This window comes from Aphis gossypii, chromosome 1 (genome assembly GCF_020184175.1).
Source record: "Aphis gossypii isolate Hap1 chromosome 1, ASM2018417v2, whole genome shotgun sequence".
NCBI lineage: Eukaryota > Metazoa > Arthropoda > Insecta > Hemiptera > Aphididae > Aphis > Aphis gossypii.
This window is the reverse complement of record NC_065530.1, coordinates 37,821,192-37,893,280: the sequence shown is the minus strand read 5'-3', so window position 1 is coordinate 37,893,280 and position 72,089 is coordinate 37,821,192. Positions and strand designations below refer to the sequence as shown.

At 30.4% G+C, this 72,089-nt stretch overlaps 2 protein-coding genes across 6 annotated transcripts; one reads left to right on the top strand and one right to left on the bottom strand.

The window, feature by feature from the left end:
• Positions 1-15,122: 15,122 nt before the first annotated feature.
• On the bottom strand, positions 15,123-54,254 carry LOC114120224 (fibrillin-1-like). 4 transcript variants are annotated; one of them, XM_050206095.1, is made up of 53 exons: positions 53,404-54,252; positions 42,350-42,432; positions 40,691-41,230; positions 40,374-40,469; positions 38,467-38,661; positions 37,527-37,781; positions 37,227-37,382; positions 35,800-35,988; positions 35,560-35,682; positions 35,364-35,486; positions 34,827-35,078; positions 34,552-34,677; positions 34,242-34,457; positions 33,973-34,172; positions 33,723-33,903; positions 33,425-33,597; positions 33,226-33,361; positions 32,948-33,159; positions 32,733-32,883; positions 32,531-32,656; positions 32,326-32,451; positions 32,126-32,251; positions 31,826-31,907; positions 31,604-31,770; positions 31,319-31,509; positions 31,058-31,192; positions 30,700-30,877; positions 29,858-29,971; positions 29,649-29,783; positions 29,200-29,414; positions 28,933-29,071; positions 28,737-28,850; positions 28,359-28,517; positions 27,177-27,371; positions 26,980-27,108; positions 26,672-26,920; positions 26,031-26,176; positions 25,224-25,332; positions 24,957-25,121; positions 24,600-24,707; positions 24,222-24,514; positions 24,009-24,141; positions 23,562-23,807; positions 22,480-22,713; positions 21,913-22,038; positions 21,510-21,749; positions 19,926-20,191; positions 18,858-19,103; positions 18,066-18,206; positions 17,502-17,657; positions 16,884-16,973; positions 16,643-16,756; positions 15,123-16,049 (listed from the first exon to the last, which is right to left on the bottom strand). In XM_050206095.1, exons 1-53 carry the CDS (start codon positions 53,538-53,540, stop codon positions 15,828-15,830), a joined length of 9,159 nt encoding a protein of 3,052 aa, XP_050062052.1. In that variant the 5' UTR covers positions 53,541-54,252; the 3' UTR covers positions 15,123-15,827. The 4 variants fall into 4 exon arrangements, with proteins under 4 accessions (XP_050062052.1, XP_050062056.1, XP_050062067.1 ...); XM_050206099.1 differs by lacking the exon at positions 32,326-32,451; XM_050206110.1 differs by lacking the exons at positions 37,227-37,382; positions 37,527-37,781; positions 38,467-38,661; ... (2 more) ...; positions 42,350-42,432; positions 53,404-54,252 and having other exon boundaries at positions 15,126-16,049; positions 35,784-35,911.
• A 2,060-nt stretch (positions 54,255-56,314) lies between these two features.
• Positions 56,315-64,456, top strand: LOC114120247 (uncharacterized). 2 transcript variants are annotated; one of them, XM_027982104.2, is made up of 3 exons: positions 56,315-56,476; positions 62,345-62,451; positions 63,783-64,456. In XM_027982104.2, the coding sequence occupies exons 2-3, from the start codon at positions 62,416-62,418 to the stop codon at positions 64,113-64,115; spliced, it is 369 nt and encodes a 122-aa protein (XP_027837905.1). In that variant the 5' UTR covers positions 56,315-56,476; positions 62,345-62,415; the 3' UTR covers positions 64,116-64,456. The 2 variants fall into 2 exon arrangements, with proteins under 2 accessions (XP_027837905.1, XP_027837904.1); XM_027982103.2 differs by having other exon boundaries at positions 56,316-56,468.
• Positions 64,457-72,089: the final 7,633 nt, after the last annotated feature.

Here is a 72,089-nt window from a genome sequence, read left to right as displayed (position 1 = left end):
CGACTTGTATACATATTATAATGATAAAAGAATGACGAGCGTTTAGCGGCTCATGGACTCGATAAACAACGACTCACGCCGTTTAAAATAATAAACCAAATTGTATTCAAAAATAAAAGTCGTATTGATCTTGCATTAAAATAAAAAAAAAATTAGTTAATTTGGATCAATCAAATCTCCGGAATGGCGATGACCAAAAATTTGAAGCTCTATTGTATAGAACAAAATAATTATTAACATCGTTTAAATATATAATTTAATTTTTAAATCATAGATAAAAGAAAAACATTTTTTTTTGAATTTCTAATAAGAAAATATTTTGAAAATTTTGGTATTTTGACGAATTTCGTAAAAATTCTTAATTTTAAATGCTTATAAAAAACAAACTGCACCTAAGCAGTCTTAATATATTTTTATAAATTAAGAAAAATGTATGTGGAACCTTGTATTAAATGTTTAAATTTTATAGGAGAGAATATTGGAAATGTTATGAGCTACATATTAATTTTTGAATTTCGATGATTTTGAAAGCATTAATTTTCTAGCTTTAAAAGATTATAAAAAAATGTGCGAAACTACGCTAAATGACTCACTCGTGATAAAGCTCACCGGTACAGTCAAATTATATGATTTACATCAAATGGTACTAAATTATGTTTTGATATTACTAACCGAAAAAAATATATACTGTAAAGTAAATTTCGAGTTAAATATTGTCAATCTCCTCCTATAGATATATCTACCGCAGACTACATTATATTATCACAAGGGGTAAGTTTGCTTATTGCCAATGTAATATTTAAAATCGTTCTCATCGATAACAATAATAAATAACACAAGAGCGGGGCGGTGGCAGTAGCCGACCTGTATTGTGGGCGGCGGCTTTTACGGCGCACGGTACGCCGGCGTTCCGGGCGTTTCGGGCGTGACCTTTGGCGTGACCCGCCACTAACGCACCACTCCTCTATCGCGACCTTTTGCCCGTCTCTAGCGCAATTGCTTCACGTCATTGGCTTTTCGCTCCGGTGTTTTTTCCTTCGATTTTTTCCACTTTCCCCACATCCGCTGGCGCTATGGCCTCGCCGAAGTCCACCTGAATAACACCTAACCTGTAAACTACATAATATGTACGTTGTATTAGCTGTGTTGTCCAATTGCAGTTATTAATATTTTATTATAAGTATGAAATATCGTCAAGTAGTATGTCGTGAACAATTAGTAAATAAGTACAGGCAGCATCGTTTGGACTGTGCGGTTATTATAGGTGGCTTTGACACGAAGAGAGAGAGAGAGAGAGAGAGAATAAAGAGAAACTTACGTGTTCGGAGGGAGCGTGGCGTTGAGTCGTCTGAAGCTCTACTAATATTCTACAGTTTATACAGACATACAGTTGACACGTGCAATAGTAGTATGAAAAATAAACAAATTATTTTTGTTAGCATATATGTGTGATAAACATGTATTTCGTCTTAACGATTAGAATTCTGCTCGTCAGAACTTGAGCTTGATAATTTATATCATCAGAACACCGTAATAATATAGAATTTTTCTCGTATAACTTCAGATTCAGAATAATATGCGTAGTGAGGTGACCTCTGTCAAACAATTATGTGGTTATCTGTTAACGAAAAATACTAAATTGTTTGAATGTGCATGCATATGCCAATCACAAAAACGATTTTTGAAATCAGCCGCTTTAGAGGTTTGTACAAAGGATAAAGAGGAAACAAAAATAGTTTTTAGTAAATGTATGCGTAATTTTCTAATTTAAATACCTTTGGAAGGAACAATGTAGGTTTGACTATTTCAGTAGTTCCTTTTTATAACATAATAGATATATACATATATATCTATTCCAATTGTATATTTAGTCACAACTTCAACCATATAATGCTTTATTGTAGTAATATTATTATTTGTTTAGAGTCTAAACTTTAGACTATACTTATAGTAATTTTTAAATAGTTAATCGTGTGCCCAATAATAGAGAGCCCAATAAATGTATATAATTCCTAAAAGTGGGTTTTAGAGTAATAATAGAATATACTAAAGCCACGAAAGACTATGTCGTATAATATTCCCTATATTTTATCTGTATAGGTGAGACAAGTTAAAAAATATCAGAAAAAGTTATAATAAAATTCAAGATGAATATATTAAATTCTATGCTTATCGTAGGAAATCGGTTCAATATGTTATGTAAATAAACATATATTTAAATAATATTTTTAGTCGCGTTGTTGTACAAATAATCTTTAAGAATATAGATGTCCATGACATATACCTGGTATTCTTTTTCAAACTATAAACCGTCACTTTAAAGCTCCGACCTCAGGAGCGATTTCAGTACTACAAGAATATTCATCTTGAACGCTTGCGTGCATCTTAAATAACATCACGTTCATATTATAATGATAAATATAAAATAACACAATGAAATAATATATTTATAAACATAGATATATAATATTATACTTGACGATACTATTATAATATATTTTACGTGTTTTTGTACGACGAAAGGGTACTTGATTTTTTCTTTTTTTTGATTTTTATCATTATTATGTTTTACCTTTCATACACAATACAATATAATAGTTATATATAATATGTATATAACATCGACACATCGTATATATACTTATAAAGACATTTCTACGGTCAGATTTTACATTTCGGATGCATTTACACCACGATAATTATTATTATTGTTGCGACGAATCGACTTCATACGACGTTATATTATACCATTATAACCACCTGACGAACAATGAAAACGCCGCGTACCTACACGAATGCCTGTGATAATGGAGTAATAATATCATATAATAAATAATATTATTATCGACTATATACATAATGTTAAAGTTGTAAAAAAAGATATATTTATGGCACCTACACCGTACATATAATAGAGTCGTACACGAAATTGATTTTTCAATACGAAGATTTTTACAATAATATTATTACTATCGTTTGTCCCTACAATATAATACGATGTGATGACGTGCATTATAATATTAAAAAACCGAACACACACGTCGTATTTTATACATACAAATGGTATATAAATACGCGTGCACAACTGTTATTAACAAGCGATCAAAGCCGAGTTATAAAATACGGATAGATGAGTTGTTGAAAACGAACAGATTTCACGCTCGTCCTAAGAAGTAATAATTTTGATAACGTTAGGGTTAATATTAAACAACGCAGTCATCTAGTCAAGTGGGAGCAATATATTAATTAATTACACTGTACGTGGGTTTGATGGACCACGAAGTATATCATACCACAACAATCATTGTGAATTATAACGGAAGTTTATTTATTCGGGTTCATTGTTTTGCGCTTATTTTATAGGTTAACAATTTAATCTTTTTAATATAAAGCACATTCTCAGTAAAAAAAAAAAAAAAATGATGACGAAATAGTGTCCATCAGATAAATTGAATTCACAGGTCAAAAGTACCTATCTTGTATCAACTGTTATTTTATAATATAATGCTCAGACAAGAGATGTTTTACATACACATTTGAGATCAAAAGAAATGGCAATCTAGCAACAGAAATACTAACGGAATATTATCAATTGGACAGTTCAGATAATGACGCATAAAAATCAAAATCTATCAGAAAAATAGTGGTTATTATATATGTATATAGCTAATGGTCATACTAAACCATTAAGAATTTCAGTAGTCAAATCCAAAACGAAATAAAATGCTTAGATACGGTCATATGGATAGTATTATCATATATAGCTCGCCGAGGATAAAAAGGAACAATCATGCGAGTTCGTAGCATAAAAAACACTATCCAAAGAGTTTCGTAAAGTCACCGCAAATACGAGGGATCAATAGAAGCAGTCCTATTTCCCTATATTCCATTATTACCATTATAATATAGCTTTATTAAAAATGCACAGAATACATAACTTATAACTAAGTCAAAAAAATTGTAGTCATCAATTATTTTTTATATATAGATATACCAAATTCAAATTTGTACGAAATTACAAATTTATGATAATCACAAATAATGATATTTATTTGTTATTGTTCAAAAACATTACTCATGGGGACATAACAATTTTATGTATATTATTATATTTTATATATTATGATATTTTCAAATACAATATTTTGGGCAACAATTATTTCAACCAGTTATATATTATTAATAATAAAATAAATAACTTTATCTAATGGTGATGTTTAAAAAAAGAAAACACAACACGATGACATCATTGTACGCTTAGTGATATTTTACAAGCTGATAGACCGTTCTCATCTGGAATCGTTTTTTGTATTTAATGATTTATACCATACGTCCCATTTTATTTTTTTTGATTAAACAATTAATTTCAAATAAAAAAAAAAGACTGAATATTTATTTTAGGTAAAACACATTAATACGCTATGGATTATTGACGTCATCAGGTATATAGTTTTTTATTTGAATATTTCGACTTGATTTTTCAATCAGAATATACCAAGACGGACGAATTGCAGCGACGGTGCGAGACGTATAATAATTCTATGCTATCATGATTTGATATTCATATTGTACACAATATGTATTAGGTACACTATTATATAATATAATATAATGAGCTGTAGTGAGTTACGTTCGTGATACAATAAAATATAATAATATTATATCGGTCACTGTGATTGTGTCCTCGAATCGTCCGTAAACATTTTTTCGGAGATGTATGATATTAATACATTACTGCATCACTTCGTAGATGTAGGATTTAAAAAAAGAAAAATAGAAATAAATTATTATGTCTGTGCCGTAATGTATCACATTACTTATATATAGCGGTACTCGTTCCGTACTATATTATACATTACGATTATCTATAGCTGCTGCCATTATTATTATATTCAACAGTCCGGCTCGATTGACGATCGTCGTCGACGGGGAAAAATAAAAAATAATCGAACCTAAAGACGACGGAGGGCGATTTGTGGAGGTGATGGGGAGGGAGGGGGCAGAGGCACTTATACACGTACTTATATACGAAGCACGTCATATATATATATCGGAAAATAAACGGACCGACTTTTGCTGCGACCGCAGCACTCTCGGGGGACCGATAACGGGCGTAAAAAATAAAACACCGTCGAAAAAAAAATACCAAAACCAAAAAAAAAAACCACCACCGCAGCGAGTACCAGTCTATATATATATTACAGAAGCCAAGACGGAGTAAAAAAAAAAAAAAACGGTAAACCTCAGAGGAGCCTATAAACTCTGGTGTGTGTGTGTGTGTGGGATGTTATGACAGTTGACGAATGTTCGCTTCATCAGCGGTAATCGTTAATGCGGATCTGCGCTGTCCCGGCGACGAGTCGCGACCGCGTACCCCTCGACCGGCGTGATGTATTGGCGGCGGCAGGACGAAAATATCGTTTTATTATACCCGCGCCATCCTCGTCTCGCGATCCTTCCGCCGTTATCATCTGCAGAGCGCGCCGCGATTCACTTCGCGACGCTGACGGGCCAAGGTCGATTTTTCGCAGTAACCATATATCGTGTACTTGTATATATTCTTTCATCCGGTGTCCGAGTTTTTTTTTTCGCCTGTTTTTCCGGCTAGAAAATCTTCTGACGGCTATCGATTCACAGTTTATCCCGCAACAATGGATGCCGGTCAACTCTATATCCGCAAGTGTTCGTTTCCGGCTATGCGTCGAAAGTGTATAGCATGCAATAAAACCAAATAATAATAATATCATAATCGTACCTATGTATAATACTAGTAACTGTATAACAATTTCAATCAGGAAAAAATTACGAAGCTATACGTATTGCGAAGATGTATCTCGCGGTTTCAGTGTACCTCCACGTTTACGGGAAAATCAACATCGCCGAATTTTGCTTTATGAATTTATTTGTTCAAGATGGGACTGTGGCAGATTGCAGGATAATAAAAACTTTATATTTTTAAAAAGGGTTCAAAACTACTGTTTGAACTTTCTCAATGGCTCTAAAAAACAGTCTTTGAAGTTTTCGTTAAAATTAACGAAACATAAAATTTGTACTCCCTTACTCGGGTTAAAAATAAAAAAGGCTGCTTCGTTTTTTTTCTATTTTACGAAAATCAAATTAATATAAAATCGTTAAAAAATCCCCAGTATCTACGCTCAAAAGAATTTGTTTGAACGTCAGTAGATATCAGTATTATAGATCGAAGTTGATGTATTCACTTATTAAACGCTGGAAGAGTGCACCATAAAACATCGTATCCTTTGAGTTTCTATTGGGTGAAAATTAATTGCGGCGTCCATGAAATCGTCACCGCTTTGGTTTTTGATCGTGTTCCAAAAATCAATTATTTCATTATTATCATTTATTATTACATTAAAATACCTACATGTCATGTTGCGTACGTATATTTACGCAATAATAATGTCAAAATTACACATATTATTATGTAAGTATATGCGTATGCACGCCACATTGGATCGACACGATAAAATTATTAAATATAATATAATATTTATAGTGATATTGCCATGGGATTTACCTATACGGCGAAACTACCACGAATATTACGATGAAGATAGTTGAACCATATAATAATTATGACGGGTATGAATTAATTAATTAAAAACCTTTACCGAAAATAATAATACTCTACACGAATATACATAGCGTGATTAAAAACAAACAAGTATCATGCGTAATAAATAGGTATACCGTATAATAATATGTGATATTTTATTATTGTGGTGATGAATAATACCGGTAAATGTCCCTCGTCTCTACGCTCGAATCGTTTTTACCATCGATAAAACTATATACCGTTTTAGTGATGAAATGATTTGCACACCGAATAAGCGTAGTATATTATGAACGTATAGAATAAACACGAATAATAAAATAGAATATAGACGTATATGTAGGTACGTGGCGGCCGGGTAGTCCCTCGTCGTCGTGACAGCTCTTTTTCCTCGGAGACCGCGAGCGAGACCTCCCTCTGGGCTTTAAAACTAATTAATTTAACATTATTGTTTGTATATATCTATGTGCGGGAGGCTCTTACGCGCATTATTATGAGAGTGTAGTTTTTCCGAACGAATTAAAATCAGTATTAAAACACCTATTATACGACTATACACATAATTAATATTGCAGTATTGTATCGGTGTATGTGCACCAGAGTCTAAGATACGACGTAAGCACATCCGGTATCTGTCGACTAGAAAATAACGAATGATATGTAAATAGTTAGTTCGTATATTGACGTAATCGATGAAAAAATGTATTCGGATACGTGGAATACAGTCATAGTGAATACGCGTTCATGAGCTACTCACTGAGAGAATACTGCGTATATAGAGGGTAAAACGCTTAAGAAAAGATATATAATTTATGTTTTACAGAGCGAAACATAGCAACAATCGGGTATTTGAATTTCATTAAGTTTATGTCATACTAGTGTTTGTACTGATTTTTCATTTTCATATAAATGAACAGACCAACCTTATAGATGACCGGCACATATTTTTCACCTAGATTTTCTTCGCCTAGACGATTCGGTCGGACAGTCTTGTATTCGACCGACTTGATTTGTAACATACAGACGTGTCAGTCCGGCTTTTAAATATTCAGGTCCAGCTTTTCAGATTGATTAATCGCTGAGACGTATTCTGTAGGATTTGCCTCGGTGCTCTTTTTTTACACGCCACCGCTCCACACGTTTTAAAACTTTTTTGACAGAAAATAATTGTTTCCTCATTTTACACGTGTTATATAATTAAATAAGTAAGGCAGAAACTAAGCACGTGTTACATTTTTGTATTTTTATACTTACTATTTTTAAAATTTGAAGGTATACTCATCAAAATTAATATTAAAAAAAAAAAATCGTTTTTAAATTTACACCACGGAGTTCATCATTTTTGGTAATGTAAAATATTAAGGACAAACGTACAATAATTATAGGACTTGGCCATCGAATCGATGTTACAATACTATATTATTCAAGTTTTGAAAAATAATTAATGTTTTAACTATTTATGAATACCTTTTTGTTTGTAGGGTACAATAATATTCTCTGTCGTGTATAGTTAATATATATGTTTATTTTTTTGTATGTATATATGTATAGTTTAATTTTAACCCAGAACCCACACAATCGAAAGTACGGAAATTAATTTTGCTTTGTTACGCGTGAAATAGATTCTAATTAAAATGACGTCAAATCACGAATTTACGATCATAACTGTCACCTCTCTATAGATTGGTCTTCGGACCAAAATGGCAGTATTATGTTATAGCGTCTATAAAAGCGCAATCGTCTGAAATCCCGGTGACGCGTCCAAACACATTTCGGAAGCGCTCGCGCGCACATAATACCACAAATCGGATTGCGTCCGGCTCGCGCCCACTAAGTTGTTATATTAATCACACGAATATATTATATGTCTACCTATATTATAATAAGTAATAGTATAATGTTATTTACTATATGTGCGCGCACCGGAAGTCCCGATAAAAGACTATTCGTTCCTCCCGGCCTGTCGATGGGATGTAGGTGGGCGGGGGTAGCCTAGAGGGCGGTTGTCGTGCGACGGACGTTCCGGAATTAATTCCGTCTGTAGGTGGCGTTTGTTACGGCGACGGTGGTGCAGGCATTGTGGTCCGCTTTGTCAACCCCGAGCCGAGATTCTGCGACACGGTTTCTCGCCTTTACCGCGCCGCAATACAATAACCCTTCCCCTGTCACTTCCGGTCTGCGAGGCGACGAATCCGGCATCCGACCGGAACAAACCCGCGCGGTCTCGCGTACGTACAACAATAATACACTATAATCGTGTGTTACTTGTACTTCAACTCCTCCGCGCCACGGCGTTATTCGTGTCCTTTTTTTTTTTTATCCGCTTTCCAACTTTATAAAGCGTCATCATTTTCATAACACACACACATACGCATATTAATATTGTATACATAATATTATGTATAATTCTCGTTCGGCCGGTCGCGTCATAGAGCTTATATTATACGTACGATGTAATATTGTTTTGTATGCCCAACAACAATATCAATATGTTTTTATTGTTGTATTCTTCTCGATTGATTTCATCCGATTATATTGTACAGTAATACCACGAGGCGTGCTAAGCGCGCGGTAGCGACCGTTTAATATACGATCGACTCGTTTTCAATTCAATACATCGTGTAATATTATAATTCACGAGGTGTTAAAGCGAGCGAACACGCGCGTTTAAGCCGCATACGCACTCGCCGTATATATTATAATATATGTATATATATGTTATATATTGTTGTGGCGTGATGAGGGGTTTTCACGCGCCGAAGGGTTTATCCGGTCCGCAACAGCAGCTTCGCATCGTATAATATTGTGTACAAAAATGTATATACATTTAAACTTCATCACGACAGACGGTCTTTTTCGGCCTCCTCTCGCCCACGTCAACGCCGCGGGATTACGACCGCGGCGAGCACCTTTTCTCACTCCTCCGTCACACAGTAATGTTATATATTACATAAATATTATAATATTTTATCTCATATTATTGCACGGTGATAGTTTTATGCAAAAACTTATTTACAAGGACTTACGGATATGTTTCTATGCACATATTTTTGGTAACCACGATCGTCGTCGTATACAAAAGAGAGAAAAAATAGGACAATTTATTTGAAAGCTAGGTGCCAATAACCATATTATTATAAATAATTTACACATATTTTATTATTGGCACCCCATGCCAATAACCAACTTAACAAAAATAATATACTATATTATAGTTATTGTCATTTGTTATATTATTGAAATGAAAAATATGAAAACATTTAAGTACTTGTCACGATCTTAAGAAATGTTTTGCCGTTTTTGACGTCTTTTTCACCCATCAATTTTTGAATAAAATGTTATATCTTAACAGTCTCAGAACAATAATAACATTTGGCGCAAAATATAAATAGGACAGCGTGACCAATTGTTTAAAAATAATAAATATATAAGCTTAACGTGTTCGTGTTAAACATATTAGACTTATACTATGTTTAGTATAAAACCTAACGGATTTTCGTTCATTGGGCTCATGTGTCGCGATTTCGGAGGATTACTCCCTGCGCGTAAAGAAGTTTCACTTCAATAAAATGTAATGTATTATAATTTATACACACGCCGGACGTTTGTTTTAAATTGACGCGGTATAATGAAGATTTACGGATGAAACGTCAAAATCAAATGATTTTCTTTTTCGGACATAAATATGTTCAGCTATCCCATACCATTAAACGAGTAACGACGTGTTGAATATAAAATGTCGTGTTTTTTATCCTTTTCCGCTCGGTCGGATCGAACGGTTCGAGGAAAATCGATACCGATACATATACACGCACAACCGATTCTCGCGACAGCTTCCCGCCGCAGCCGCTTTTATATTGTCCGCGTAGTCGACCGCGAGGTCAATCATTAATCTCAGTCCGAAATCCCTATTATTTTGGTTCTTCTTTGCGCCCCATCCGCTCCTCCACCGACCCTTCCGCACGACCGCATCACTGGCCGCCGTACTCCGCCACCTCGTCCCACACAACTATACGAGGCCTCGAGCGATTCGGGCTGGACCATTTATCAATCTCACGAAAGAAGTATCATCGGCGGCGAGGAGGCCGGTGGTAGCAGAGTCAACATCAATTTGTCTCCTTTTAAACCTATACGTATACATATATCAGGCCAAACGTTCCTGTTTATACGATATATGTTATACCTAATGTGTGCGTACGTTTTTTTCCTGTCGTACAATGCAGGGGTGGTTTTTGCATTTGTGCCGGACCATAAATTCGAAGAAATCGACGGAAATATACGTGTAATACCCTTATCATTCGGTGGTTTTCTCGAAACACGTGAAATAAATTTCAATTCAAGACTTTTTAATTAGACGAGGGCACACGGAGTCACGGACCTAGCTTAAAGTTACCTACTATACAATACAATATATACGTATAGGGTGCATAAAGCGTGCTTACTGCGGTGTGGTTTTATCGATAAATCTTACGGAGCAAATAATAATAAGCGTAAATCGTTATTATCCGTCTGACCGTTAAATTATTAGATCTCGAAGTGAACCCGTAACTCGGAAGAATAGAGAGCATATTATTATACATAATAAATATTATATCATTATTATATAAGTATTAGTATAGGTACATAATAATATATAGGCGTCTAAACTATACAAGACTGCACAGAATTACAATAATACAATAATATAATAATATGTGAAGACATTTAAAACGCCTATCGCCTATGTATTAATAACATTACATTTAGAACGATTCTCATATCGGCGTGAGCAAGCCTAATATATATTTATTATGCACGTTTAACTTTTTTGCATGTACATTGTAGGTACATGTATTTTTTCTGGAGATTAACTTATATTATTCTCAGATCATCATTGCAGTAGAAATGACAGTTTGGGTTACTAAACAATTAATGGCAACAATTAATCAATTAGAAACTTTGTGATGGTCTATTATAAGTATTTTACGTTATAATACTCGCACTATGAAACTATTTAAATTATACTAAGCTATAACCGTCTAATCATTGAACATTGTATCCAACAAAGTAACACTGTATTAATGTGGCACGGCACTAGTTGCCTGATGACGTTATGGTATTAAGCTAGCGGCTAGCTGCTATAGTTTCCGGATGGTTGACCACCGGGAAATGTTAGCAATACACGTGCCATCATGTCCTTCCTACCTAATCATAATCTAGTTAAAAATAGTATTTAGCTAAAATCTCTTACATAAAATAATACCCACAAACTATATTGAGTTTCAAAAACAGCATCTTGATTTTTCTATTAACGAATCCTTGCTTCTTCGTAACTGCGATGGACACCTTGTCTAATGGAGAGCATCTGAAATTTTAAGACAAAAGTACCATCAATCCAATTCATTGTATTCTCTACTTCCTGAAAACTTCAGTCTGAATCCCTTTCCACATCGTTTTCATTAAACTTGACTTCCCTTCATTATTTCCCAGTGGTATATTTTTTTGACATACTAGCATAGTATAAAATATTGTATACTGTCATAGATACGCACGACGTGTATGCATTTTGTGTGCATTTTTTTAGTTTCAACTTATACAATTGTCTTCTGCTCAGATGATTATAATAATATTATATAATATGATGTATGATGTATATGTCAATTTAAATTCATGATCAGATATGAAACAAAATAATGGTACAAAAAACGTGTAGATTTATGTACTATTCTATTATAATACGCGTCTATTTAGCCATAAAGTAGACACCGTGTGAAAATTATTATTATTATTATTATCATCATCATATTGTAAATATACGACGCATTATATTATAGATACGTTGATGGAGATCGGGGGTATTGTATAGTAATATAATATACGACAAATCGTAGCAGCTAAATATATATACATGGGTGTATAGTATACACATTGTGTCTTACGTGTATCACATATAATACTCGTCGTGTTTTACGATAAAAATATTACCTACATAACATTATACCTACCTACACACACACACACACACAAACGCACACGCACGGACGCACATGACTTATACGGAAATAACAGTAATATTATAATATAATACGATATAATGTTATTCGTCCGGCGGCGGCTTCGGCTTTTCGTCATCATTAATCTTACCGTTGTCAATGGACCGTTTTATAATATATTATTTCCACTGTGCCGGGCGACGGCTATTTGTCACCCGGACGTACACACACACACACCGATGGTCGGTCTATCGATCGATACCTATATATATATATTATTATGTACGCGCGTCGTTAATCACGGCCAACACAAAGTCACGGACGACGGTGACAATAATAATAATACGTAATACGTAATATGGTTAGAACGATTTACAAGCGCATTCATCGTAAGGTAATATTATTTGATCGTACGACGTTCGGGCGAGCCGCTGCTGTGAGGACAGAGGTTTAAAAATCGTCGTTGTGTTAAAATATTATATCATTATACTTTCAAACGAGAAATCTCCCCTCTCCCGACTACCCCCGATCGTTATTAATTATCATTTAATAACGGCCGTGTGATCGTATTGAACGATGCGTGTAACCGACGACGACGACGACGACGCCGTCTTAGGATCCGAAAAATCGCAGCCGTCAATGTGTCCTCCGAGAAGGGTGTGGACGAAGGTGTGTGTGTGCCTTATATGCGAAGAGACTCCATCACAACACGTGATAATATTACCGTTGATCGTGTCACAGTAATACTTTTTTACACGCAAGCAGAACATTATTTTCTACCGCGTAATTTCACTGAACAATATTCTTCGCTGGTATTTACACCTATATATCTGCGTGATAGCCGCCCACTTGCAGGCGCTGGTGTTGTAACATTTTTTGACGAGTAAAGTTTTAAAATTACTTTTTTATGAGTTTTAGACTTTTGAAGAAAATCGTTTTCGAATAAACCCGATGTTATCTTAATTAAAATGAACAGAGGGACTTGAGTGGAGAAGCCGCCCACTGACGACACTCCGGCAAAATGAATAAATTTATAAAAACGTAATTCGTCCTTTATCCGTTTTGTACAATATTTGATTTAAGTTTTATGGCCATATTATTATTATTATTAAATATTTTACAGTTTGTAATAATTTTTATTATTTACTGGCATTAAAAAATGTAATAGTTATGGTTTTGATTTCTAATGGAAATTAGGTTGCCTTTGCTACTCCTTCCGAATTTTTACGTGTAGACATAAGTGACCTATTCGACGAGGAAAAAAGTACACTCGAAACCTAATACAGTTATACAGACATACAACAGTACAGCGACTTTACCCGTTGTTATCCAAAATTTTATATCTATGAATTTCTATCTTGATCTCCTAAGTACCGTATAAATTAATTTTAGTATTAGAAACTATTCTCAATGTTCAACATTTGTAATGCTCCAAAAGTAGTGCAAATAAACATAAAAGCACACATCACTGTGAAACCAATTCGTGCGTCTCCCATCTCAGAATCTAAAATGATCAAGTCTTTTTATGATTTTTGTTATATATTTCACATTTTTTATTCATAGTGTCACAACGATATTATAACGATATAACATAAGTCATAAATATCGGTAGTTGCACAAAGTTATAACCCATAATATATTTCATCACTGCCCCTTCTGAGTATACATATAATATAGTATATCAAACATAATAATACTGTCAATACCGTCAACTAAACTTTTTTGCCGAAAATGTCCATACTCATTAATAATCCCATATTTTTAAGTGGATTCGAAATTTTCCCTGTATTTAGCAAATTGTTTCGGTGTTTATATATACTGTATAAATACATACACAGAGCTATATTTGTTTATTAAGTATTATAATATTGTTTCGCGAAAGTGATAATTTATCATTTTTAAATTGAATACCGCCGTTTGGTGTCAACCTTTTTTTCATGATTTATGGTCAAAAGCTTTTAAACAAATATTGTAGTGCAGTATTAAAAACCTGGTAAATCATCGTTAATTTTTTACGATTAAAGTTTAGAGTTAAGTGCTGCGCACTCGGGAATGCTATATGTATAGTAGAATTATTCCGATGGTGGGGTTAGTTGGCGACGGGTAAGTTCACGTTAACAACTATGTAATTATTATTAAAATACAGTTATACATAATCAGCAGTAACGTGAATATTATATACTATTTAAGACTGTATAGGAACTGTATAATCCGATTAGTAATATATTACTGGAAAAAAAATGTTTTTAAAATGTAAAAGCAAGTTACGACAATAATCAGCTGAGTGCTAGTTATAATAATAAAATATGATTCGTCTCGATATAATATTTGACCGAAGCAAAAATAAAAACCTTAACCAAAGTAAAGGTACAATCTAGACTAACTAAGGTCAGTTTAAATTTAACTAAAAGTTGATTTTAATATTTTTTAATTTATTATTACACATAAATAATATACTTAAATATTTTTATTTCGCTACAATTATTGTACATTTATATTATAATTACGAATATTTTACATAATATATAAAACTTTTTATATAATAAAATTTCCTAATACAATATTATGCACTGTTATTTGTATACGATAAAATGTATATGGGTAAACGAATATGACTTAAAAACTACAATTATTTTTATGTTTATGGAAATACTTATGTATAGGTAAATTTGTAATATTATAATAGAATTTAATAATAAATTAAAATAACATAAAATAAAATAATACAGCGATTAATCACGAAAACAAACACAATTTTGTTTATTATTGCTACGACCATATTCAAATTTAATACATCACGTATACATTACTAAATAACTAGTAGTTATTAACTATGGTGTATAATTACATATTTTAAATAAATTCAAAATTTTGAAATTATTATTGAAGTTATTGAATTTTAGTTTCTTTAAGTGTCTAATCAAGAGAAAAGTCAAGTTAAAATTGGTATGAAAATTGTATTATTATAATATTATATAAATGATAATTTAATAACACATTATATAGTGATTACGTTCAGTTTTAAAAAAAAATATTCATACTGATATCGTCTTTGACTTAAGTATCTGTCGATCAGGATATATTATATTAATAATATGCATGTCTGGTAAATATACTAAGTATCTACCTTAAATGTTACTTAATATTATTTAATAATATTATGCATCAATTACGAGATGTTCTATGACTTATGCATTTTATTTATTTTTTACTTGTTTAATTCGGTCGGTTCGTATACATTTTTCGGTTTAAAATAATATAATGAAAACAATTCACGGGTTTCAATTTCCAGACACGATCAATTTGACGTGCAAAATCGGAAGCTTCTGGCGTTCGATTTGACCATCAGCCGCGGTCCGTTGACCGTCTATTGCCAAGTGATATTTGCCAGGTTTCCTGGGATTACGCCGGAAGTGCAATCCCCAAATGCCTTTAGAGTTTCGTTTTATTCGGAACTTGTTGGTCGAGTCACCGGTCGGTACTACAAAGTAAGTGTAATTTTCCTGCAAATAAAAACGTTTGGGGTAAACATTTTAAGAAAATAACTGAAACAGATTTTTCCAAAGAGCTTAAATACTCGCATGGGATCTAGTAATGGACTACCTATGTTGCGGCGTTGTCAGAAGTATTTTTCCGATACCGAATATAAAATCTTTTTTTTCACTCACACGGTGCATTCATCAGTATATCTGCAATTACCTCAATCTCTGACATATAATAATGACACAAACAGTGTTTCTATTATACAAACGACGTCTTCCGACTTGGAGAACTTTGCAGACTACGTTCGTTATTTTTAGAATCTATTGCTTGAAATTATTATAACAGCCGTCATTCGTGCTGATAGAGTCAGGTCAAGTTTAAGCGGCAGAGATGTAAGCAATTTTTATTTACGTTGCGCAATCATGATTTAGAATATAAGTACAATTAATATACAATAAATCACATAGAAAATCAAATCAAACATTTTCAAAAAAAAAAAATTTAATTTCTTAAAAAAATATTTTTAGATCTTATATCTATAATAATTATTACGACTAGCCGTATGATAAAATAATTTAATTATGTTAAGAAAATTAAATCTGTTGACACTCACTTTAACAGCTGGAAGCAGTTTCAAAATCCTCGTGTTCCGTTTAGCGTCAGACATTCTCATTCTGATGGTCTTATGAGCTCCGTCGTCTCGATGATGCCTATGCTTATGTATCTTCTGTAAAACACCCAACAAATCTCTGTTATTAGTAATTAAGAACCAATCAAAGATTACTATAATTATTATGATTAAGTAGTGAAAATTGTTTTACAATTTTAACGAAAATAATTTAGTGAAAATTTACCATTGAGCGATCATCATTTTGGTCCGACGTCATGATTTCTGACGATACATTTGTCGTCCTCCTATGTCGAAGTCTACCATCCCCATTTATCTGTGTATAATAAAAAATATACATATAAGATACATACATAGGTACAAAGTAATTATTAATAATTATAACTAGTTGTACTAATTTCAACCACCAAGTGCAATAATTATGAAAAAATAATCCAATTAATTCTTAATTAATCTTAATTATTTTTTTTTACAAGATAAATCATAATATTTTAGTAAACTCAAATCTTGAAACCAAATATCTCTCTAAAAATTATTATTAACAAAATTATATTCAACGAATAAAGAATATTCGATGTATATTAAATAATACACTAAATAAACAACCTGTAATAGATATTTTTGAAAAATATAAGTCCATAGAAAAACTACTAACTTACTAAAAATATAAAAAATATAACAATATAAAAACATATTATGCTGTATCATAAAGATCGGCTAAGATATTTAGTTGTTTAGAATTGTATTAAATGATATTTTTATACTTTATAGTTTGTATATAATATACCTACCATGTTCAATCGAAATGTTTAATATAGTAAGTAGTTGTTAATTATTTGCTCACCTTGCACGAGAAACAGCCTTCGGTCGATATTATTTTTCCACCAGAACTCTTGGGATACAACTCTGGTTCAATTGGAAACGTTGGGATGTCGCCCAGATCTGGAGGTCCATTATTTGAGCCAATGGTTAGAGGACTTATGGTCGACAGACAATGACCCTGCAGTGACAAGCGACGGGGTAAATAATATTGCAAACAAATATCAATATAGTTTAAAATGACTATCCAAAACTGACATTTCTAATTGGCGTAACTCATACTTTATAGCACGGTTCACATAAATATCGCCTCCCAAACCTAAGTTGGATTGATGACATTTTTTTTTTACTCAAATCACCAATAATTTAGGTAGTAATAAGAGTGTTTCCAATTATTATCATTTTCGGGTTACGGACAATTTTATATGTAAAAAACTGGCCATGGTACCAATCATACATTTCTTTTTTTTTTTTTTAATAATAAAGGTTGATCATTTTATTTTATTCATATCTTACACACAACGCATCGAAAAACCATAAAAACGCCAGGAGTTAAGTATACTATTGAGTATACGTGATGCACACATACCTGGCCAATCCTCTGGTAGCCCGCGGGACATCCACACGAGAAACCACCTTGTCCGTATGGAGTGCAACCGAACGCGCAAGGACTACCATAGCACCCTACGCCACTGCCGCCACTGCCGCCACTAATACCAATACCGCCATGCTGTGGAAAAAATATATTGGTATATTAATCGATAATCATATTGTACTTGTGCTACATGAAATTATGTACGATTAAAATTATAAATATTGACTTGTTGTCGGCAGGTATTTAATCGTGTATAAAAACAAATAAATACTACTATTGTAGCATTCTATGTAGGTACATAAATATGAATTTATTATTGGACAATACGTGTAAGAGTTGATTTATAGTCATAAAAATTAGAAAATTGTCTAAAAAATCTATATTATTCGGGTGTTATCGTTACAATTTACAGTGGACTAGATTAAAAATTTGAATTACCAATAAAGGGGAATAGCACACTTTTTTTAAACACCTGTAAAAATGTATTAAAATTGGGTTCAAAAAATAAAATAGATAGTTATGAATAACTTATGAATGCCAGGACAGGATAATTAACCTAAGAAATTCACGTTATGATAATATTATACAAGTTACTTATAATAATGTCGTTAAAAACGGAAAAAAAATGTGAGGCACGATAATATTTACATGAGATTTTGATTAAAAAACAGTGATGTAGGTAATCATTTATCATTATATCGTATAATCTAACTTATAAATCGTGCAATCGTTTATACTTTATAGTTTATACTGACGTGAAATATGTAATACAAACATATTTTATACCTGAGACAACGACGGTCGACCGTTACATCCTTGTAATGCACCGTGCTGAGGGTCGTAAATCTGTCCGTTGGCGCATACACATTGGTAGCCTCCGGGCGTGTTGATGCAGTTAAGATTAGCGTCACAAGGCGAGTCAAGACACTCGTTGATGTCCACGCATTCTCCGCGGTAGCCCGACTTCCGGAAACCCTTTGGACATCCACAATGACTGTTACCGTTCGCGCCCGAAGTACCGTTTTGAGAACTCTAAATTCGAACAAAAATGCGATGGTATCATATAAAATATTACGATCGAAAAATCCAATAGACACGTTATCAAAAATTCAACGTGAACTTCACGAATTTCATATTCATAGCTGAAGTCTTGCAATCCGTTAAAAATCTACCATATTATGTCCATATCTATACCGACGGCGGCTGACAATTATTTTAAGAATATTATTAATAAAAACACACTTTAGCGGTCGTTCATCCTATTTCGACGTATTATTGGCGGCTAATGGTAGTAACACTACTGGTCACTTGAAGAAATTAAGGATGTTGATTATTATGCGTACTAAGTGTTGGTGTAGCGCAGCCGAATATTTGCATTTAAAAAATGTATTTTTTTTTGCACGTATAACTCGAAAAATTTACGAATAGTTTTATAGATTATTACAAAGACTGTGACTCGAAATAATCTTTAAAGCAATAATATGCTTAAACCGTTATTTACAACAGGTGCCCATATAAATAATTGAAACACTTAAGATAATTGTTTATATTGTATACTCTCTGTACTATTGGGCCCTGCAATGGAATGTTATCCAATATCGATTCAGAAATTCGTTTCGTTTACATATTTTATAGTGGTATGCCCTATTAATCGAATTAAATACAATAACCGATGGATATTATATACCTATTACGGTATAGATGATATTTCAGATTATAAATTATAGTGATATACGAATGTACACGAATTGTGGTTAATGCTGTTGTGGAAGAATATTGATGAATTACCTACTTAGGTAGGATTGTTATGTGCATCATAATTTTATAAAATAAAACAAAATAAGTTGATGGTACCTGTTGATCGTGACATCCGTTGTTATTGTTGTTGTAGTTGTTGTTATTATTGTTATTGTTGTTACCGGGACCGTTCTGGTTGCAGTCGAGTCCAAAGCACTCATTCTGTTGATTTTTGGATTGTAATTGTTTTGGATCCACACAACGAGTACCGGTGCTGTCGAGTTTGTATTGCTTCGGACACATACACCTGTAACTTCCTAACGTGTTTACGCAATTTCCCGGAGATGGACATAGGTTTGGTTCTTGTCGGCATTCGTCGATGTCTACATGCGAACGAAATATAGTTGTATTAAATTAATCGTGAGATGATAATATAGTACTTGGATATAAATATTATAATGTAGGTAGTTATATAAGTAGGTACAGACATTGATTAAATATTTAATATATTAAATATTAAGTATATTTAATCAATGGTTAAGATCAGAACAATAGTGTCGTCGTAGACATTTAACACAACATTAAAATATCGAACAATGTAATTCAGCACAACTGTCGGTCTATTACTGACTGTCTAGTTCCTGCAGACTTACACGGTCTGGCTAAAATATTAGCAAGCTAAAAACAAACATGATTGTCGTGGCCTATCATAACACGTATGTACTTGTGTACAGTGAAATAATATTTTGACATCTTATTTTAATGCTCGATGAGTATTATATTTATATTATAGTTAATTTTTTACTTTGGGAATAATCGTACACCGAATTAAACGTAATTTCATATTATGGTGATATAATAATATATTAATATTATAGTCTTCGACTATTTATTATTATTAGGTACATAAAATGTGTAGTAAAACAAATTATGGCATCTCACGACTGACACATGCTAATATTACTATTCCAACGATATGTTTCAACTTAAAACAAATGAACATTTCACGTTTTAAATTAAAAACTATAATTTTATTATTACAAAAACGCGATGAAATAATAAAAGTCCAAATTATACTCGAAGAAATCTAGAGCTCTATCTAGCGGACTATAATAATTTACAAACAATTATCAGATATTCAGTAAAAACTTTTTGCTAGATAGCAGCACATAATACTTTATTTAACAATACAATATTTTGTAAAATTATTTATTGTTATTCTAAAATATTATACCTACCTACTTATATTTTATTTTATTTTATATTACATCAATTCATGTTTAGATAAAGTATTATAATTTATGTTTTAAATATGTTTATAAGAAATATCGTTTCTCCACAGATTTTTTACGAATTTAATAGAGTAGGTACTTATTGTAGTAATGTTGTGGTTGTTCGATAAAGTCTAACAAGAAAATCGTTTAACAAGCAGGTTTCAGATTATAAAATTATAAAACAATTATAAATAGTCGAATAAATATAGGAACTAGTAATTTATTGTTGTCCATTTTTAACTGTAAGTATATTATGTGTATTGGTATTAAAAGCATATTGTTACCTATATACTTCTTTGTACTTCATAGTATTATACTTTCGAAATCTCACTTGCCTATGGATTATAGTTTTCAAAACCATTTTTAACGAAAATAAAACTCCTAAAAGTGGGTAAGTAAGACATAATATTGTATGTGGCACGAGTACCTGTACAGTGATCTCCAATCTGCCGGTAGCCCGGTTGGCAACCGCACTTGTACGACCCGTGGGTGTTGATACACAACTGTTGGCAAATGTGTTGGCCCGTAGTGCACTCGTCCAAGTCCCGACAAGTGGTGTTGTCGGGATTCAACACGAATCCGGCGGGACAGCCGCACGCGTAGCCGCCTTCCAGATTCTGACACGACATTTCGCACGGAGACGGATTGAACAGACATTCGTTTACGTCTGCGACACATTAACACGCGTAACGCATACAATATGGGAGATTAAAAACGAGTTACGATTTAAACATATTTTGTCAAAACTTAAGTCCAAACAAGACTTGATCAAAATACACAACGGTAACGACCGTTACAATATTATGAGACAACACGGCAGATATGCTTACCGTTACAATGCGTTCCGGTGTGGTCGACTTTGAACGCCTTGTTGCAACTACACCTGTACGATCCCAGCGTGTTTATACACCTACCGTTGGCGCACAAGTCTGGTAAAGTCTCACATTCGTTTATGTCTGTAACAAATAAATTGGATTTATAAAGTCAATTATTATAATATAGTAAGTACAGCGACGGCTCCTGAGAGTGAATACAATATATTTACTGTATTGTCATGCTCGACCGACCAAGCTTGGTCGAGTCCGTTAATTTTGTTAACTTGTTAAATCAACGCAATTAAAATAAAAGACATGATTTAATTAGAATACTATATTGCCTTATACTTTTGTTTTTTTCGCTGACCCAAGTTCGCGTTTTATAATCAGAAATAAAAAATATTTTAATAGTGGAATTTATATAATGTTTTAAGTGAAAATGTATACGAGAAACATAATTTTAGAGTGTTCATTTTTCTTAATTTTTTAGGAGAAAATAAATGTATACAATCAAAAAAAGATAATCGGCAATAATAATAATACACTTATATTATACACCATAACCATCGTATAACCACTCACCTTGACCATCGATCGTGTAACCAGATTCCAAGCACAGTTGTCTGAACGAATCTGAAGACGGAGTCGGACATGGTTGACACTGAGGTCCCCAGGCGGCGGCCATCGAACAACAACAGTCAGCTTTTGTCACGGATCTGTAGGCCACAGAGCCCGTGACATTTCCGCCTCCACCGCCACCGTGATTGATACACCTGCCGTTCAGCAAATGTCTGTAGCAAAATCCGACTCTAGAATCTTATACACGGAATCGAAATGTTATTAATCGGTTCAACATATTGTAACCGTGTCACGGGTAAAGGACAATGTTATTATTATTATTACGCAGGTTGATTCACCAATAAACTATCGTCTTATACCCTGATTTCGTTCTTTATTTCAATTTTTGAATCATTATAAATTACATCTTAAATAATAATATATTATATTTATAAAAATATAAAATATAAAGTATAATCATACTATAATAATATGGTCAATCATATTTAGTCAATTACTAAACTATTAGGACTTTTACTTTGTAGTACCTATTTAAATATTATACTCAATAAAGTCTAAAAATAATAAGTATATTATTAATAAAAATCTTTTGAAAGTCGCAGAAAAAATAAATTTTAAAATAAAAATAAATTTGTAAAATTTTGGATTGGCGTGGCGCGGTGCCTGTGATTAATCACATATTAATGTGATTGAGAGCGAGTATCGGCCGCTGCCACTAGTTCTCGGATAGGTGTCCACTCGGGAATTGTAGTGGTAAAAACCTTGCCATGCATACACGTGTCTAACCTACCGTACCGTCCCCCATAGTAAAACCTACAAACATTTAATAGTAAAATAATATTATAGTATACAATTGTAAACAGTTTTTAAATGGAATTAAAAATAAAATATTTAAAGCGTTTAAAATAGCACACTAATGAATTCGAAAATTTAGAATTTTAATAAAAATATAAATGTAAAATTATGGCAAACATGATGCTATTTAAGTCACAGGTGAATCATCCTGTATAATATACTGTAGGCAAGTACACTATAAATGCCAAATCGTAGCATGTATAATTGTTGTTACTGTGTTAAGTACTTACCTATGCACTGCTTTCCGTCATAACTGGTCTTAAACCCATCGTAGCAATCGCATTTGTACGTGCCAGGCAAGTTGACGCAATATCCGTTTTGACAGGCGTTCGGGTTTTCGGCACACTCGTTGATGTCTCTACATTCGTCCGAACCGACTTGAGCGTAACCCTCGGGACAGATACAAGCAAAAGATCCGATCAGGTTCTTACATGCAAATTTACAATTATTTGCCGGTGTCAAGCACTCGTCGACATCTAAAACAATATTGTGAAGTATTTTTAAATTCACTGTTACAATATTATTTTTGATAATGCATGATCTGTTAAATATTGTGATTTGCAAACCGTTGGATAATATACCAAAAAAAAAAAAAAAAAACAAATAACGGCATACATACTATTAGATTTAACACTTAAAACAAAGTATATATTGTATAAATTATGTAAATAATATACCTTGGCAGTGTCTACCGTCTGGTGCCAGTGCGTATCCGTACGGGCATATGCACCTAAACGATCCGGGAACGTTGTGACAACGGAAGGCGCACTGATTGGACATTTCCAGACACTCGTTGACGTCTTCGCAGACCTTTTTGGAAAAAAATTAAAAATAGATATCTTTGTATGCGAATTTGAGCGCAAAAGGTTGTAGAAAACCGTTTTGTTTACCTGCGTCGGTCCTGGAGCAAATCCGTCGGCGCAGATGCATTCAAAGCCGCCCTGCAAGTTCGTACACGTCCCATTTCCACAAATGTTTACGTTGATCTTGCACTCGTTTTCGTCGACGCATTTTTTACCAGTTGAATCCAAAACGTAGCCGGCCGGGCACTCGCAACGGTAAGATCCGTCCGTATTTATGCATTCACCGCCGTCACACGGGTTCGTCATGAAATCGCATTCGTTCAGGTCTTCGCCCTTGTCTCCGCGACCGACACCCTCCGGGCACAGTTTTGCAAATGCATCTGTGCAGCAGATGTTAAATTTTAACACGAACACGAATAATAATGATAATAATATATGTGTTAAAATAAGATAATTTGTCCTTACCACTTCCAGGTTTCGGGCAAGCCGTACAGAGCTTACCCCAACCACCTCCCATCGAACAACAGCACTCCTTCTCCGTGATCCTTTGTTTTCTGGGAGCCAAACAGTTACCTGTGGGATGCAATACAGTGTATTATACAATTGTCTACCTATTAAATGATTGATACAATCGGACTGAAAACTATTAGGACATTGTAAAAGTTTTCGAAAAAACGCGTTAACAATATTATTAGAGTTATTACTCGTATTTCAAAATTGATAACTATTTTCCAAAGCAAACAATTAAAATGTAGTTTGGACGACCCCCTGATGATTTAAATCGCCTACTTATAAACCATTGTACCAATATATTATACTGACCGGACAAAAATTTATCATAACAGTGGTCTTGTCTGGTGTCTATACATTTCATGCCATTGGAGCTAAGCACGAAACCCTCAGGACAGTCACATATAACGCCGCCGTCAGTGTTCATACAAGTACCTCCATCGCAAATACCTGGCATTTCTTGACATTCATTAATATCTTGAATAAAAAACAAAATTTCGCATTAAATATAGTATACCTAAGTATAATAATCTAACTCATTGGAATACGATAAGATATACTATAGTACTAAGTACTAACCGAGACACGAATTTTTGGCAGCCGATAATCGGTATCCGGGTGGACAGGTGCATAAAAACGATCCCATCAGATTTTGACATCTTCCGGGCTGTGGACAAGTATCCGGTATCTGAAATAATTTCAAATTCATTATTGATCGAATATCTGCACATGTATTTGAGCTCGCTAAGGAATAGATTTCTTACAAATAATATGTATGTATTATACATCATAAATTATAATTAATAGTGGTTAAAATCCATCTTCATTAACAGCTACAATCAATTTCATAAAATAATCAGAACTATAAAATATATTATAACACTATGTTATATTATAGACTATCACTTCTTTATATTATTTTTGTTCAACTTTTGTAGATAACTTTTATACAACCATATATAGGTTAAGTAAGTATACCAGCACACTGCTGTGAAAATTAAATATACAATTTAAAGTAGATATGTACATATTATACAGTATATATTATCTTCTAGTATACTACTACTGTAGTATAAATATTAAATATACTATACCAACATACTACATGAAAAATTCATACATGTGGGAAATCTCGATTTCGACACGAAATTTTACGATCGACTTAATAGTATCAGTTTTATACTAAAACATCGAATAAAATAGTATCACCATTTCTACTCATTATATAATGCAGTTAATTCACTATTGATGGAAATTTTGTCACATTAGGTACACTAATTCAAGGATCAGTATGTCACTATAATAACACACATTATACGTATACATGTAAACATATTAATGACTTGGAACACTTAAGTAGACTTATAATTTGTGTGAAATAGTTACCTCAGTACATTCATCAATATCCCTGCAATGTTGACCATCGGTTGAAAGTACATACCCGGAAGTGCATTCGCAGCTGAAACCGCCTATAGTATTTCTACAACGACCGTTTCTACATAGGAACGGCATCATTCTACACTCGTCCACGTCTGAATGAAAATTAAAAATATTTAGATAGTGAAAACAAAATAATATATTTATATATGTATATAAATTATTTATTTATATTTATTATTATAATCATTATTATTTTTTTGTACAAATAGTTTACATTTTTTATATTTGCTATCGATATATTGTGATGATCGACTTTCATTGTATATAATACTATTATAATAATGTGGAATATTGTCATATATCAGGTTAAAATAATATTTTTATGTTCTGGTTTTCACGTCAAAACGTCTGGATCTTTATAGTGAAATATTAAAAACGTAAAAATATAATTTATGAAATTTCCATCGCGATCGATTGACAGCAATTACATTAGTCCCAATCGCGGGCTAAGATATCTCAGTTCATGGTCCCAGTAAATAAACTTTATTCCATGTTGTTGAATGTTAGATGTATTTATAATTATATTTAACTATTTTTTTAAGATTAATATACTATTATAGTATATTATAATCACGTTTAGACGTTACCTATGCAATCGTTATTGTGGCTGAGTTTGAACCCATCGAAGCAGCTGCACTTGAACGATCCCACGGTATTGAGACAAGTGCCGTTGTTGCAGACGTTCTGATGACGACTACACTCGTCTACGTCTACGCACGTGTCGCGAGCTGCCGTGAGCGCATATCCGTTGTGACAAATACACTGAAAACTACCGTCCAAGTTCGTGCATTCGCCATCTCGACATATTCCATCTCGCTCGTAGCACTCGTCCACGTCTGTGTAAGCATACGATTTTCATTATATTGTTTTGAGCTATTTGGACACAACGACTTACCCACACACTCTCTAGCGGTAGACCCGAGCTTATACCCTTCGGGACACTGACATTCAAATGAGCCGGGCGTGTTGACGCACTGAGCGATTCCCCGGCACGGAGTTGGTATTCGCAGACATTCATTGTCGTCTAAAAAAAAAAAAAAATTCAAAGTCAGTGATACAGACAATCAAAGTTAGCTCATAATGCGATCGCACCGATGCATTGATGGGAGTTGGCGTCGTAAACGTATCCACTGTCGCACGAACAATGGAAGCTTCCAGGCGTGTTGACACATGTTCCGTGGTTGCACATGTTCGGCATCAGTGTACACTCGTCGATTTCTTCGGTTCGATTGGTCATCGGGTTCATGATTAAGCCAGGTCTCGATCCACATAGAAGTAAGTATTCCTCTTGAAAAATCAGAAAAAAACAAACTATGTTACAAAATACAAAACGCGATCGTCAACTGGGTTAATCGTATAAATAAATTAAATAAGTGTTTAGCTTGACGACTAATTGGTATAATATAATATTGTATTATATGATGACATAGCAAATTTTCTACTTAATTATATTTAATATTATTTTTATTTTTTACATACAGATTTAATTTAAAACGTGTTTCATACTTAGATGTAGGTTTAACACATGCGTCTTATTTATACAGGGTGATTTTTTTATCTTCGCGTACTCATTATTTCAAAAAGTATAAATAATTTTTTTTCTTCAAAAGTTTTAGATACATGTTTTTCTACAACTGTATACAATTTTTATTATTTTTCTCTCTTATATTTAATAATACAAAAAACTATCAACTTTCGATTTTCAAATAGGTAGCAACTTATATTAATAATTGCATAAATCAATAAAACTATTTTTACATGAATTTTCAGGTATACATTTTTAACAGTTGTTTATCCGAGGTTTTTAGGTGTTATACGTACATACTAATTAGCACCGTTGAAATTAAGATTTTTAATTGTAAATATCAGTTTCTGTAATGATAATAAATTTGATATCGTCGACCCTGGTGTAGCGAAGAGTGGTGATAATATTTGTACCAGTTACTACCTGCGCCATAGCTTATTATCATATTTTAATTAATTGGACTAATATAATATTATTACTATAAACACTATACTATTATTCGCTTATTAGTGCTGATTAGGTTAGGTATTGATTAGTATGTGTAACACTAACACCTAAAAACGATCTAAAACCATCCAACTTAGAGCAGCTATAATTTGTCGACGGATAAACAAAAATTAAAAATTTTAACGTGAAAATTCATGATAAAATAGCTTTATTAATATAGATTGTAATTTGAAAATCAAAAGTTAATAGTTTGTTTACTATTAAATATAATAACGGATTTTAGAAATTCGTATAAAACTTACTGGTACTGGACGCTGGACAAGGTTGACATGGCAATCCCCAGGCTTGGCCCATCGAACAACAGCAGATCATTCGAGTCTGACTATTGGACATTGGCACTGAACACTGACCGTTCGTGTAGTTCAAAAAACAGTTGTCTTTTCGCATGTCTACACATTCCTCTGTAAAAACAATAATAATTAATTAATAATTACTGTTGATCGAAATAAATCAAAAAACCGTGCTTTTATTGCTGTTACAGTACAGATGGTATCTAAAAGATACTCGTATGTTATACACTCGTCAAAAGTCACAAAACACAGCTAAACACGTACAATATTACATCTTTAAAATCATAAAATCGGATGATATTATAATTGCGACGGTTGCGCGTTACTTACTTCCGTTGGGCAGCAGCATGTAACCGTCCGGGCAATCGCAACGATATGTGCCGACTTCGTTCGAGCAAAATCCTACGCCGCAAACGTCCGGATTCTCGTCACACTCGTTCACGTCTAAAAGGCACGGACAAAGGCAAAAACGGTATAACTATACGAGTGCACACGGTGTACGATCAGCGTGTGCTTCTTACGTTACCATAACAGAATGTACTGGTGTTGTCGAGACGGTAACCTTCATTGCACGAACACATGTAACTCCCGAACGTGTTGGTACAGTGGCCGTTTGTGCACAGGTTGTCGTGTTCCTCGCATTCGTTGACGTCTTCGAGTATCACCTTTACCATTGGTAAACAATTGGTACACAAAAATGCGTTTCAATATACCCGAAATATAGTCTTATATAATACAGCTAACCATAATAGTTCTAAATTAAATATAATAGGTATTAAATATTATCATTTACCGTGGTCGGGTTTGGCCTGTATCCCGTTCCTCCTGGACAGAGAGTCTTATATTCTTCTGTTTCGACTTCTGGACAAGATTCGCACCTGGAGCCCCAGGCCTTACCTACGGAACAGCAGCACGTGGCTTTCGACACGGCTGATCCCATCTCGTGATGGCAAATTCTCTGGCCATCTCGGTTTTCCACTTCCATGTAACAACGTCCTTCTCTCTTATCTACGATTTTTGCAAAAAAAAACATACATTTTTATTAGGGCACCTAGTATGTATTTTAATAATTCAACATTTATTCTAAACTATCGACCTTACAACGACATCAAAATAGTCTCTATTATAGTATTTACATGATATTTGAATACTATAGGTAAGTACTTAATATGTCTTATAATAATACAATTTTCAGTAAAGACGTTTTTATGTCACGATATTAAAGACGAATCAATTACAAACCGACACACGCGTTTCCGGCTGGAACCAGTTGATAATTTGGCGGGCATTTACATGTGTAATTTCCTTCGTTATTGATACATTCACCGTATAGACATGCCTGTGGACTTTCACACTCGTTTACGTCGGTGCAATTTCCTATACATCATGTTTATAAAATATTTAATGTGTCCATATAATTTTAACTGTAATCAATTGAAATTAAACGTTACCTCCCGTGTTATCCAATTGATATCCTCCACTGCACTCACATCTAAACGTCCCAAATATGTTTTCACAAGTACCGTATACACACAGGTTATTGAACATGTTGCATTCATTTATGTCTATTAAAAAAAAAAAGGTTTATCATATTTTTTTTTATAATAATTAGGAAATGATGCAATTTATGTAAGAATCTAGGACATATCAGCACACATTTTTTTTTTTGTTATTGATTACTGTAATATTGAAAAATGAATTAATCATTATTATTAGGTATGATAAATGTTTTTGTACACATTTTAAATATCAAAACTATTAAATTTCAGTCTGATTTAAATAGATTTATATTTTCAAACTAAGATAAATTTTAAATAAACATTTTTACGTCCAAATTTTATTACTCGTAATATTAAAGTATTTAACGTATTTGATGAAAAAAAATATTTTACTTTTAATATTTTAATAATTTCTTAAACCAATAAACTAACATAAATATTTATATCTTTATGGTTATTTTTAAAATAATAATAATACATAGAAGTTTAGAATTTCTAAGGATCGTATGATTTTAATATAACAAACATAATTATTAGCTAACAATAATAGAAAAAAATAAGACAACTGTCAATCATAGAAAATATAAGGGTCTATTTTCCGAAATTAGATACTGTTAATATTTAATATATTTGATAAAATTTAGTAATTTTAAATGTTTTAACAAAAATACCTATATCTGCTGTTTTAAAAATAATGTTATGCTCAAGCCTTCGAATAAAATAAATTCGAACTACTAGATTTTAGTAAGCAAACATTTTTTTAAAAATATTTACTACATATTATTTATTCTTACCATTACAAGATCTTTCATTTTTGTCATCTGGATTAATAAATCCCATTTCACATTCGCATCTGAATGATCCTGGATAATTTAAACAGTGACCGTTTTCACATAGAGTCGAATCCTCAGTACATTCATCAATGTCTATACACGAGTAACCATCCCCACGGAATCCATCATCACACACACACTATAATTGTCAATTAATTGTTAATAATTATTAAATTTATTTTTGAGCATCAAATTTGAAATTTCTAATATTTTGTTAACCTCTATTTCCATAAATTCATATTTTAGATTTCAATAGATTCTATGTAACTATACTGTGCATTTTTTATTTGAAGTTATGATTAAAAATTAGATATTTTACCTTAAACGAGCCTTCTTCGTTTATGCATTGCGCATTTTGGTCACAACCTCCGTTGTTAGTTAAACACTCGTTGATATCCATACAATTGTATCCATTGCCGGTAAAACCATCTTGACATCGGCAGCTGTAGGAACCCTATAAGATGATAAATAGCGTATAAGGATTATATTAATTACTATTTTTAATAAAAATAATTATATTTAATTATTTAATAAGCCCAATACCACAATAAAATATTGTACTTATTATTATTATTATTACCGGGTTGTTAATACATGCTGCATTTAAATCACATCTGTGGGTACCCATCTCGCATTCGTCTTCATCAGTACAAGTAGGTCCAGAATCCAATTTAGCTGAATATCCTTCTTCGCAACGACAAGAAAATGACCCAATAGTATTACTACATACCCCGTTTCCACATACGTCCTTATCGTTGCATTCATTAATATCTATTCAAATACAATATTACACATTTTTACTGTTTATAATAAATTCAATTATTTTTCCTTTGTGAAAATTACGTCAAACAGATTAAGTGTTTACCTATACACGATGAACCATCAGCTCCTTTGAGTAAACCATCTGAACAAGAGCACAGAAAACTGCCTATCGTGTTGTTGCATTGGCCACCGTTACAAATTCTAGGATTTTCTTCGCATTCATTTATATCTGCACATGTTCGTTTGTCAGCTAACAAATTAAACCCGATCCTATGCAATAAACAAGTTGTATCAAAAAAATAAACATGGTTTTTATAATACATACTTGCACGTGCACATGTAACTGCCTGGGACATTGATACATATAGATGAACATCCGCCATTATTTATCTCACACTCATCAATATCTATTGAAAAAAAATCGCATAAATACTTATAAAATTGTGCGAAGTAGAAAAAATGAAAGGTAATCAAAACATATAGTTACCAATATTTTTAATAATATTATATTTAATTTAAGTAATTAATTAATCATCAATTATTATAACATATTATTTGTATAACATAATTTTGTAGAGATTTAAAAAATAATCTTAATGAGTTTAAAACTCATAATTTTAATTACCTTCACAATAAAACTTCTGATCTGTTTGCCTGTAGCCATCGTCACATACACATTGGTACGTTCCCATCATGTTCTCACAAACGCCATTAGAACAGATTCCACTAGTTCTTGAGCATTCGTCGATATCTGTATTAATATACAATCCAAAATTAATAGTATCTTCGATATCTATTTAATTAACGTGTACACTTCAAACGCACCTTTACAACTCTGTTTGTCGGCTGATAATTCATGACCAGGAGGGCATTCACATTTATAACTGCCTGGCGTGTTTCTGCACGTACCTCCACGACATAATCCGGGCGTTCTTTCACATTCGTCGATATCTAAAATTTTAATAATTACAAACATTTTATTTTAATAAGAGTCCAGTACTATTAATAGGCACCAATATTAAACAATTACCCATGCAAACTTGCATCAATTGAGATGTTTCATAACCATCTTTACACTTGCACACAAAACTTCCCGGTATGTTTTGACATTCTCCATCGCCACAAACACCGTGCATAATATTACATTCATCAATATCTAAACAATCACAATTTTTATGATGTTAAATTTGAACTGGCATATTATGTTTAAAAGTCAAAATCAAATTTCGTACCAACACATCGAATTCCAGATTCGTCCAAAGTGTATCCTTGACTACATTTACACGTAAAACCTCCCATAGTGTTCTTACATCTTCCGTTACTGCATATACCAGGAAACTCAATACATTCATTAATATCTTTTCGATCAATAAAACCTGGTCCCTGTAAAGGTTAAAATGCGTTATGTAATTGAACAAAATATAGGTTAATTTTAATGTTCACTTACTTTCGGACATAATTCGGTAAAAGCAGGAGTGCCACGTCGAGGACAAGTTTCACTCCTGCCAAGAGATCCTTCTATCCCTCCGCCCCAAGCTTTTCCTATAGTAGAACAACAGCAAATACATTTTGGATAAATTCCGTCTAACGGATTAACACCAGAACCGTGCTTAAAATCTGTGTAGCACTTTTCTTCTCGTACGTCCAAACAGACAGTGCCTGTATAAAAATAAAAAGATATTTTTCTAGAATTATTTAATAATTTGTTTATTTGAGTTCCCTTACCAGTAGTATCTAATGTTAAACCGGGGGGACATACGCAAGTAAATGATCCTTCTGTGTTGACGCAGGTACCTCCACCTCTGCAAATTCCTGGGCTCAGCTCACATTCATTTATATCACGACATATTTTACCTACAGACTAAATAACGATACTATATAAAATATGTCAATAATAAAAAAAAATATGATTAAAATACATTACCACGTATCCTTTATTGCATTCACCACCACAGTCTTCTGGCTTACAAGGTTCGCACGGACTACCCCAAGCCAGCCCAATCGAACAACAACAATCAGATTTCAAAGTGAGTTGCATGAGGTTGTTCTCGCATCTACCGCCAGTTAAACGGGTCCAACACGAACCACGACGATTGTCTATATAGTGTGAAAGATAATAATTAGGTATACAATTATAATAAAATACTGTTTCAGTGGTATCTATAGGTATGATATAAATTATAATCGTAATAATATTATTCCATTGTTTTTTTTTATATTACCTAAACAAACTCGTCCGGTACTATCTAAAATGGTACCAGGTGGACATTCGCACTCAAAAGAACCAACTGTGTTAATACATTGACCTGCTACGCAAGCATTAAGACCAAGTTCGTCGCATTCGTCTACATCCTGACATGCTTGACTTTCAGAATTTAATACGGTGCCCACAGGACATGTACACTGAAATAAAACATTATACATGTTATGAAAGAGGTTATGTCAGGTTAATTAAAATATTTATATGTTTACCTGAAAACTTCCTGGTGTGTTACGGCACTGTCCTCCATTGCATATCGTGTCGTCCATGTCGCATTCATTTATATCTTTACAAATCTTACCCGTGTCGTCCACCTCGTAACCGGAATTGCATATACACCGATAGTTTCCTATTGTGTTTTCACAGGCACCGTTAGAACACACCGCTGGGTTTTGAGCGCACTCGTTTATGTCTGAATTAAAATGGTTATATCTATAGTAATTTAAATTTCATTACATGGATAAATATGAAAAATACAAACCATCTCCGTTGTACGTCATCCCTGAACCTTGAGGACAGAGCACTTTAAACTCTACGCTATCGGGTGAAGGGCATTTCGAACACGATGAACCCCATCCGGGCGTCTGACCAAGCACGCCGTAAGAGCAGCAACAGCTGGATTTTGACATGGGTGCGTTTAAAGGTTGCAGACATGAGCCCTGTTGATAGTTGGCATAACAGAGGTCGCGGAGTGTGTCTAAACAAAAAAATATAATTATAAGTTATGAACTGTAATGGTGCTTAAACTTTTAGAGTATATAGATGACTGGTTGTCGTCGACAATCACATACCCAGACATGTACGCCCATCGAGTCCCAGGTTAAACCCGTCTTGACATTCGCAACGGTAACTCCCTGCCATATTTATACACTTGCCGTTTTGACAAGGACCGCCGTTATTTGAACACTCATCGATATCTAAAAATAATAAAAACAAATAAATTGATCCGACCGTGATACCTTTTGCATTGAGTACACAGGATGGTGTATTTATTAGGTATATGTTACATCTTTCAGAAAATATACACAATAGCTTTCGAATGTTCATATATAGGTAATTGAAATACCTATGCAATTTTGTCGGTCGGGTGTCAATCTATAGCCAGAGTCACAAACGCATTTGTACGATCCTTCGGTATTCACGCATTTTCCATTGCTACAAAGACCTGGTCTTATTTCACATTCATTTATGTCTGTGCAAAACGTTCCGTCTGGCGAAACAGTGTATCCTGGTTGGCACTCGCATATGTATGAACCAGGGGTGTTTCGACACTTACCGTTAAGGCATATTTTTGGGTTTTCGTAACACTCGTCAACGTCTGGAAATGAAACGAAACGATATTTTAGTGATACCATTATTTTATTAGAAGCTAATTGCGGTTTATAATTAAATAAATACATAAATAGGATCAAAAATAATATAATGATTTTTAAACCTAACAAGGGAAAGTGGTGAATAATTATTAAATTTAAACAACTGCAATAGGTATGTTATCATATATTATAGGTATGTATTAAAAAGTATCCTGGTCCTCGAAATCAATATTAAAATAAAAAAATTTAAAAATACGTTTTTTATAAAATATACTATTACGATACATTACCTATGCACGAATGGCCAGTTTGTGACATGATGAATCCTGACTTGCAGCGGCATTGGAAAGACCCTTGAACGTTCAAACACTTTCCATTCGCGCACATGCCATTCTTTTCGCATTCGTTGTGATCTAAAAACAGGTTAAAAAAACCAACAATCAAATATATATAAGATTTCGTAGATATACTACGCTGGTACGATACCTATGCAATGTTTTCCGTCTGAAGCTAAATCGTAGCCCGGTGGACAAGAGCATATAAAACTTCCCGGTGTATTTATACACTGTCCGTTATTGCAAATCCCCTGTTGCGCGCATTCGTTGATGTCTGCGTAAAAATGAAACAGAAAACAAACGAAAAGTCTGTTGAAAATTTAACACGATCTCTAACAATATGCGTGTCCGTGCAGGCACAAGCGTATTATTTACACATAAGATGACTAGCCTTCACACACTTGTGACTCCTCGTGTCTGCTTTTCGTGAAACCGGTAAAACATTCGCAAGCGTACCCGTCGACCGTATCGATGCATTTTCCGCCGGATCCGCAAATCTCTGGTCTCAATCCGCACTCGTCCACCAAGTTCAGCACCGTTTGATTGGCTTTGCCGCCGAGACAGAGTTTTACGTACTCGGCTAAAAGTCATTAGTTTTTAACGTTAACAATATATACATTAAACAATAAATAATGTTTAGATAGTATAACACAATGTTATATGCGTGTATAGGCTATAATAGCTGTCGTTGAATCTTATTGATATACAAGTTAGGCACATACAAATCAATGTCACACCGCTAAAAAGCTACCTATTTATACAGTGAGTTAACATTACAATGGCTAATAGTGTCGACATAATATTGTATAACTGAATAAAGAATTACACCGACCAACGAGTTATATCCAAAAAAAAAAAAAATGTACGTGTGCCAATGTAAATATAAGCTAAGTATTAATATTGCTTACTAAAATCATTCTATACGTCATGATTTAATAATCATCCTATAATTTTTTAGGATTCCATATTATGCTCGTGTAACAGCATACAATATTTATCTGGTTCTGATCAGTGACCCAACAAAATTGTTAAATGACGCTATGGGAAACGTGGTAAAGTACTGCACGATAACAACATACAGTCAATTTAGTACATTTTTTCGATTTTTGAAAAAAAAAAATATTATTTATAAAACACTTCAAACACATTTTTTTTCTACTAAAACTTATTTTAAAATGTAGTGTAACCAGTTAATCTATGCATATAATATATAGATGAGTGTGTATAGCTATTTAGTTATAAAACGTTTTACAATCTTACATAGGTAAACAGCCATTATTATTTTATTAGCCATAATATCTATACCTATTACTGAGTATGACCTATATGTTTAAACTATACAAATCAATTTTTAATCACAAAACGACATATTCTAACGTGTGAATAATGTAGTGCTTATGATTGAAACTTTATTTACTACAATAAGGTTTAGAATTCATAATTAAATAATAAAAATAATATCTTTTAAAGTTTAACCTCGTATTAATAATTCTTTTTGAAACATTTTATTCGTAATAGTTATGAACACGAAACCTACTATATTAATATATATACATATAATATGTATATTAGTAATCGATAACAAAATACTATAATAGAAAAATAATTTTAAAAATTCAAAATATAATTAGGAACCTATGAAAAAGACTGTAAATTTAACTTATTCAAATGTTACCGTTATACACGGTAAACCGTCAAACTTTATAAGTATATCTAAAGTTAATTGGGTATTAGTATTAAGTTGTAACAATAAATTATGTAGGTATTATTTTGACATAAACGTCACGTTAACCGACGTAAACATATTTTATAACTTACCCATTCCTTGGAGCGGACACTGTTCACAAGTACTTCCCCAGCCCTTTCCCATGTCTTTACCACAACAACAGTCTTTCTTAGAGAGTTTCATCGGCAACGGATCAGAACAGTCTTGACTCGATGCAATTCTCGTATAACACTGGCCCTGTTGAGTGTCTGTAAAGAAATAAAAAAATAAAACAAAAAAGTAAAAACAACTCTATATTAAACTTGTCGATTTGTTTACCGCCGTTCGTTCTTTTACAATGGAAATTTTATTAAACCATAAATATAACCAGTAGGAAAAAAACATAAGCTTACTTATACATCCTTTTCGATCAGTGGTGGGTACGAATCCTTGTTTACAGATACAATAATAAGAGCTGTCAGTATTTACACAATAACCGTCTTGACAAATATTCGGATCGCCTCTTTTGCATTCGTTTTCATCGTCGCAAACATTCGTTACTTGGTTATGTACTCGACCCTCCGGACAGACGCACTTGAAAGACCCCACGCTATTTACACAAGCTCCACCTTTACAAATTCCCGGAATCGCCTCACACTCGTCAATGTCTGAAAGTTAATCAAAAATAGAAATCTTTCTATGACGTGTATTATGAAAAATATATTTCGTGTTAAATAATTAAATTTCAACCAAAAAATCGTATATTATATTATCGTAAAATAATATATTATGTATATGTATTGTATATATATATAATATATATATATAGCAAAATAATAATAATAAGCAAAGTATAATATAATAAATTCAATAAATAAATCTTACGTATAGAGTGTACTGTGTACCCTTTAAGTTTGGACTTATAACTCTCTCGATTTGACAATTTTTAATCTACTAAAATATTAATTGATTTTATAGTAAATAATTATATTAAACATTTGATTTAATTGGTTGTAATCATTTTTAATGAGTATCGCAAAAAAGAAATTGAATTTAAAAATTGAGCACCGCTGATTTATAATTTTATATGAAAATGTCTCAAGTAGCTCTACTGTCATACTATATAAAAGTGTCATTTGAATAATCTGAAATTGCGTTTTATTATTTACTTACATGGAAATATTTTTACCTGTGGTGAACATCAATCAAATTTCTATACTACAGTTTTGTCGCTCGTCCAAAGAAATTACGTATATTTGATTATCATCCAAATAATAATATTTATGGAGAGCTTATTATAGTTATAACCCATCATCGTAACGAGTACCAAATCGTTTTTCATAAATCACTCACCTATGCATTGATTGGAGTGCAAGTTCTTGAGAAAACCTATATCGCAATCGTAACTCAGCGAACACTGTTCACACGGGTGTCCCCAAGCTAGGCCTATAGTTGCGCAACATAACTGTTTGGTGCAAACAACACCCTCGAGTTGTCCTTGGCACATATCGTTGATCACCCTGGTGTAACATGGACCAATTCGGTAATCTAAAAGCATTAACGACAATAAAATAAATATCGATTTTGTACAACACATTTACACGTTTTATATAAATCCAATATGTACGAATTACGTAGTACAGAATATACAGGTAGGTACATCATTAATATTATGTACTATCCGAATTTATTATCATAATTTCTGGAGTAACTTTTTTGTAATAAATAGAAATTAGTTTACTTTTAAATTTTAATCAGAGTATTTATTTATAAATTATTATAATGTCTACAAATTATAAATAGGTATATTATTATACCTATTGACATAACGTATAAGAAAATATTTCTACCAGATCACAAAACACTGTCTTATCGGTGGGGGTTATTATTTTTATTCTTTACATATCATTGGGCGGCAGAACTCGTTTGCGCTCATCATTCATTTTCGACCTAATAAATGACGGCTCGTTTGCGCCCAAGAAAAATATTATCTATATTTAACAGTTTTTCCAAATTATAGAACTCGTTAGAGGGCTTTTTTTATTTTATTTTATTAATTCTTTTAACATCGCACTATAATGCGTACAGTTGTTCATCATATATCTAGGACACATAGGTATATATTATAATAACATAATGTTGGTTACAAAATCGTCCGATATTATTCAGAATATTAATATTATATTTTCAATTTTATTTTTATTTTTAATTAAATCTTTCAGGAAATTTGCTTTCCTGAATAATATAAAATGATGGATAGAATAAAATCTTCCATTATTGTAAAAAAAAAAAATTAAATGTACTAAGTATTATTTGTCAAATTATTGCAATGCATTACACTCATAGAATGTAAGAGTGTGACTGCATTATTATACAAATAGATATTATTATGATTAATAATTTATAATGCACAATTATATTGCTATTATCCTACACGGGCTACACGTTATTGTTTTATCTAACAACTGATAAATTTAAACTAATATGTATTGAGATTATAATATACATGTTATATAAATAAAAGAATATATAAGTAAGATTAAAAGAGTATCAGTGCACTATGATTATTTTATTTTCTCTCATATTTGTCCTATGTGCAAAATAACAGATTTTTATTCAGCAGAACCAATTTTGTATTTTTAATTTTAGTATTAGAGTAAATCGATCTATTATGAAAGTTAAGGTTATGAATATTATTATTTTTATGATTACGACAAATTAGCCGTGTTTAACGTGGATGAGACAAAGAATAAATAAAAAAATGTGCTGAAAATGTACTATATCCTCGATTTGTAATTTATCTTTGTTTTTGACTTTATAACATTATTCTCTTAATCATAATAGTTTTGCATATAATAATTGATGTCGGTACTTATTATAATAATTTATTTTATATTACATTATCACAGGTAGTTTTTGTCTTTTATGACGTATAGGTTTACGATCTGTCTCTTTTAAAACGTCGCTTCCGTTAAAACGGTTTCACGTTTAATTTGTTCAATTCATTATACACGCGCACCCATATAAGATAGATTTACATTAATATACTATTCACATACGTAAAACGCTAATTTGGAAAAAGTCCAGGGAGACGTGTACATAAAAGTGTCATAAAAGTAAGCTACAAGTTAAAATAGTCACACATATGTGTGACACGGTATATCGTGTCGCAAGTCGTGGTTATTATCCAGAGGCCATTAGGCAGGCAGGCACGTGCGCGTATATTTCCTCATAAATTTTATGAACAAATATTTACCTACCGGCTTCGCATTTGCGTCCGGCGTATCCGTACACGCACGCACATCGGTCGGGCCCGATACATCGGCCGCCATTTAAGCATCCGTCTCGGCAGATGGCTGAAAACAGAAAAAACAAAGCTAGTGAAACAATTAGATACGACTATAAACATATATATTTTACAAAACATTATGTTTAGTCGTTCGAAAAACGGACTCGTTTGGCAGAGTAAATTCCGCAATACTCTATACCTACTCTAATAATTATTCCTTGCAGAGCATGTGGTATTATAATAATTATGTATAATAGGTATATTATAATATAAGATCGGTGCACTTACGATCACCGCAGTTTTCGCCGGCGTAACCCTGTCGGCAAGAGCAAACCGATCCCTGACAAGTTCCGCCGTTCAAACACGGATACTTGCAAGCGTTCCGCGACGCCACTGCATTAGAATTGGCAGTCGTGGTAGCGACTCTGGTGCTTAAGACACTGCTGATATTCCCGCCGCCAACGTCTCTACTAGCACTATCGCCGTTGTTACTTGTGACTCCATTGCCGTAATTCCTTCCGTTATTTCCACCGCCACTGCCGTTTATTCCATTATTATTTCCTCCGTTGCCGTTACTTCCACCACTTCCGCTGGAACTACCACCGCCATTATTACCACTGCCAGTGATCCCGTTGTTCCCTACGACGGATGGCGGTTTTCCGTATCGGTCTGGCGCAGAAGTCTGGGGCGATCGTAATTGCTCATCGTCTTTGTTGTAAGAATCTCTGAGGTCGTCAGGCAGACACGCCGACCTCACGGAGCCCTCGTCACAGAGACACATATTGGGTTTGATACACCGACCACCATTGCAGGGCCTATTGCACACAGCTGAAAACGAAACGCGAAATGAGCAAAATCGAACCAGTGATATTATATATTTGTATCTTATATTATAGCCTATATACTGATTCACCAAGAATGTTCTCTTCTATATTTTGCCTTTATTGTATTGTTCATATATCATAAAAGTTTAACTTTAAAATTGTCCAGTCAGCAGTTAGATTTCTAACTATAATTTCATACATTTAGTTTTATTTTACCATAACTCATAAATAATGTTCTGTGGGATAAAAGTTTCTTGTTTTTCTAATGAGTTAATTATTTTTCTGTAAATTGTCTAGCCAATATTTTCTTTTTAAATATTGATGTACCTATATACATAATGAAATTAAATTCAAATAATTGGCTATTCTGAATTACACTTTGAGTATTGAATATAATAACCTATAATAATAGCTACAAAAATTTGTAAATATAGTCATTGTTATTATAAATATAATATACTGAACATTAACATTTTTCAATTTGCAATCTAAGTACAATTTAAACCAGATGACTATCATTCATTTAATACTTCGTGTCAAGCCATTATTAAGAAATATTATCCTTAGTAGGCACATATAGCGTTAAAAAATAGCTATTATTGATTTATTTTTCTATAAGTAATATGGTAGTTGAACTACTCGTATAAAAATAAAAAAACAACAATCTCATGTATTAGAATATTGTTTTTGTTATGTTATGTTGTTTTTGTCATCTCAAGTGTTTGAGCCGTGATCTGACCTTTACACACATAGGGTTCAACGCCATTGTGATATAATACAGAAGATTACATTAGCATTTAGCAATATTTGAGATAAAACACAGCAAAAATTTGGTTTTATACGTCTTAACGTTCGTCAAAAAATACGACACGCGTGTGTAAATGATCTGTAAAAATAAAATAGTATATACATATTTACTATGCATAATATACTATTTTATTATTATAGATGTAGGTATGAACATGATGACAATATGAATGGTCAGTTATTATTATTCTTCTGTTAACGAAGCATAATATTATAAAATATGACCTCAGTCGTTTCATGTTTATTAAAAAAGCACTTAAAAGTAATTAATAAAACAGTATACACATATTAACACATAATAAACTGTAATACTCACGGACAATACAAAGTCCAGTCGCGTGTTTTAATGACCAGCCAGGACAACAGTAATTTCTAAACCGCGACCGACACACATTTGGCCTAGAAAAAAAAATGTTAAATTCATTACCAACAGATCTGTAGGGTATACACTATACACATTGTGCACTGATCATTGTAGGCATGTTTTTATTTAAGACGATACCTATAAATATTAAATAGTTAGATAAGTATAGTTATTATTGGCAGTCATATAGGTATGCTTATGTAATAGGTATATAATTATATTATACTTATCAAATTTTATTATTTTTAACAATATTTGGACTGAAATTTTATTTATTCTAAGATTACACATTCTGCAGTCTAATATTTTAACATAAATTATAAATAATAACTTCTATGTAGGTGTTCAAATTTAATAATCATTCTAATGTTAAGTATGCTACTTATACTAATATTATTAGAACAATTATTAATAAGTAATAACTAAATCCGTGAAGTTCGCGGGACATGAAAAGCTCTAATTCTCGATAAACAATAGGGTCTATAGTACTCAATTAGTACTTTGCCTAAAACAATGATTTATGCACCCTTAGAGTTATCGCTATCGCTGTCCTTCAACTCAGCGACTATAATAGGATATGAAAAGCAATAATAATTCATTTATACCTAATACTACTAATAATAGTAAATTAGTAATACAATATAGGAAAAATCGAATTATAATATTATAGTTATTGAAGCATAGGCGTATAGGACTAATTCACTAATGACTGTATAATGAGTAGATTAATAAATTAATGCAAATGTTTTGCTGGCGATCTCATTCAAGTTAACAATGTTGGGGAGGTTTAAATAAATTACATTGTTATTAAGTGAAATTTGCTCGATAATATTTCAATACTGTATCTATAATGGAAATTATAAAGCATTTAAATTTTCGTGTTTCTAATAAACCATAAACTGAGAATATTTAATATTATTTTAAGGGGAGTGATAAATTTATTAATTTTACAACAATTAAACGTGTGAATTTAAAATGTGTTGTGATTATAAACAGATGAAGACAACATTTTTAGAGAAATAAAAATGTTTCAAAATATTTAAATTTAAAGGTAGCAAATTTAAATTTATATCTAATTGTATAAAAGTACCTTTGGGGTCAAATGTAAAATATTGTTCGTATTTTACTTAATAATTTGGAAAAACTAAAATGTAAATTACAGAAAAAAGAAAAATACTAATTTAAAAAAAAAAATCCTTATTATTTAACTTACCTAAATGTAAAAATTAAATTACTTAATTTACCTTTGTTAGGTTATCTTATAATATTGGTCCTTGACCGATGTTTCGTGGACTTAGAATAACTGTTCCAACAAAATTTAAAAATGTTTAATTATCTAAAAAATTTTAAAATTGTATTTATCAACTTTATTATTTTTAACTAATTAGTAATTACTATGTAAACTGTTTTGTGCTATATATGCATTATTTGATATATTATGGCATTATTACCTATAGAATATATTGTTTTATTTTACGGATTTTCATACAATGCATAATAACGACTTAATTATCATTTTATATGTATACAGTCGATACACGATTGAAATTTTAAAAATAGTTCGACTAGTTTAAACCACTTCTAATTTTTTTTAATTATTATTTTCTGTTTAAAAGTTTGAATACAAAAAAAACATCTTCATAAGCTGAACTTATGGAAATTTAAAATATTAGACATTTTTTGTATGAATTTTAACTTAAAAATGTTAATTTTGAAAACAAAAAATAAATTAGAAAAATAGTTACTTGGTTGTAGTTAAAAAAAAAATATTATTTATAGTGTTTTGAAACCTGATGCAGATACTTTATTACGCATTATAATAGTAATATTACTGTATATAATACACAGAATGTGAATCTTTATTTCATACATTTATTTATTTTTTTTATTTTTAATCTAAAACTTGTACAATCTGTATTTAAAAAAATTAAAATAAGCATAATGTGTGTTTTTATTAAATTAAGTGCAATGGCTTGAGTGTCTTGAGGGAATTTTATTTCATTTATTTTGAAAAGGGCACATAATAAAAATCAATTTTGTGTTTATTCTGTAAAATTTTAATCTTGACCTACTCGTATAATATGTATTATATATGATAATATATTAAAATAATTGTTTAAAATAATCACCCACGACCCACCTCAGAATGCTTATATAGAATCGACGATGAATCAATTATTATTGTCTACAAATATGAAATGGGACAAGGGCTCGGTGCTTTGAACAGTCCTGCGGGTCTTGAATTGGAGTATAGATCACTGCGTTTTAACTACGACCGAAGTACTTAATCTCGGGACTCGAATAGCTAATATAAATTAAAACGCATCCAATAATAATAACCAATAGAAAAGTAGTATAGTAAGTCAGTAGTGCGGTGATTGGCTGTTTAATGTGAAACCCCACAGGATGCCCAATGTTGTTGTTTAATAATCATTATTGTTGTTATTCAAGACGTTTAATATTATTATATAATGTATTTCTCGGGTGTAAGAATAATGGTATTAACGTGAGAAAAAAACTGTTTTTATTATCTATAAGTATATTTATGAGAATTTATAAACATTTTAAACTATTATTATTTTGCGTAGGTATAAGGTACGTCCATTTTATAGCAATGTATGATCGAAATAACAATAAAACAAAAAACAGCCCTATAATTTATTTGCAAACAACTATTCACAGGACAGAACATGCGGGTGATAGCTAGTTTAATCATACATTTTTGTAACTCCCTACCTTTTAAAGCTTTAAGGGGTAGATAACTTTGTCAAATATTAATACAATGTATATTATTTTGTTTTAATTTGATAAAAAAAATTTTAATTTTTCATATTATTAAATTCATTTAAATGTTGTTTTAAAAAAAGAAATGTTTTCTTTTAAAAATTGACATTTTTTTAAACACTATTTTGACATTAGTCTATTGTTAAAACCTATTATTTTTATAAATACTTAAGTATATGATTTTACATTCGAATATTCCAGTACGAGTAAATATATTTGTATTATATTTAAAAACACATCATTTCAACAATATACAAAGGATGATTGCATTTATTTGATAATTACTATATTAAGATTTAAGATATTCTATTATGTTGGGTAAGTTTCCAGTTACTGTTATAACCATTAAGCACAAAATAAATTTTCTATCAATTTAGAATATGGATCACTAATATAAAGTACAGATGAATATCACCTTAAAATAAAATTGAAACTGCATGAAATCCAATTTTTAGGTATGTTAGCGTAAAAATAACCCAAAGATTAATTAACATCAGAATTATTAAATTTAAATATGAAGGAAAACTTTATATAATTTAGAAGGTGTTGAATTATTTGAATATTATTTTTAATTACTACCAACTTAATGTCTAATTTACTTATAAATTATAATACGAGTAATAAAATTAGATAATATAATATAACAATGATGATTAAAATAATAATGATACTCAAATCCATTATTATTATTAAAAATAATTTTTTATTACCATAGTTACCAAAATGTATAAAAGTTTCAAGTACTTATAGATAAGGAGGTACATAATTTAATTTTGTTGAATTATACTGATATTTATTTTATGCCTTTTATATTTAGTGGTTTTTAAATGATATGAATTATTGCATACTAATTATATTTTAATTGGAGTGTAAGCCCATTTATGAATTCCATAAACATAGATATATAACGATAATAACGTGATACATACGACAGGTCTATCGATAGTGAATTGCGTGGGACGTAAGTACATCGCGACGAATTATATAAACATTATATACTGCATATTATTATATTGCATTGTATCATACTAAAAAACGTTAAAATATACATCGACACATCGTACGACTCACGAACGTGTAGGTAGAGGGTAGGTATACATCACACGCTGGCGGGACAGACGAACGTGTGTTTTTGTATTATATTTTTTAAGAGGACTGAATAAATACTTAACCAATATACTATATAGTAATAATAATATTATAAAAGACCATCATTATAATATTCTATAAGTCTATATATCGTTGGATGAAACCCAAACCTAATTGGACGGACTCACATAGGTGAAATGAAAATATGGTTCTGCACTGTGATATATAAGTGGAATACAGATAATTTATTACGTGTATGATATTCATTATAGTGGTCATATTAAGGGTGATTTGATATGATTATAAAAATAATACTAAATTAAAACACCAATATATTTTTGGGTTCACTTTTATATTATATTTATTACTTATTGCCTTATCATACACTCAAAAAATATAATTATTATAGCAAAGGCGACCTATAAAAAATATAATTTATGTTACCTACTTTAAATAAATAGTTTATAAAATCGATTTAGTTCTGGTATTAGATATTATTTGCAAATAATAAATTTAAATTGATTTTAAAAATTGTGGCAAAATAGACAACAAACTTGGATTTGTAGTATCACATTAACAGTAACTAATAATCAATGCATAGCGAACAAAATGATTTCAGATAATGACTCTGTTGATTTAGCATTAACGTATTCATTCTGACTCTATTGAATCTAAAATGCATTAGATTGAATATTATAACTATCATAAAATTCAATTGAAAAATAAAAATAGTATAGTACTATAATATAGGTGGGTAATCAGTTCTTTAATTCTGAAGATAACGAGTCTGATCGAGAAGATATTATGATTTATGTCCGCTCACATAGATGAAAGTATAATAACATATCACATCCGGAATAAAATAAAGTTGCTATTTTGTTTTTATAAAAATATTATTATATTTGTATGCATTACGACCCATTCGATTGTCCACCAAAAGTGCGATAGTTGTGACCGTAGGTCATATTTTCGCTTGTCGTTTGACGTCTTGGGGTTATATAGTAACATAATTCATTTTTAAAATGTTATCCATTCTGATCTCTAATTGAATTGAAACTTAAAAAAAACTTCTTTAAAAGACTTTTAATAAATCACAAATTAAACAATGATTTTTTTTTGTTTTGAAATTTGTTTTTGTATACTTATGAAAAATCTCTTCGAGATCAGTATTAAGTATATCAAATATAGTAAAATTTTATAATAAAGTGCTTATTCCAATAGAGTTTTTAACGTGTTAAATAGAAATTTAAATACCTATTAAATATTTGTTTTTTTAGAAGATATTAGATTATATTAATAAGAACATTGTAAATTTATTAATTTATTTTAGCTTATAGTAAAAATTAATTTTAGATAAATAAAATAATATAATATAATAAACTAAATAATTAGTAAATTTAAGAGAAAAATTGTTAAAATAGGTCGTACTAAAATTTAAAATTTATAAACTTTTGTAATTTATCACCAATTAATAATAATATCCACTAATCAATTTAAATCGTGTCCGAGAATTTATGGGAATCAGTGAACTTTGTATTTTGCTTAATTTATTTTTAAACTTACTGACACTTAAGAGTTAAACATTTTCCAACAAAATTCAAATTTCATAGGAACAAATAAATATATAGTATAACTTCAATATTAACATTTCATCTGTAGAGGAAAAAATTTGTAAAATAGATAATTTTATATTTTTATCAGAAATTTAGTGAACAAATTGTGCAGTGGCGTATCTTTCGTCCGCATACCGAACTTATTTTTATATGTATATAATCTTTTACAAAACTTGTATTTGACTGTTTGGATAGTTATATGATAATTGCATAGACCTATTAAGTTAATAGGTCTATGGATAATTGATAAGTGATGATAACAAAAGCGGATACAATATAACAAATCAATGCGAATCAAAAACTTCTTACAACGAGAATCGCGAAAATAAACTTTTAAAACTATTTCGTTTCGAGTTTATATCGATAGGTATTAACCACGGAGATGTGTTTAAAAACGCCGTGTAATAACGGTGTAATAAATAGCAGCGTAAATAGCCTTTTTGAAACCGTGTTCGAAAAAATTATATCAACGATACCAAACGTCGTTATATTTGTCGTGCATTATGTGGAGACTGGAGAGGCATGCCGTATAATATACGCCGTACACGCATTTTCAAGTCGTATCTATGTAACGTTATTGGTAACGCGTTTGCAGCATCGCGCCGTATGATTAGGTTTAAACGGACGTGTATATAAAAAATATAATAAAATAAAAAAAAAAAATAACGCCGCTTTAGTATGATATTATGACTTTTTTTTTTTCGAAAAATCTATTATCGTAAAACACACATGTTCCGCCGGACCGCGATGATATTACAATAATATTACGTAAACGGGCGTGGGACGCGACGAAGATTATCGGGAGACGGACATCTGTATTATAATTTGTGCGTTGGATTTCGTAAAGTGGCCTCTTTTAAGTGTTATTAAATTAAAAAATGTAATAATATGTATTTTGTTTTTTTGACGTCACTACATTATTGTATTCCGTTCGGACGACCGCTACTTCGTTTACGATGAGTAAGTACCTACCTAGCAGTATATTATAACATTATTACGCGGGTGAGTAAAATAAAATACATAACGATCACAATATTATTATGTACACGTGAACAGTATATAATAATACCGTATACGACGATGATATTCATGACGGCGCTCTTTGTAGAGTGCACACTTCATCCGTACCATTATAATATATTATAATCGTTTACTAGAATTGAACGCTATTATTGTCAAATATAATATCGAAAAGTGTTTTGACCGGCAGGAGACACGTGGAGAAGCATGTTTGTTTATTATTATGGAAAATAATATTTGTCCGGTCATATTATATATTGTTATATTATTATGTGCGCGTAGGACACAGTCGTGATTTCCGTGTGAAAGTAATACGGACGAATCGTACGAATTTATCAGAGATCACGATGGAAAATTAATTTTATCCATAATAATATATACACACATCGAACGCCCCCACGCCTCAAGGTATAGATTTTGGGGCGCTAGATAGATCGTTTGCATAGGGTTTATACTTTGTGCATACATGTCCTATCGACTGATACGCATCGGATAATAAGGTGTATAGCGTTTCACGTGCAGTGTCTTAAACAATTATTAATCGTTCGATTGCGCTTTTTATTTATGAACACACTGCATGTGTACCGAACATAATATTATATTCATAAGACACTCGCTACACAATACTTGTGACTTTGTGTGTGTGTACATACTATTATAAACAGCGTAAGTGGAAAATGGGAAATTAAATTAAAATGATGTCTTTGTGCACAAAAAAGAACGACATTTTTTCGATTACTTTGATTATTATATGATGCGCAATGCGCATTAAAAATTAATTTACATAAGTTTAAACCACTTTATAAAAATGTAAACACCTACACATAAAATATACAGTCACATATAATCGTATAACTATAAAAATCCAATTGAAATGGTATTTAATAAATTGAAACAATATAAAAATCATTATACCATATAATGACGTAATGCAATTATTATAATGTGTCAACACAACCAATTCAAAATCTATGATAGGTATTTTGATCATTTAAATATTCTACTTACTTTCAATGAATTGAAAACTGTAGAAAAAAATAATAATAATGATGTTGAGGATTTATAGGTAAATATATACTATGTCTGAACACATATACTATAATAGCGTATTTGTGTACGCAATATGAACTCACCTATAACACCTTTTAATGTGACTATATATTGTGACATTAAAACTGCACGTGGCAATATAATATAAACCGTTTGGAATTTTTATTATAAAATGCATACATTGATACATAAAAGTACGATCGTTCGATCGTCGTTCGTTTAATAACAGTGTATAATATAATATAGTATGTAGTATATATAATATAGTGTACAATGTTGTTAATATTGGCATGCACTATATATACGAATAAATAAATAATTTCACCTGGCAGACAAGAGGATTGATTAAAAAATAAAAACACAATTTTATATCGACCCGTAACGAGAATAATGACATTAACGCACGTGTATATACGCGGAATATAATATTATAATATAGTAATTGTATTTATAAACGCCTTATTTTCTACTCTCCGGTTAAGCGTGGACCCTGAGGGGTGACGGTTGATACACATAAACATATTAAACGTCATAAAGCTTTACGCGCTTGTTAAGTGAACCGGAATATTTCGGATGATTTATATGAAATGAGTTCAAGTGGATTTCATGGTAAGTTTATAATATTTGTTAGAATATTGTATGACACATGTGAGGAAACTGCTTTTGAACACTCCCGAGCTTATATTATATAATAATATATATATATACGGCTCTGAGGAGGCAGGAACGCAGGACTAATGTTTTCAGCGAGCGTTAAGAATATATATTATACACAAGATTGATTTTTGAACTAGTTGATAAACGTAACGGTTAAATGTATTATACCTATTTATTTTTATCGGTAAAAATATAAATATGTTAGGTAAATATGAAGCCAGTGGATACAGCTCATATTAATTATCTTGCTGAAGCCCGTTGGATCGTTAATATACATTCCCGCGTACATCAGAAAAACAATTATAAATAAAATTTATCTAGACACGACAGATTCAAAGAAAGTTAAACATGTTAAGTTTGTTTACGCGATAAATAACAAAATATTATTACGTACGGATGTAATATAAGACACTCGCTGCTGCAGTATCAAAATTTAAGTGATTTCTTTCAAAAATCTTTATACGATCAAACACTTATGAACTCTAATAAATAATATTTTTCATTTTACTAACCAGACGAATACTCGACACTTATTAGTTGATCCCTGACACTTTAATTTACAGAAATAATTGTATGATACTTTTCCCGTCTGTTACATCACTTAAATTTTTGCATTTCGCACTCATTCCCACTCTGTCATTGCCACGCGCCACATCAGTCATTAACATTGTTTCAGACATTAAAATAACAAATTAGTATGATATCGTACAGTGTATAATAATTAGAACCGTAAAGAGTTATATGATTAAAGTACATGTCTAATAATTTTATATAATTCCACAGTAGCGTCGAAAACGATTTAATTATTTTAATCGAACGTAAATTATGTATAAAAATATTATTATTATTATTGTAATAACGATCGAACAATTAAACATCGTTAAGAATTTCCAGAAAAAATAGCTTTCATAATATGGTCTTGTAGAAGGTTTACGTTGTATAGTGAAGGTATGCATATTTTCTTTGACTTTCGTTGTCAAAAAATACTTATTACCGAGATGTCATTCAACACTAAGCTAATGCCAACCAAAATACGACTAGAATGTGTCAAAATAATTTGTCATTATTCATATACGTTGTACAAGAGCGAAACTCACTACTTTTAATAATATTTAGATATATTATATATGTTCTGTGTGTGTCTATTGTGAAATGCACATGAACATTATGAAACTTTCGAGTAAAAATTACAACAATCTTGTACAAATTGAAAAAAATACGTTGTACCTAATCCAATGGCAATACAAATAAAGATACACTACGTGAAATGAATAATTAATTAAATAATCTATGACGCCCCTCTAAAAACACTTTTGAAATTTTCTGGAAAAAAACTTAAGTACACAAGGCGTTAAGGCCTGTCAACAAATGTAGCTTACAGTTATTAATGCATTTCGATTTCGTACGTGAGAAACTAAAAAAATCGCACAATATTTATCATCTAATGAAAATACCAATAAAAATGTTTACAATTACTTATAACAAATGGTATCTAATACATTTTACTTATAGACTATAGTATATTATTATTTATATTATTATTCATTTGAAAACAAATTTTACCTAAAACATCACTTATATACTTATGAAGTTATGTATACTATGAGATCTATGGTTGTACGAACTTAATACTATAATGTGGTAAAATGTTTTATTTTAAATAAAATAATAAAACAACTACATTAACCATGCCTATTACCTACATAACAAAAAAAATTATATATTATTAAAAATAAATACAAGTGTCTATATTATTTACATTGATATTAGCTTAATACTATGACAACTAGGAAAATTTGAAACATTAATTAATAATTAATATACACAGTAAAATTATTTCAAAATTATATGCAATAAAAATTATTAAATATGATTTAAAAACTCAAAAATTATAAACTATGACATCAACAGTCTTCCAAAGTATATTTGTATACTTTTAAATGCATTATTTTTCAGTTACTTTAGTTACTACAGTATACAAACTACGATCGAACATGATATTAAGTTATAATAATTTGTAATCATATTTTTTTTGTTTTATTTCACTAAAAAAATATTGTAAAATTAAAAAAGTTATAAACTACCAATAGTTATAATTAAGTGTTGTTGTTTTTATAAAAAGCAATATATATATATATTATATATATAGGTACGCCATCAAAGTAAGCGTATGTACTACACCTTTATAACATAAAGTTTGATAGAAAAAATGAGCTGTTCTTAATCTCGCTTTAAGTAAAAATAAAAGTAAACACGGTTATATTGTAGTAAAAAAACAAGCACGTAATACGTTCATACTATAATGAAAAGGCTTGGAATCAGTAATTTGGTCGATCTCATAGTACCAAAATTCGACGACAGATCACTATAACTATCTCTCTCTCTCTCTCTCTCTCTATGTATAAATATTCAAGTAGACCCTTTCATTTGCAGTGTGGGGTGAACTTTAATCAAATTATTATCTATGTTTTGTACACTATGAGCTCTTATAAAATATAAAACGAGTACGCGAGACCGTTGTTATCGTGTGTATTCTTACTTTACCCGTGAAATTGACGCAAAAAAAAAATGTTAAAAAGACAAGTCGCTCTCGTACTCGCTAAACTCGTATATTGTATTATTATTACGCGTCTCGGGTGCATTATATAATATTATACTCATTTTACGGACGAAAGAGTATACGTCGGTAAAATCGTAAAGACGCACACACAAAAGACACTAGGGGTGGGTGCTGCGTATGAGTAAGGGTGATTTTTTAAGGGTCGGTAGCGGTGAAGACCAAGTGAAACTTACCCTCCGACCGGAGTTAGGCGAGCCGAATCGGTTCCCGGGTCGGCGCTGTTGATGGCTGGTGGTTGTGCGGCCGCAAACACGGCCACGGCCAGTACGCAGCACGCGGTCGCCACGAGTCGGGCGGTTTGCGCGGTCATTCCGACGAGTCGCTAGACTTCTGCTGGTCCGGGCGGCGCACGGATACGATTCGCTTCCGAGCTGCACTGCTGCAGCAAACACACACACACACACCACAGATTGCGAATATCACTTCGGAATCGTTACCACTTATATACTTTTATTATCGTTATTTCCGGATGCGATTTCCGCAAATTATTGTTCTTCGATCAATAATAATATTATTATTACGCGTATGATTACAATATAGGTACACGCAGTCACGCGGCGAAACGATCAACGACTGACCCGGCGACCGCCAGTCAGCTGAGTCTTCATAGTGTCGTTTCCGTTGTGTCGAGTTTGATTTCCGCGCCGTATATTATATATTATGAGTAATATTTCGACGTGTACAGACGTAGTACAGGAATACGATTCGTCTCTGCCGTTCAACAGGTCTCACGGTTGTGGATCGCGACTGCTAGACAGAAGAAATACGCACGAGACTATAATATTATTATGTATACCTATGTCGTAATAAACTGTCGGAAAATATATCGATTAAACGGTTTTCGACGTCTCTCTCCTTCGTCCGGTCCCGTACGACAAAAGAAAAAAAAAATATTATGTCCGACAATAACGCAGTTTTAATATCGATCCGCACGAATCGCCCGCGTTACAATTCGAACCGACTGAACTCGGCTGATCGGTATGGTGCAGCGTGCGCGCTGCCCGACACTGATATGGCCACATTGATACACGACGGCCTAACACGTCTATGATACGCTAACACACACACACACTCATACTAATACAATCACATCCCACCCGGTACGATCGTGTGCGGGAAACGCGACCACCACCGGTTATAACGCCGAGTTCTATATACGCACACACGCGGTTCTGCGTTTTACCGTATACAGGGTGATGTATTTTTTTGTAGGCGCGATATTTGCTTTTAAATTTACCTATAAATGTAATTTATTAATAGAAATCACATTGACCGGGTACTAAATCGTATATTTTTATCGTTTTTAAGACTTATCGTTTTCGATACCTAATAATATACTATTCCGAAGCTATTGCGCATAAACGCATTATAATATCGAACGATTTGATAGTGTGACATAACTATCCTAACTATAAAAACCATGTAAATACCTCATTTAGATTCCAGGATATACCTGTAGTAAATCAACAAAACAAAACAAAAAAACTTTTCCGAATGCGGAAAATCAAACAGTTAGTAGTCCTATACAGACTGTACAGACTTATCATTAGGTAACTGTAACAGCCATTACAAAATTATATATTCGAAAATACAATTTGTATTATTATACTAACACTTATAACTTACATAATAATGCGATTCGATTATTAGTTTGTGAGCGAATACATTAAAATAAACAACAATAATTATTAATGCTGTGTGTTAAAAAGACCACCCTGTATACTGTACTATAATAATATGTATACATACGAATAATATTGTATTTATAGTTCAACACGTCACCTCAGCCTCCACCGTGAACCGTCTGACACGTCTCGTCGCACGTGCGTAAGGCTAATATTAATAATAATAAAAATATTAAAGTTTAATAATTAGTATCAGTAGCAGACTAACTTTAATAAATAGTAATGACTAATTAATATGTCTTGTACATTGTACAGGTCGTATAGATATCTGGATACGACGCGCAAAGGTATACTATACGGTGCGTCTCTTTTTCGTCCCCCGCAACATCATAACAAGTAGGTATACACGCTTTACTGGGTTTAAGCTACGAAAATCTCGTATTCTCAGCAACTTCCGGCAAATTGAGAAATACAAATAATATTACAAATTGCTGACAAAATAAGTTCTTACACAGCTCGTGGAGGACATATCATTAATTATTAATTCAAATTCTGAATAATGGCTAATAAGACGTGTGAAAGATACCTATACAGGTGACATAATTCACATGTTATAATTTATAATATATTTTACTTGCAGACGACGCAATGACCTAAGAAAATTGACGATTTTGGAATAAATACAAACAACATATTATTATCATTGATTATAATTTATAATGATATACAATATGCAGATGTATATAATATAAACAGCAATTATCCAATTGCAACATTACCCAAAATTTTGTCATCCTTTTATTATACATTTATTCGAATATATAAGATAGTTAACATTTGAAAACAAGTTTTTATTATCTCAATATCATAAATAATTTAAGAATTCGAAATCATCTAATATTTATATTTTCTGATCTATTATTCACACTTTATTTAAGTGTGGTCTTTAAGTATACCTACTACAACTACTCGTATAATAATATTAGATTAGCTAAAAATTCCCAAAATCGTATTTTAAATAAAAGGAAAAAATTTGTATGAACGTCTTATAGTAAATCACCCTGTATATAATATCATCATTTATATTATGTATATTATGTATTATTTTTAATGAATGCAAAAACAATGTTCTATAAGTTTTTTGGTATGCAAAAGTATTTTGGTAGGATATTATTTGATAAAACACAAATAAGATAAAAATATTGAAGAGACTAATTAAAATACCTATAGTTCACTTAAAGTTACCAATTCGATACCTTTCTCTATAGGTACACACCCGAATTGGGTGCATTCACAATTGCCTGCAGTCTGCATAATATGCATATAATTACTAAAACATACTTCAAAATACTAATGATTTGAATATAATAATACATTAAAATAGGTACATTTTAATTCAAATAAAAACATGTGTCTATTTGGTTTGTTGCTGGGCAAAACAATTGAAGTAAAAACTATAGATACCAAATTAATGCGGTGTTATATGAATTACGTTGGAATAGTTAATACTGCGCAAAAATGTATAATAGATGATTTTTTAAAAAAAATTTTAGTAAGATCGTTACACCCAAGTAAATTTGGAGCAGAACACAAATAAAACTTTTAATATAACGGTGAGAAAGTATGGCAAATAATTATTTATATTAATCGAATAATAAAACATTTAAAAAATCTATTAAAAGTTGAATCATCTAAATGTTTGTTTTTGTTTGCATAAATTAACGATGCGAAAAACTTAATCATTATTCGTTACATGAAACCACTATAATTTTTATCATGATTAAATGTTTGGTCAGTTTTTCTTTTAACTACGTATAGATAATGCTGATTTAACTATAATATGTAATATTATTATATTCTTTGTTTAAATTGTATTATCATAGAATATTTAATATTATCGTTAAGTATATAATGCAATGAACACAAAATTTTGTACTCGTTTATAACACTTGAGTATTTGAGCATCAATTAAATATAGGTAATTACTATTGATTAAATTTAATTAACCCTGCCGTAGGCGCATTGCCTATACTCTGCATCACTACAGTAGACATATCAAAGTCAATATAATTTTAAATTAAAATTAATACAACATGCATATTACATTTGATAATAGTAGGTACAATATATGTTATTTTCCTTTGAAATAATTTGAAAAAGTTATGCTCACCACAAAAATAAAAATTGTCTATATTTATTTTTGTGCTAATTAAATAAACTAATAATTACTATTAAGTATGATGTAGGTAAAATAAATTCCAACCATACGTATGTTTGACTATGTTATTAGTATATTGTTTTTTTTTTTTTTTTGTGAACCTATGGCAGTTCGCATCAGAGTTAGTAAAACCATACATTTTTTCTAAGCACAAATTTGTCAATAGGTATAAAAATTAAATAGTTTTTAGAACATACATATTATAATATATTTATTGTATTTATCATAAAAATATTTAAGTTCTAGTATAATAATATTATAGATACATTTTGAATTTTTATGTTGTGAAATAATAAAAACAATTTCGAATTCAGATTCCAGATTTTATATTATGTAAAATTTCTTTGAATTCTTAAATAACAAATTTTAACGTAATGTTTTGGAGTTCATTTTGTAGTATAAAATATGATAAACTGAAAATTGAATGAAGAATTATAATAATATTTTCATAATTAATATATTCGTTATGCGCCACGCATCACTTAAACAGCGTTTAACATTAACAGATTACAAAAGTAGGACACAATGAACAACTCATTTTAGTAGTTTCCTAAAAACGTATTTTATGATTAAATTTAAATAAAATCCTTTATTTAAAACACTAAAAATACATTTTAAAATATGATTTTCATAATTTTAACACTTGACTTTATTTCAAAATAAAAACGATTCGTCGGAATAAAATTACGTTCAAATTTATTTATAACGATTTGCATTGCACAAGATTCATTAGTATTATGAATATTATTATTATTTTTTGATTTAAAATTAAAATATTCAATATGCTTGGAAAATTGAAAACTATTTTAAAAGGTGATACTCCTTTTTATAACAGATTTAATAAACCATTTTGATAAATTATTATCCATATACAATATATTATATAAATTATAAAAATCTATACAAAAAAAAGTTTCAATCGGGCATGTATATTATTTTAATATATACTCTTAGAATTCCAACATAGATCTAACACTTTTGTTTAACTTAAAAGTTTTAATAAAATAAAGCTGTAAATAATAATTGTATACACCTGTAAATAAATATAATAGTAAAAAATAAAAATAAAAATATTTAAGTAGCAAAATTAAAAATTAATATTTTTAATATTAAAATATGATCTAAATAATGTAAATGTTAATTTATATTCTGAAACAGCAAATAAATTGAAATTTCTGAAGTACATTCATAAACAAAGTAATCTTTTTAAAAGAATATAAATATAATAGTTAGCTATATGGATGTAATGTTTATACTAACATCCGTAAAAAGAATGATGACGACTTAGAGCATTGAAAAGTACTAATTCTAGTCCTTTTAGACAATTTATTTCTTTTAGCAGTTTATAAACTTAAAGGATATGACGTAGACTTCCTTATTTAATTTCTAACTTCACAATAATATAATACCTATCGGTTGTAATATTCGTACAAAACAGGATACAGTATTTTGTGAAAACTGTTTTTATTTTTGATTGCTTGTATAAATGTTCAGCATACACTTTAATATTGTTTCCGCGATTATGATATCACACTTTGAATGTATGCCCATGGAACTATTATAATTTATCATAACACCGATGGCCCACTAGCCTTTGATCTCTTACGAATCGGAAGTATGCCAGGGCAAAACAAGTTAGCACGGACATAATACTACATATTACTATTATCATGTACATTCACAACGCTATTGACTAATTATCGTATTTTACTAATCAAATATTTATACACAATATTGGATAAGATTTTTTATTTATAAATTTGATTAACATATATTTTATTACTATGAATTTCGATTAGTGTTGCATTTTATATTCACATTTAAATTATTATTAACTAATAAAGACACATCAACATTATTAATATTTTAATTGAATTAACCATTGATGTTGAATAATGCACTGGAAATTAAAATACAATAATACAGTATATTATTCGTTCTATATAAATAAAACTAAATTTTGTGTCGATATAACTTGAATATTTCAATCATCAAATATTAGTTCAACTTTAAAATCTACATTCCACATGCACTATTATCATTGAACAAGAACACGTCTATTTATAGGTATTATATAGTTATATATTGTAGAATCAAATGTAATAAATGTAAACAAACATTTTTAATCTTGTTTTTCTTTAATAACTAAAGAAAAATAAAATTATTATAATATTATTCATTAACATTAAATACATAAAACTTAAAACTAGTCAAGAACAAAAAAAAAAAATGAAACAATGTATGTTTAAGTATATTATTATCATTTTAATTCATTTTTTATAACATTTATTTTTTTTTAAGTGTGAGCAAAACTATATTAAATGGAGCAACGAAGTTTAAACTTTAAATAAAAATTTGGTAGAAATATATAAAGTGAGCAATTATATTTAAAATATTTTATGTTCTATTACTACATCGCATTATAAATATTGAAAACGATAGTTTTGAGAAAATTGTTTAGATACCTAATCTAAAAATAATGAATACAGATTATTGTATATTATTATAAATAAATTACAACATTTTTGAATATAATATGTATTGTGTATGCATCATATTGTAGTAAATCTAGTTTTATTTAAATTTTAAGTACCTACAATTCACTAATAAACAAAAAAAATATTTATTATTTAATTATATGAGCTTTATTGCATGCAATTATAATTATTGGTCTATCCTAATTGTTTGTAAAATATGTTAGTATACTAAAACATTAAATAACTAAAATTAACAATTAATAATATAAATATAAATATAGTACCTATAATATTATTATATAAATTAACAATTAATAACTAAAATTATTTTGATATTTATATATCATTTTTTAGAAATTTTTATTTTCTGCAATAATATGAACAAAATATAATTTATCATTTAACAATAAATATTTAAGTACCTTTATATGATTTTGAAATTCATGTAGGTACTCAATATAATTTCATCACAATTTCTCTCTATGTAATATATAATATGGCAAACTTTCGTTCATTTTTGTTTTTGTGAAAATACATAGATCAAAATAGTTTCAAGATTATAATGACATTCCCGATTTTCGCAGTAATATTTACTAAGGTTTATGATATTTAATATACTAAACACAATAATGATTTAATAAAATTTTTAATTGACAAAATTAAAATGTCTTTTACAATAACTTTAATAGCTGAAAAAACAACAACTGATAGGTACGCATTTGATATTACATTGTTTAAATTATGAACAAGATTAAAGATTTAAAGTTTTCCATGAATAAGTATAAAACATAATGAGAATACGTTTATACCTATGACTTAACTTATTAATTATTATGAACTTAAAAAATATGAATGATTTGAAAATAATATTTCCAAACAGAAAATAAGTATAACAATTTACACCTAAGTAATGAAATACTGAATAAATGTTTTGTTTAAGTACCTATGGTGCTTTTTGATTTAATTTTTAAATGTTTAAACTGTTTTAACACAATGCTATTGCATGTATTTCATACTACCATGTTGTATTCAAATAACAAATAGAAAATATGCCTATCAAATACTGCTATCATAAAACTTAAGATTATAAACAAACATTTAATATGATCAAAGCATAAAAGCATAAAACAATAATCATTTTACAGTTCAATACCAACACAAATACATAGAGAAAGATAGAATTAAAAAAATGGTATGCGTCAACTCAATCGAAATATAAATAAATATTTATTGACAGCTTTATACAAATAAATACGTAGACATGGACAGGTGACGACAACAAGACAACAAACATGTATAATAGGAAATCATTATTTTTTTGTAGTATATTTACACGAGTGAATACTTATTATGTACTTTTATTTACTTTGTCTATATTTATCTGATTTTAATTAATTTTTAAAATTAATTTTTTTTTTATCAGTTGAATAAAAAACACATCACTAGGGACATTCGTGTCATGTTTTTGTAGTTCCACACTTTCGATGTAAACAATTCTATAAATATATATAATTTAAAATACTACACACGGCTATATTAATTTTAAGAATAAAATTCACTAAATCCACTGAAATTTAAAATATTAAAATGTCTTATTCAAGTGTCTTGATAATATTACCACTTTGGTTGTAAATTCTAGTAAAAATCGCGTTTTACATACTACACACATACAACTTGTATGTGTGTAATATGCAGTCTGAAACTAAGCGTAAGAACTACATCTTTAGTGATACGTTTTTAGCAATATTTTGTAACCAATTTCCCGTAAAATAAAAATATATTATAAATAAAGCTGTAGGTATTAAATATTAATTATTTTAATAACGCAAATTTAAAATCTAATGAATACTATTTTTATTTTTATTTTTTATGATAATTATATTAGCGAAGTATATTATTCGAGAATAGAACATATTCACGTCAATCCTTGGTGTCAATGACCATATTATATTATCGAGACGGGAAGTTATAGCATATTTTGATTAATGGTATAATATCCGATGACAACCTAATTATTATTGGTGAAAATGTCTGTTTCTGAAATAATTATCTTACGGGGTAGATCAAACAAGTGGATTCAGACAAATTTATTGTGTACGATTTAAATTACTCTTTGATGTAGTTCTAATAATACAATTAATAGATAATAAATATTAATATCATAATGGTTGTTTGAATTTCAAGAGTAGATTAAAATTAACGTATTAATAATATCAACTATGGCAAGTGTATATTATACTATAAATAATAAATATAATATAGGTATGTCAATTTATAACACTAACGAGGGTTGTTTTAGACGGGTGACCTAATGACTTGAAAGATAAAATTGACAAAGTAGGTGAAAAGACATAAATCCCAAGACCTACACAAAGATTATATCTGATTAATTATCATTCTACATTTCAAACAGAATTGTAAGAGTACAATAATATTAATTTAAGATTGAATCAACACGGTTCAAGTGAACATGTTTATCTTGAATATTCCATTGTCAGTACTTAGTATTATGTTATTAATTTATTATACATGCTTCATTTATCTAATGAATTGTATTACAATCAACTATCGAGTGTAATATGCAAATATTTTAAATATTATGTAAAAAATTAAAAAATATAAGTGTACAATTGCTTTTCGGTTATTACATAGAATTGTTCTCATTAATTGATACAATAATCTATAGATTTTTCAGTGTATTTATTGATTTTTTTTTTTTACTCGGTAAACATTTTATGCGATAAATACGATAATACACCTACTAGAATAATAATTGTAGAATATTTTATTTCAGTAAAATCAAGACGCAATCATCGTAATTATTCCTCAGAACTTAAAATCACGCTTTAATAAGAACAAAGAATTATGAACGATTTAAGTGATATGAATCTAGAAGAAGAGGTTTGATCAAATGCACTTATAGCAATTAATACTGTTTTCCAAATTATATATTTTTTGATGATCATTTGTCACAGCAATGTAGTGACAAATAACTCACCTTATACCATTTTCAATAATTCCCTTATGAATAGATATCATCCGTACACATGAGTAGTTTTTACAATGAGACAGGTCCCCAAAGCGTGAATTACTGTTGAGTATAAATATGTGAAATTACCAACTGAACACTCCAATAACTTTGATACATCGAATAAAATTGAAATCGAATAAATTAATTTTTAATTATCTAACGTGTTGGAAGTCAGGTTGTAAAATTAAGAATAAAGTAATAAATAATAATGAATCGTAAAGAGGAAATGTTTTGTTGTTACGTTATTTATGCATTTTTCGTGCCAAAATATTAGTTTTAAGACCAAAAATGTTGATAAATATTTACTAATTATTGAATAATTTCAAAAATTGAGTTTGAAGGTATACTCATAATTTTATAATTTTTACAAATTGAACATAATAAAATTAAATATACCAATCTATAAAAACATAAAACAATAAACGTTACTGTATATTTTAGACTTGCAAATGTTTAGTAACATTTCGTGTCTTATTAGACCTCAACGTGACTAACTATATTATAAATTAAAACTTAATATGTAGTTAATTCAAAACTTTACTATACAATTTTATCAAACACACTTTTATAATTATAGTATATAATTTTTACCAAATCACGAAATTCGCATTGAACGTTTAGATTTATTCAGATAGATAATATTATAATCCATGCGACCAAATATTTATAGAATATAGTTTTCTTATTATAATTTCTTAACAGTGTTTAATTTTTTTTTTAAAACACATTAAATCTTTACGCTTTGGGGCAATCTTTGCGCTTTAAAAAAAAAAAAAACGTTTAAAATCATGCGAAATTGCTGCATTATTCATTGTAAAAACCTGAATACTAAACTGATTGTCTACAGATATGATATTTTTTGTGCTATAACTAATATTTTTTTTAAAGAGTATACATTAAAATCAACTGTATTTAATTGTCACCTGCAACCACGTTAACACTTTTATATAATAATATAATACTAACTATATTATATATTATAATATAATATGTCTGGACGCAATGTATGAAATGGACAGAGCGAAATGCCTAATGCCTTAACGCAATGAATATTATAATAATATTATATTTATTATAATATATATATAATAATCTAAATAAACAACATTGTAAATTAATATCCCAGGCACACACTATGCACAATGCACATGCTCCTAGATGTATATCCTATGTAAATTAATATGCGATATGTATTAAATAGATGATCTATATCGTGGAGATACCGCCGTCGGCAGGGGATGCAACCCTTTCGGCTTTCCTTGGACTGACAACGTTAGCGGGCCATCCGTTGGATGCGGTCGATGCACCCGCTTTGATCATGAAAAAGAACTCAATTTTCAAAGTACATCACCGGGGATTTGGCACCCGACGAAGTGTGTACATGGTGGATGAGACGCATTACCACCAAGTCGAAGGTTCGGAGCGACACGTTTGGATTGTTTACGAACGGCTACCACGGTCGGCAAAGGTCGAAAGTACGAGGACTGCAATTTTAGTCGAACTGGAACGGCATTGCAGTCGGATGGGTCGATAGCCCGGTATGAGCTAGACGTCTCGAAAAAAAAACTTCGGGGCTACTAAAATAGTGCATGAGTACTATCAGAAACATATTATATAAACAAAAAACTTCCACACGTTAGTCTAATATTATATTGTACCCTTCCATCGTATTATGTATTATGTAACCATCTGATTGACCAACGAATGGTTTTAATATTCTTCCTAAAACGAAACTATATAGATATACAACATACATTACAAACGGTTTAATAAATCGCAAAAGCATATAGCAAGATTTTCCTATCCTTATTATTATGTATTTTAAATATCATCAAACTGTCATTATTGCAATATAATAATAATATGTTATTTTAATTATTATTCATATTATTTGACAAACGAACATCAAACCGAGCTGAATACCATACATGAACACATTCTGTAACAAATTCTATTATCTACTTCACATATGTCTCCGTGGCCTCTGTTGTTTAAAAAAAAAAAATATGTAGGTAAGGATCGTCAAGAACATACCACAGACAATAACTAAAATTATATGTAGCGTGCGCCCAACGGCGCTACTAATAATAATATGCACAGTAATATCATGGAGTTTCAATTATACTACGTAATTCACCGTAAAGTTCCATCGGACGGAAGATTATATAATAATAATAATGTAATATATAAATATATATATATATATTTCTATTATTTAATAGAAAATATTTTAAAATGCGCATTTATAATCCAAATTTGTTTTACACTTAACTTAGTTTATAATATTTTTATAATTCCTGAAAAAATTGAATACAAGTCCCATTCTACATTTAGAATTCCTAAACATGTACTTGCTAAAAATTAAATAAATAATATAAAATAAAATAAACTGTAAATATAGTTTTAATAAATTAGTTTACAGTAGGTATTTAATACGCAATCTACTTTTTACGTTAAAAATCTATTCTTATTTAATTATAAATTTATTTTTTTCATAAAATTAAAACAATGCATTCGATGTTCAAAACAATATCAGCTCATAATATACTCTAGAGTATTCATGCAATATTATTATATTTTAATAATAATTCATGATGATATAAAGCTAAAACTTCAATCATTTTGAGTCATTTAAATAATTCATGTTTCATCTTAAATTAATACTTTTTTATTTTCAAACTACCTAAAATTAATTTATGTATGTCAATTTTCAAAACTTTTCTACATATACGACCTATTTAAAATATATTTCAAAAAATAATTAATTTTGTTGTTCTGAAAATTAGTGTGGTTTTGACATTTTATTTTAATTTCATAACTAAAACTTTTAAACAATGTAAATTTTTAAAAGAAAATAATTGATTAAACACCGATAAAATATATGAAATAATACTATTCTTTATGAAATAGAACACTATTTTAAGTCATGAGATTCTTATTAAAAATATAAATTTATCTTTGAGTATGTGATAGTATTTGATTCTGAGTATGTTTATTAATATATATTTATTTCACAATTATATGTGTTTTTTTATATTAATAGGTCAAAATTGAAAATTCTTAGCACCTTTTATAATAATCAGGAAAAACTGAAAAAAAGATACAAACATAAATCAATATATAAATACTATTATTTAAATAGTTTTTCGATAACTTTCTTCATTAAGAATCGTTTTTCATTATAGAATTGAATTTAAATTGTACACGTTAGCCACTAGATATAGTGACTATTCAAAAAGGAAATACATTCATACAATAGATTATTTAATATGTTAAAAATATGTAGTGTTAAGTGATATAACTAAGACAAAACAGCATTTTATTTAAGCTGCAGTATTTTTTTTTTTTTAATTACAAAGACTAGGATAAAACATAATGTAAATTTATTAATTCTAAACGATGGACATGTTTTTTTTTAAGATTTCTGTTTTTAATGTTACTTACATACACCCTTTTAAATTAACAGTAATATTTTAACTAATACAGTAATACCTATCTATGAAGTTAATAGTATTATAACTAAACTTTATATGATAGATCCTTAAAACGAGATTACATAGAAAACAGAATATAAGAACATTCAATAATGTTTTTGATATATTCGTTACTCGATATTTATTCTGTTTCTAATAGTTGAGCTAACTTTAAGTTATCTACCACGAAATGTAAGTCATAATATTAGGTAGGTATTGTTTTCCAATAACAAAGCAGATAAAAAAACAAATAATTTAATATATTGCATAAAATACCTACCAGCTATGTCATTTTACTGCAAATTTATTTTACAGGTTTTATGTTTTATATACTTAATTATACATACATTTTATATTTTGTTATTGATTTTCTGTATAAAATATTATTATGTTATTTGTTATACACTTCCTTATAAAAAAAATTTTAGGGCTCAATACAGGTATGCTTCATAAACTAGTAACTGAATATGTTGCATAAATAATATGTGTTCAAATACTATGAAATTATATATTCATCGTAGCTGCCTACCTTTACCTACTCGTATACCTAATACCTAGCATTCATCCGATCTCTCGTATTATAATTATTTACCTGTAGACCTATTAAAGTTAAAGAAAATTTATAGAATAATATTTAATTTTCGTCTATCTATGTATTATATATTATGTACACACACACACAATATTATGTGCATTTTTCAAAACGTCACTAACATGACAAAGACAACACGTCAACACATCATGTTATTTCTAACAACATGTTAAGATTGATTTAAGACGTTAATAGTAATAACTATTACAGTTAAAATATAAATCAGAATTTTAATTAAAAGTTATGCATAGTAATAATATATTATATTTATTAAAATTAAAAAAAATATATGTATCGGATAATACAATAATTTTGATTACGTGAATCCCCCTAATAAATATCCAAACGCTTCGTCGTAAAAACGTTATATAGAGTGGACCAACAATGTCTATCTAAAATAAACCTTTATTCCAGTACTTTGTTTTAGATGTTAACACACTTCTTACACGTCATCATCACGTTGTTGAACATAATATTATATTATGTAAAGATAATTAAAAATCACGGGGTTAAGAACTTTCGGTAATTTTAATTTGAATGACTTATTAACTTCTTATTCACCACAAAGTACCTACTCTAAATATTATGCCGTTTTGACACCGTACGTGGGCGTTTAATTAAATATTTACATTAAATTTTTTCGTGGAATTTCGATTTTTAATATTATTTTTAAAACTGTTGAATTTCTATTGTACAGTCTCATATTGATTAAATTCAAATAATAATCCAATCAATCGCACTTTTATAAAAATTAAAGTATTCCTCTTTTTTACACTAGAGGGTAGTATATACTAAAAAATTAATTTGATAGAATAATAATGATAATTTACAATATATATGTTTGAATTTTGTATGAATATTAGAATTTATGTAGTGAAAAATCATTGACGAAACACCGACAATTACAAGAGATGTTCTGATCGAGAAGTATATATTGTACTTATATATTTTAATACCATCACTTAATATCAGTAGAAAAATTAATATGGTATTACAGTAATAACTAATAAGTAATTATAAAGTGATAGCTCTGTGGTATTATATTATTTATATTTTATTGTTTAAGTGGTACCTACTATTATGAAGAGTATTTACTACTTACATTCTTATAATAATGTAAATACTATAATATTGACTCCGATTTTATTAAATGTTATTAAATACTACGGGTAGTAATTTAGTTTATAATATATTATGGATTCCATTAGGTACCTCAATGAGAGGAATTCTCATGGTAAATATTACTTCATTCAGTTTCATCAATAACTCAAACACTAATCTCATATAAACGTACTACACTGCAATATTCATTACCTACGTATAACGTATACGAAGTCGAACGATCGAATGTTACCTATATGTATTAGGCAACCATGATATTATGATAAAACGCGTTTGAGTAAAAAGTAAAAATAAATAAAATATATTCTCTAATATTTATGAGTATGTTTGAGTATGACCGAGGGGTAAGGTTGTATATGTACTAGAGAATCTTATTAAATGTATACAATACATATTATTATTATTATATATATAGAGATTTTTTTCTAAGTATTAAGAGCTTCCCACGCAAATTCCTTCGAGACTGACAGGTTTCAAATGCGTGGGTGTGAGTGCGTGAAAATTTCCACTCCGTAATGATGATTAATTTGATAATTCAAATGAACCGTACACGGCCAAAACGATTGAAATCAATAGCACGTGGTATAGGATCAAACGACCATAGTGCAAACGGTTACTCGCGCACAGAGAAACAACGACCGCTTTAATATGCATACGTCAAAACCATGGATACGTTCAAGCCTATATAGTTTGATGTGCGATAAAAGGAAATCTGGTTTTACATTATTAATATATTTACGATTTATATTAATTTAGAAGTACACGATTTTTTTACGTGGGAGAGATGAACAAAACAAAAATCACTAAAGGCGTTTTAATTGTTGTAAAATTTTTATTTTATTCAAGGATTTGGATAAACATTTTAATCGACGAAGAAGTTTATAAGAAACCGAAGCTTTCACAAAGGTGCACGTGTCAAAAATAATTAAAATAATTACTGAAATCTAAATCAAACTTCAAACCGCAATTGTCATTACAAAAATATTTAAGTAAGGGCTTCGTGATTTAGTATGGTATCAACTGTGATCTAAAATGTCACTAATGATTAATATTTTGTCTATATCTGACGAATAATTATTGAAACATTTTTACTATATATTATTATACTAACATAGTGAAATGATAAATAGGTTAATGTAGGTATATATTAATTGAGAATAATAAGGACAATGAAAGTTTTCCGAGAAAACTGGAAAATTCATAACGATGCATAAGGACAAATTATATTATGTCGTCCGGTTGTCGTGCTGATTATAATATTGAAAAATATGGTTTAATTAATTTTTTTTTTTTAATTAAACAAAAAGAGCTAAAAACAACAACCATAGCTATTTACTTGGTTAATGGTTCAGATCGTTTTAATTGGATTATTTACATTATACGTCATCGTATTACTTTGTCTTTACATAAACCCGACAGCGTTTAATAACTGCGTGTATATATAAACAGTATACACCCGCATCTATAATGCATTATTACCCGTGGGGTGATTCCGCAGTTAAGGCGATATTTAATTTTATTTTAATATATAAAAAGCAAAATGTCACCGCAACAGTTTATACTACCGCCGCCGACGTTTTAAACGCTTTTCAGCGGCAACTCCAGTCGACCGAAAAATCTTTAAAGAATATGTATCAGAATATTATACAATTATATTATGCGAGAATAGGTCAACGATCTCCACAGCCGCGACACCGCTCGACAGTCGAACGCGAAAATTGTCGATAAAGGCGTTGGTGGTGCAGCTATAGCACAGTCACACACGCACACAATCAATGGCCGTTGTGTGCGATGTGTAAGTCAGTTTTGTTCGGGCACATGATATCATTATGATTGCACGCTGTAATTCGGTATGTTTTTAATTGCCGAAAAACCATCATTAGCTAATCCGGCCCCCGCCCGTTATACACTTAAATTGCTCGTATATACGAGATATCCACAAGAGACTTAATAATGTAATAATATGTTCGACACCCGATGACGTGCACATAATTTATTACACAATACGACCCGTCTGTGTAGCGTTAATGTCAAGCTGCAAACGACCTGCAGCAGTCTAATAAATCTGATTCGAATGGGTTACCGAACACAAAACCAGACCTTTTTAAAACGCGACGTCGACGGTCTCGCGAACGTTTCCGAGTCGCGTAAACCTAACCTATTCAAGGAAGAAGGTTTAGATTTTACGCGCGAAATCCAGGCACAGACGAGGCTGATTTTACCGTCAATGGAAAACACTTATTGGTATATAATATATTTAATATTATTATAAGCGCGTGACGTGCAGTGAACCAAAAACAATATTATAATTTATAATAAATCATTATTATGTTATACGATGCACCCAAAATTAGTATAGACCACGGCAGTTACAGCTGGACTCAACTTATACATCGAATTTTTTTTTTCAAGAACCACATAGTGTAATCTTAAAACGTATACAAAAAATAATGAGCACGATTTGAGTAGAAAAAAATGTACACACGTTCATATTCGATAACATCAACCGTGATCGAGAATATAACGAACTACCTACTTTATTTGTAGTATTATAACGTAATAGCGTCACTGATGATTTGGTATACATGCAGCATGTACACTACAGTACACTTGATCTACCGATATACTAAAAAGAAATATACAGTTACCTTAGAGGAAATTGTCATTACCTACAACCCTTATGTTGTATTACAAACGGCAAATGTAATATTAAATTATTTTCCTGTATTATTTATCTATCATACAACAGCCTACAGTCATCATTATTTTTTTAAAAATGATGAGAAACTCACAATATTTAGTTATTTGCTCACTGTCATATCCAGTCTATAGACCAGATGACTGTACAAACTACCAATTTTCAATAATATATTTTTTAGTTTTTTTTTGTAAAAAAAAATTATGTGACATAGGTATGATGAGACACGCATAACACACTTTCCGTCTGAAAATACAAGAAAATATGTATGAACGTGAACACAAATCAATGAATATAAATAAGTGAGTTGGCCAGAAAATCGAGAAGAAAAAATTAGCAATAATGATAGCAAACGACTTTTTGGTGAAAAAGTTTGCACTAAACGTTGGCGCGCAAAAAAAAAATAATTCTTTACCGACCATTAAAATATCTATACATATACTTATACTAGGTGAGATTAATACTGCGATTAACAGACTATAGAATACGGTAAATATATAATATATATAGGTACTATTAAGTACTTTACGAGTTAATTATGCACACAATAAATTTAATGTATTACAATAAAACATACAAACATGAAGTGTAATATAATTGATAATATAAATGTATATAATAATATAATGGTAGTAGTGTAACGATTAATGAAATATCACACATACGACACAATGATTCTGTATAGATTGGCTATTGTTTCGACATGTTATTATTTTGTTAAACAAATGGTTAAAATATAATAACAATTAAATTGAAAACACGAGTAGCTAATGTTTGTTCTAATATATTTTACTTTATTTTTGTTGGCATTTAATTTAATGTCTACACATAAGACTCTGAATGGCACTCGCAGTAAGAAATTAAATTGTAGACAATAAATATCCAAAGAGAAAAAAATATCACGAGAGATTGTATCACATTCATTGACAACGTTTTAATTGTGAAAAGTGTAGACATTTTTTATGTTATGCACGCCCAGCTCGTTAATTGTATTATACTATAATTTTGCGTTAAATTAATTGTGAAGTTTCTCATATAATACTTTAATGATTTTTAAAATAAAATAAAAAACAAAACATAATTATATAGATATTAATTACAAAGATATTGTTCATTCTCAACCAGTATAGAATTTTTGACTATATTAATAAACGTGGGTATATAAATAAATGTGTATGAAATTTGTAACCAGCGTCAAATAAATTTAAATTAAACCTAGTTCTTAACAAGACAGATAATAGAATGAAATACAATACAAATTTCCAAGAGTTACTTAACCTTAACATTTGTTTGTATTCATATATAATATAATTTTAGAATGATTGAAGTTATTCTTAAAAATGATTGGTAAATTTAAAGAATGACTTCTTCTAGACTTCTTAGAACTATACTCTATGGGTTTCAACGCGATGGAAATCCATGGTCCTTATAACTCACTCGTATCAATGTATATGAGACTTCATAAGCAATTATGACACATATCAACTAGGAGGACTATGGCTTCAAATTGTTAAAACTCATCATTCACCATCTATAATCCAAAATTTTAGTAAAATAAAATTCGAAAAACCACTTAACTAACCTAACATTAACCTAAAAAAAAATACTTCACATTTTTGATAC

Excerpts from the sequence above, each read along its gene's own strand:
- LOC114120224 (XM_050206095.1), bottom strand. The coding sequence starts at position 53,540 with ATGACCGCGCAAACCGCCCGACTCGTGGCGACCGCGTGCTGCGTACTG. Across the intron at positions 35,487-35,559 it reads AGACGGAAAACATTGCATAG|ATCACAACGAATGCGAAAAG; the intron begins GTATCGTACCAG and ends ACCTGTTTTTAG. Across the intron at positions 22,714-23,561 it reads TGACGGAAAGCAGTGCATAG|ATTCTAGAGTCGGATTTTGC; the intron begins GTAAGTACTTAA and ends TCCGTGTATAAG.
- LOC114120247 (XM_027982104.2), top strand. The coding sequence starts at position 62,416 with ATGAACGATTTAAGTGATATGAATCTAGAAGAAGAG. Across the intron at positions 62,452-63,782 it reads ATATGAATCTAGAAGAAGAG|ATGATCTATATCGTGGAGAT; the intron begins GTTTGATCAAAT and ends TGTATTAAATAG.